This window comes from Pinus tabuliformis, chromosome X, assembly GCF_031772625.1.
Source record: "Pinus tabuliformis cultivar Carrire ecotype Pingquan chromosome X, CPIR1, whole genome shotgun sequence".
NCBI classification, from domain to species: Eukaryota; Viridiplantae; Streptophyta; class Pinopsida; order Pinales; family Pinaceae; genus Pinus; species Pinus tabuliformis.
In genome coordinates, this window is record NC_142308.1 from 1,339,962,981 (window position 1) to 1,340,035,069 (window position 72,089).

Here is a 72,089-nt window from a genome sequence, read left to right on the forward strand (position 1 = left end):
ATCGATAAACCCAAATATAAACATTACAAAAACTAAATTAAACATGATTTATTTTCATGGTGAGACAATCCTTGTCACAATGCAACATTCAACCATGGTTTACCATGGTTCATTGTGATTGACAATGATTGACCATAATTGATAGTATAAACATAAGGGAATAATAAACCCAAGGGATTGATATTATAAACCCAACGGAATAATAAACCCAAGGGATTAATACTAAAACCTGAGGGGATTATGAACCCAAGGGAATAATAATAAAAGCAAGGGCCTAATATTATAAACCCAACATTGGTAAACCCAAACATAAATACTATGAACACTAAAATAAACATGGTTTATTTTTATTGTGAGACAGCCTTTGTCATAATGAGACATTCAACCATGGTTGACCATGGTTAGTTATGATTGAAAATAGTTGACCATGATTGATATTATAAACCTAAGGGATTGATATTATAAATGCAAATGAATAATAAGCCTAAGGGATTAATATTAAAACCCCAAGGGATTATCAACCCAAGGGATTAATATTATAAACACAATATTGGTAAATCCAAATATAAATATTGCAAACACTAAAATAAACACGGTTTATTTTCATGGTGAGAAAATCTTTGTCATAATGCGACATTCAACCATGGTTGGCTATGATTGACAATGGTTGACCATGATTGATATTCTAAACCCAAGGGATTGAGATCAGAAACGTAAAGGAATAATAAACCCAAGAGATTAATACTAAAACCCCAAGGGATTATGAACCCAAGGGACTAATATTATAAACCCAACGCATATAAGCCCTACGATAAATATTATAAACACTGAAATAAACATGATTTACCATCATTCATTTTCATATTGAGACAAACCTTATCACAATTCCATATTGGACCATGGTTGGCCATGGTTGACATCATAATAAACCATGGTTGGCTGGGGAATAATAAACCCAAGCGATTAATATTATAAACACAAAGGAACAATAAACCCAAGGAATTATTAGTAAAACCCCAAGGGAATATGAACCTAAGGGAATTATATTAAACAAAAGGGACTAATATTATAAATCTAAGGTATACAAACCTTAAGATAAATATTAAAAATACTAAAATAAAGATGGTTGAGTTAATAAACCCTAAGAACTATTATTTTAAACTCGAGAGATTAATAAAACAAAGGGATTATTAATATTATAAACCCAATGAACTAATAAACCCAACCATTTAATATTAAAAAGGAAATGAATTTGTCAACCCAAGGGATACATATTAAAAACGTAAGGGATCAAGAAGCGCAAGGGATCGGTATTACAAACACAAGAGATTAATAAAGCTCACTGTGGTTGGTATTATAAACCCAACCTAATAATAAACCCAAGGTATTAATACTAAAACCTCGAGGGATTATGAACCCAAGGGGATAATATTAAACCCAAGATAGGAATATTATAAACCCAACATTAGTAAACCCTAATATAAATATTACAAACACTAAAATAAACATGGTTTATTTTCATTGTGAGGCAATACTTATCACAAGGCGACATTCAACCATGGTTGACCATGGTTGGCTATGATTGAAAATGGTTAACCATGATTGATATTATAAAGCTAAGGCAACAATAAACCTAAGTGATTGATATTATAAACCCAAAGGAATAATAAACCCAAGTGATTAATACTAAAACCCCAATGGATTACAAACCCAAGGGAATAATATTAAACCGAAGGGACTAATAGTATAAACCCAACACATATAAATCTTAAAACGAATATTATAAACACAAAAATAAACATTATTGACCCTATGAATAATATTAAACTCTAGGAATAAGAACACTTATATTAACAGACACAAGGGATTGATATTAAAAACCAAAGGGGATAACAAACCAAAGGGATTAATACTAAAAACCCAAGGGATTAAAAACTCAAGGGAATAATATTAAACCACAGATAAATATTATATACCCTAAAACCCCAATGTTTTATAAAACCAAGAAAATAATATTAAATCCAAGGTATTAATATATAAACTCTAAAATAAATATTATAAACCCTAAAATAAACATGGATGACTATGGTTGACTATACAGTCCCTTTGGGTTTTAAACGCCAAGGGCTTATGAATGCAAGACAATAATATTGCACCCAATGGATGAATATTATAAACTAAAGGTATATATACCCCAAGATAAATATTGTAAACCCTAGAATTATAATGGTTGACCATTGTTGATTTTCATATTGACGCAATATTTGTCATAATGCTACATTGCACCATGGTTGACCATGATTGATTCTCATATGCAGTTACCATGATTGATATTATAAACCCAAGTTAATAATAAACCTAAGGGATTGGTATTATGAACCCGAGGGAAAAGTAAATTATGAACCCAAGGGAATAAAATTAAACCCAAGTGTCTAATATTAAAAACCCAACATTGGTAAACCCAAATATAAATATTACGAACACTAAAATAAACATGGTTTATTTTCATGGTGATACAATCCTTGTCACAATGCGACATTCAACCATGGATGACCATGGTTGGCTATGACTGACAATGATTTACCAATATTTATATAATAAACCAAAGCGATTGATATTATAAACCCAAAGGAATAATAAACCAAAGGGATTTATATTATAAACCCAAATGAATAATAAATCCAAGGGCCTGATATTATAAATGCAACACTGGCAAACCCAAATATAAATACTACAAACGCTAAAATAAACATGGTTTATTTTCATGGTGAGACAATCCCTGTCACAATGAGACATTTAGCCATGGTTAGCCATGGTTGGCTATGATTGACAATGGTTGACCATGATTGATATTATAAACCTAAGGATTGATATTATAAAAACAATGGAATAATAAACCCAAGGGATTATGAACCCAAGACAATAATATTAAACCCAAGGGACTAATATTATAAACCCAACATATATAAACCTTAAGAGAAATATTATAAAAACTAAAATAATCATGATTGACCATCGTTGATTTTCATATTGAGACAATCCTTATCACAATTCCATGCTGGACCATGGTTGACCATGGTTGCCATCATAATAAACCATGGTTGGTTGGGGAATAATAAACCCAAGAGATTGATATTATAAATACAAAGGAACAATAAACCCAAGGGATTAATACTAAAAACTCGAGGGATTATGAACCTAAGGGAATAATATTAAATAAAAAGGACTAATATTATAAACCCAACGTATACAAAACACTAAGATAAATATTAAAAATACTAAAATAAACATGGTTGAATTAATAAACCCTAAGAATTAATATATTAAACTCAAGGGATTAATCAAACAAATGGATTTCTAATATTATAAACCGCAGGAGCTAATAAACCCAACCGTTTACTATTTAAAACCCAAGGAATACATATTAAAAACCTAATCGATCAAGAGCGCAACGGATCGATATTACAAAACCAAGAGCTTAGTAAGGCTAACCATGATTGATATTATAAACCCAACCTAATAATAAACCCAAGGTATTAATACGAAAAACCCAAGGTATTATGAACCCAAGGGGATAATATTAAACCAAAGAGATGAATATTATAAACCAAACATTAGTAAACCCTAATATAAATATTACAAACACTAAAATAAAGACGGTTTATTTTCATTGTGAGATAATCGTTGTCACAATGCAACATTCAACCATGGTTGACCATGGTTGGCTATGATTGACAATGGTTAACCAAGATTTATATTGTAACCCTAACGGAACGATAAACTCAAGGGATTGATATTATAAACCCAAGGGGTTAATACTAAAAGCCCAAGCGGTATGAAACCAAGGGAATAATGTTAAACCCAACAGACTAATAGCATAAACCCAACATATAAACCTTAAGACAAATATTATGAACACTAAAATAAACATGATTGACCCTATGAATAGTATTAAACTATAGGAATAAGAACCTTTATATTAATAAACACAAGGGATTGATATTATAAAGCAAAGGGGATAATTAACCAAAGGGATTAAAAGCTCAACAGAATAATATTAAACCATGGACAAATATTATGTACCCTAAAACCCCATCATTTTATAAAACCATGAGAATAATATTAAATCCAGGGGATTAATATATAAACTCTAAAATAAATATTATAAACCCTAAAATAAGCATGGTTGACTATATAATCCCTTCGGGATTTAAAACCCAAGGGAATATGAACCCAAGCTAGTATTATTGCACCCAATGGATGAATATTATAAACGAAAGGTACATATACCCCAAGATAAATATTGTAAACCCTAGAATTATCACGGTTGACCATTATTCATTTTCATATTGACATAGTCTTTGTCACAATGCGACGTTGTGCCATGGTTGACCATGATTGATTATCATATGCAGTGAATCTTTGTTGTAAGACAATGTTGGACCATGCTTGATTTTCGTATTGAGAAAATATTTGTCACAATGTGATGATGAACCATGGTTGACCATGATTATAAACCAAGGGAATTTATATTAGACCCAAGGGTTAATATTATAAACCCTATGAATAATATTAGACCCTAGGAATAATGACCCTTAGATTAATAATCTAAAATGATTATTATTATAAACCAAAGGGTATAATAAACCAAAATGATTAATACTAAAAACCCAAAGGATTACAACCTCAAGGGAAGAAATCTAATAGTAATTATAAAATTAATATTCATACTGATAATATATAATATATAATAATGAAAATAATATTGATATTAAAAAATAACTATTACAATAAAACTATTCTTACTATAATAAATAATAATAATTATTAATTTATATTAGTGATATTAATCAAATTCGCATTGGGAATGCCTTTTGCTAATATTTATTAAGTAATATTTTAAACACTAAATATTAAATATATATTTTTCAATTTTTAATATTATTAATATTCATGTTACAATTTAAATAATATTAATAATTTATTGTTATTATGCTAATAAAATTAAATGGAAGTAATTACAAAAAAGGTTATGATTAATAATATTATTTTTTTAAACTGAATAAAGATGTTATTAGTAATCAGATTTAATTATTAAATGTTGCTAATTAATCATATATAATAATCAATTTAATAATCACCATATTATTATTAATTATAATAAATATAAACTTACATAAATGGTTACATTAATATTTAGTAAACCACTTTGGTCAACCATGCCACTTCATATAGTATATGCAAATCACAACAATATTTACTAATGATTTAGCCATATTAGACTTATCAATATTGATAACCCAATATATGTTGATAACTTAGTGTTTGGTTAGAACAACAATATGTTGGGTTAATGACATCACAAATATTAATTTGTAAGCATTTTTAATATTGTATTAATGATATATATATATTTGTTTTTTCTATTAAGCTTGGAAGGACCCTTCATTTTCTATTTATAAACAGAAAATTTACACCATATATATATGCTAGGTGGCCTCAACTTGCCCATTATGAAACCAAGTCTACTGGCCACCTATCCTCATTATAAGCCATCCAAAAATAGTAAAGTTTTGTTTTTTCCAACCAAGCTAAGTAGGTCTCAGTTTCATGAAAAGATGTTATATGTCTATCTATCATAAGTATGCATAATGTAAAGTAAATGCTACCCACATAAGGACAAAAAGAAACCAAATTAACTAACTATTCTGGCTCCTCATTCGATGGCAATTCCATGAGTGTTGGATCCTTGATAGTTTCCCGAGGCATCTCACTCAATTCAATGATGAGTGGGATGTGCCTTTGAATTTTATCCAGTCTGATGTCCTCCTTATGGAGCTGGAATTTGATTCACTGCAAATCCTATTTGTAGTTTGGCATGTCTTAGAGGGACATAGCCATCCCCACCGATATTTGTTCCATGGCCTTGGCCAGCAGACTTTTCATAAGCCAGTAGAGATATAAGGTTTGTTTGAATTGAGTTATCCTTCCTCTCATATTCCCATGATCCAGGCTAGTATCCTCCATTTCTCTATCTCCTCCTTCATCTCACTATTTTTCTTAATTTCTTCCTCCCATTCTACCAACAGATTACGATTCCTACATCAATTCCCTCTTAGTATGCCGCAGCAGCTTCACTAATGAGATGTTCGATAGAGTTCCTTTCTCTTCACGGTTCTGATGTGATCGAATCTTTAACCTTTGTAGGCTCCCTCCTTCGTCTGTCATGACCCCTTCCTCTTGCTAGACGAGCCATCTCCACTCTTTTTGAAACCTATTCACATAAATAAGGTGTTAACCCATGTCTTTGGTTCTTATTGCCATCATTCTCCATATTCCTTGTCCTGACCCAATTATTCTTAGAACAGTGCATAGGCTGGGTGACAACCCAGTTGTAAGACGAGGTCAGTCTCCTTGTCTTGTCGGTCTTCTCTCCTCTACCTTCTTAGTGCCACTCACACCCTGTATGGTTGGTAGTCCCCTCTCTTGGCCATGCAAGTATCCATGTGCTTTGGAAAGCCTTCCCATTCCCCTCTACCCAGTCAACCTGTGATGCTCCACTACTCTTATTATACCCATTCTTCCCCCTAGCATCCTAAGAGTTTTCTCTGCATCTCTCCTATTCCCTATTCCCTAAGTCTTTCCAAGGTTTGCTCTGCTGCTCCTCCTAACAACCCATGCATTTAATTGTTTATCTTGAGTCTGTATCATTAGGTTGTAATCTTCCCATCCCCAGTACATAGCTTCTCTCGTTCTTCCCCAAGTAACGCACAAGGTCTCAATGCTACTCTCAGAAGGAGCCTCACGACCACTGGTCATATCAATACCCAAATGCCTTTTAGATAGAATGCAGAACCAAACAATAACCATGCAATGGTTGTGACACCTTTCCCAACATGTCCCCCAATATGCCTTCCCATGTTTCTCCCAATCCCTCCAGTAAAAACAAAACATGTCGCCATTGGAGGAGGGGTGCAGGGCCACGATACATACCTGTTCTCGCTCCTCGAATGTTGTCAATGGTGTCAATGCCTTCCTTCTCTGATTCTCTAGCTTCTATCTCTGCACACAATAATACAATTTTTCCTCACCTACCTTTCCTTAACTATTATGCCTCCCTCCTCCTCCGTGTCATGCCTGCAACCTTTCCAACCACACTTGCATGTACTCATGCGAAGGTTCATTGAACCCATCACCTTGAGAGTGTGGGGGGCAGTGGGTGGTACCTTGCCTTTGCTCTTCATAACTATTTATTGTCCCTACTAACCTTCAGCACACACCCCAATCAGGGTATTGTATTAATGATACTATTTTTTTTACAAGAACTCGTGTGGGTTTATATTAGAACTATGGATAAAATGCCTTTCATCAGTTACAATAATTCAGGCCAAGCCCATGAACTTTCTTCCACCAGAGGATCAAAGGTCCTAAGATTTGGGTTCCATTGTTTCTTACTCGGAACTAGAGAATCTATTTTCGTTATTTTCCCTATCTTATGGACACAAACAAACTATTTTAGTATAATGCAGTAAAACATGAGAACAATATTATGGAATGGAGTTCCACTCCTCGACCCCATCTCTCAAGACAAAGGCAACTACAAGAGGCACCGCTCTATTCTCTTTCGAGTTAGCATCCTTATTGCTCTCCCTCTAGACATGAATAAAATTAACAGACTGAAGAGATTTCACCAAAATTTTGATTCTTGACACCATTCTAGCTAATCTAAGATCAGCAGGAGGAGAATTCTCCCCTATGACTTTAATAATGGACTAAGAATCTCTGATAACATTTACCTTTGTTAAACAAAGGGTCTTTACTTGCTTGAGACCTTGAAGAAGTGCCAAGGCTTCAGCCTAGATACTTGTGGAGTGCCCTAATCCCCAAGCAAAGTTAGTCACAATTCTGCCTTCCTTGTAGTTTATAACTCCTCCTACCCCTGCCATACTGTGGTTTCCTTTCACTGCCCCATCAAAGAACAAGGTATGCCTGGATTTCTTGGTGAGCAATTCTGATAGTTCATTCTCCTTCCCTCTGAATTGCCATTCTTTTTTTCCTTGTCATGTCTAATTTCTTTGGAGATATGGAGATCCAATGAAGCGCCCCAATCTAAGTCCTACTAACTTAGCTTCAAATATGACAAATGCTCACCCAAACTTTCTTTCCATTGACTTTTTATCTTGATTTTGATGAATTTTGGATTTTTCCCTTCATCTCTGAAAACTCTTCTATTTCTCTCAAGCCAAATTTGCCAGCAAATAAATTTTGGCAAGGAGAGACACACAGCCTTAAAGCTTTCATTTTTTGGGAGTGTTTCTGGATAAATATTTTGCCAGGTTGCAAATAAATCAAAGATAGAAATTGGAAAGATGAACACTTTTTTCCAGTGGCGTATTAATGATACTATTAATAACATTGGAAAATTAATCGTAAACCACAGAATATAATGTAAGGCACTGTATTGTAAATGTTATTCTGAACACTGTAAAATTTGTTCTCCACAATGAATACATTGTACCATAATACTAAGGAGCATTCCCCAATGAACACAATATTAGTGCAATAACCCTAAGCAATGCCAAAAAAAATGTTTCTAATAGAAAAACAATGTACCAAATTCCAATACCCTGCCCAATGGCTTAGATTATGGCACAATATAAACATTGGAGTGTTGCTCCAAACTATTAATGTTTCTCCAAAAATATTAATGTATTGGAAATATATTAACACTCCATAACTTTGCAATTATATATTGAACTTTAGTATTAAATGAATAAAATATTCCATTAAATGAAGAAACATTATCTTTAAATGAAGAAGAAATGCATGTTTGTTTTATTTTGAAAGCTCTCCACCAAAATAAACATTGAACATTGAATGTTGAATAATAAAAGCAATGTCCAATGTTGTACATCCTCCAATTTATAATGCTCTTCAACGTGCCTTTAAGGTGTCAATATTATGTATAGATGTCAACATTCATTATTTTTTTCAGTCTCTTGCCATCTTTGCGATCTTGTCAATTATGCCTTCTCTGTGCCTATGTCATCCACTATTTTGAAGATCATGTCACCTTGCATTACCTTTGATCATAAGTGTAATGCATATATGTAGTGGGACTTGAATTTAAGAGTTAGGGTGCAAAACCCTAAAAAAATATTTTGAGAGCACTTTCTTCCCAATGAAACAATATGTAACATATCTCATGAAAATGCATGGATTTTATTCCAATACTATAACTCTTGTTTTATTTCTTAATTATTTGATTAATTACTTGTCTCTTCATTCATTTTCCTTTTCTTTTTTTACCATTGGCTACTATATCTTGTTTTTTCTTCACCATGACTATTTTTATTTACTTACATTTAGGTTCATCAAATTCTATTGGAACTGGTGCTTAGGTTAAAATTTATCTTTTTTTTAATCAAAATTTTAAAATAATTTTTTTTTTAATAAAAATATTAAAATAAATAATATGTTTCTCAAAATTTAATCGGTGATTTTAAAATAAAATAACCTTATTTATTCAAAACATTTGTAAGTGAAATGGATTTAAAAATATGAAGATTCAAACACTTCATGAAACTCATTCATTGGCAACTCATTAAAATCCTAAACCTAATATTATAATATTATATTAATATAAACTAAAATATGTACGGTTGAGGCATGTTCAAGTGAAAGGAAATATGGGGATATAAAATATTCATTTGAGAAATATCTTCATATAACAAATTCACTAAGAACTTAGTAAAGAGGGATTCAATCAAATTAATGAGTTCAAGGCTTAGATGAATGGGGATGAGGGCTTTACATTATTTGAATTTGTCCAAGAGAGCAAGAGAGCATCTCATGGTCTACAAACTTTTTATTTCATACATACATACATACATACATACATACATACATACATACATATATATATATATATATATATATATATATATATATATATATAGATATATATATATAAGCATTTTGATTGAATTTAAATGAAACACATTTCAAATCCACTTTTATCTAAAATCAAACAAATTTAATTGAAATTTAGTAAAAAAAAAGTGATGGGCAAAGAGAGATGTGGAGGAAAAACATAATGATTAAGAAGAAACATCATTAAAATTTATTGTTAAAACCAATTAATTATATTAAAGTTAATACTAATATCTAATATTATATTATATATTATATTAATAGTACTAAAACCTAATATTATATAAATTATATTAATATTTAAAATCTAAAATCTAAAAATACTATTATAATTTTAAACCATTAATTTTTGTTATAAAACCATGTTAAAGTTTTGACAGTTTGAATAAAATGCAATTAATGAATACCAATGAATTGAACAGACAAATATTTGGACCATGAAGCCTTTTGAAATGCACACTTTTAAAAAAGTAATGCACAACAATATGCAGCCACGTTTCATTAATATAAAAGTTTTAACATTTATTTTTTAATTCTATTTCTCTAATATTTATACGTGTTGAAATCTAGCTTGTATGGTAAATTTTTAATAGTGAGTTGTAAAAAATTAATTTAAGTGAGGTTTAAACATATGATTTAGATATGCAAGAAAGTTAGTGGTGTGAATTCCATCCATCGATGGAGTGGTGATGACGAGAATATACAGGCATCTTTAAGTTTACGCCATCCGGTCAAAAAAACTAATTAAGGAAAAGATTAAAATTCCCCTTTCCAATAGGGGGAACACCTATCACCATAACAAGCTATTATAGGAGGAGGGGTGCGAGTTGCGCGAGTTCATAGGCACTATACCACATCACCATCTAGACAAACAGAGAAATATAAAATGATTTACCTGGATTCAACTAAGCTGGGTCATGAACCCTTAGAAAGTGAAGGTTAAGACACCATGGACTATTAAACAAAAAATTGAGTAATAGGTTAAAGGGGACAAATCTAGCTATATAATACTTGGGTTAAACTCAAACTTTATAACCATAGTTTTGTTATCAAATAGAACTATTTAGATGTACAAATGAGACAATTCGATAAGAGGGAAGTGAAGAATTATCATAGAAAGAAAAATCATACAGATTGTAACTATGGCTCGTTGTAGAACCCATGCATGTCATGGTATTATAAATTAAAAGACGGTAACCATACCTTGTGCAACTCTAAAGATCAACAAGTAAAGGTAAGGATAGGTGATCATATATATATATATATATATATATATATATATATATATATATATATTTATGTATGTATGTATGTATACTAAGCAAGATAAGCAATGTATAGCCGCGTTGTGGTATTTTGGTATAAGCTGGAAATATAGGATTTGCACACTAGTTGAGTACCTATGTGAGATTGGAAACTCTATAAGATACATCTTGTATATGACAAAGAAAAATTTACCACTCAGGCATGTGAAAAGTGGCATCAAAGTTCCTAGGTGCAACATTGGGACCTAAAGGGCTCTATCATGAAAGGAAATTTGATTGGTTAGGACAAAAGTGAGAGTGATCAGACCAGGCATAGGCCCACTATCCTATTACAAATTTGTATGTTCATCACTATTTACAGATGTAAACAAAAACATATTTCACTTTTGAGAGAAAGGAATAATGAAGGCTACCAGAGATGAAGAATGGAAGAAGGAGAGTAGATTGAATTTCGATTGATGAGTCAACTAGACACTCAGTAATGTTTAGGGGTAACCCAAACAAAAAAATATTTTTCTCATTTTATCTGAAATAGAAAATAATCTCGTGGCTTAATAGATTGGGTGATGCATTACAACACCCAATCTTCAAGATCAAGTGGCTAATTGTACAAGTTTTATGAAAATGAAAAATTTAATTCACATAACATAAGGGAACTTAGTCCTATTCATAGATCAACCTAATAAAATAGGGAAAAAAATTATTTAATAATAACAATAATGTGATTTGTGCTTCATTTCTATGAATATATATGAATTGGGTGTAATTTGGTTCTGTTTGTTAATGACCAATGCTTACCAGTCCAATCCCCATGACTTGAACTGAGGCACTGTGATACCAAAGTTGAATTTCATCTAGTATGGAGTAAGTTTTGTGGATTACACCTAAGGTATGGAAAATAATGAGGTCAAGTAACACTCTTTATGCTTCGCATTCGACATCCCCATCGAGAGTAGTAGTGATTCATCAATTCTTCTTGTTTTCGTTTGTCCATGTGTGTAAGGACACATTTGTTGGCATTATGGCTAAAGTGTTGTCCTTGATGGCAACCCATTCAGGTGATACATCACAGTACTTCAAGTCAGCAGCAGAGATTGATGATCAGCTATCAAATATGGAAGAAAATAAGGGGTACGCAGGTACACCTTACATAAGGTGCGTACACGCAGGTCGGTGTTACATAAAGTGCGTACATACCCGCAGTTATCCCGTTCAGGAGGTGCGTACCCCCAGTGCACACATTTCAAGGCAGAGAAAAGCACACGTGGGGTTTCTTATGTTTAACCTTTGGTATTTAGCCGACGGTTTTGTGTTATTATGGTGTCGGCCCGTGGTATTGATCCATGATTTAAGGAAGAGCTTTCCTATATAAAGCAAAGGAGATCATTTGGCTTGAGTATGTTTTGTGTTGAATATCTTATGAGGGCTAGATCTGAAATATTATGATCTCTTGAGAGTAATGTCTAGATCTAAATAAGGCGAATCTACTGATGGATTGAGATCTCTTCGGCGCATGTTCAGATCTGTAGATTTGACTGTCTGGGTTATTTCTGAAGCCTTGAAATCATCTATGCCCGAAGGTACACAGGTACAGTGAAAGAAAAGTGCGTACATACGCAGGAACGAAGCGTTTCAGGTGCGCCGGTACCCAGGCACAAAAGGGTTGCAGGTGCGGAGGTCCGCAGGCAGTTCAATGGATACAGTGCGTATGTAAGCAGGCGAGTAGTTGAGCAGGGTGCGTACGTAAGCAGGCGAACAGTTGAGCAGGATGCGTACGTAAGCAGGTGAGCAGTTGAGCAGGGTGCTTACTGTAAGCAGGCAGTACATGGGTGAAGCTGCTTACTTCTCTTAAAATCTCTGTTTATCATTGCTGTGTTCTGGGTTTGGTTCTATTATTGTTGATCTAGTTACTACAGTTGACTGGGTGATTCTCTTATACTTGATGATCATTTGATGCTTATGGATCCAGTTTGAAAATTTATGAAAAGTGGTCCTTGTAAGAAAAGAAGTAGGGGGTTGTAGCTCCCTTCTAGGAGAGACTGGAAAACGAGAGAGAGTTGTAGCTCTCTGCAGGTTGCAGCCTGCGTACTGGTAAAGGACTGCACCAGTACAAAACCATTGTAAAAGGAGTTTCTAATTTGAAAGAAGATAGAGACATATTGCAGCAGGTGGTTTTCACCCACATTGGGTTTCCACCTTACATCTTGTGTTCTTTGGTGTGACTATCTGTTTTCTTTGTTCATGCTCATTATTTTATGGTACTGACATGCAAAACTAATTCAAAGAACAAATAAGGAAGATTTATTAAAAGAATTAGATAATACTGATTCACCCCCCCTCTCAGTATTATTTCCAACAATTGGTATCAGAGCAGGTCCTTCAGAGAAGCTTGATCGCTTGAAGGTAGATCGTTCATCATGAGCAACTACGAGAGAGAAGCATCAATCAGGCCACCAGTTTTTGATGGGACAAACTTCAATTATTGGAAGGTAAGAGTTACTGTCTATCTTCAATCTCTTGGTACAGAAGTTTGGGACATCGTAGAGACAGGCTACGCTTTTCTTTCAGCTACTCCTACAGATGCAGCCAAGAAAAAGAAGTATGAAACAAATGCGAAAGTAGTCAGTACTCTATTAGGATGTATATCTCAATCATAATTCATGAAGGTAATGCACTATAAATCCACAAAAGAGATATGGGACAAAATTGTCACGAGTTATGAAGGAGATGAACAGGTAAAGCGTGCTAAACTTCAAACTCTCAGAATTCAGTATGAGACTCTCAAAATGTATAATGATGAAAGTGTGGCTAACTATTTTCTTCGGGTAGATGAGGTTGTTAATTGTATGCAAAATTTGGGTGAAGAAATAAAAGAGGCTATTGTGGTTGAAAAGGTTCTAAGATCATTGTCCCCCAAGTTTGAATCTAAAGTATCTGCAATAGAAGAAAAGGAAAATCTACGAATTCTTACTATGTCTCAGCTACATGGAATTCTAACTGCTTATGAAATGAGAAAGGGAGGTCCATCAGACAGAAGAGAAGCTGCTTTCAAGGCATCAGGCAAAGGATATTATTATGAAGCAAGCCACGTCCCAGAAGAAGAGGAAGAAGAATCAAATTTTGTCAGAAATCTTCAAAGGGGTTCTGGAAGGTTCAGAGGTAAGTTACCTTTTAAATGCTTTGCTTGTGGAAGAGTAGGTCATTATGCTGCAAAATGTCCTTATAAGGATAAAGGAAAGGAACCTGCTAGATGGAATAAGAAACAGAGCGCAAATAAGAAAAGCTACTACACTCATGAAGATAGTGATTGTCTATCAAACAGTGATGAAGATGAACAAGGTAATGAATATAAGTTGTTAATGGCATTTGAAGATGATGATTATATGGATGCTATAGATGTGGATAACCTTTATGATGAAATTACTAGACTCAAGAGATGTATAGAAGAAAAGAACATGATCATTGATACTCTACAATTTCAAATTGATGAAAAGGAAAAACATCTTGAAAAATTAGAAGGTGAAATTGTTGGTCTTAGAAAAGAGATTGAGAAAACAAAAGCTAGTAATCTCAAGTTTGTCAAAGGATCTGAAACTTTGGATGAGATTATCAATGTGCAGCGGTCTCCACTAAACAAGACAGGTCTGGGCTATAATGGAGAAACTTCTCAAGCATCCACCTCAAAAAGTTATCTTGATGCAGCAAGAAGAAATGAGCAAAAGCACAATGAAGATCATCAGGTAAAGCAGGGACAAATTACAAACAGAAACTATCAGGGGCAATCCATCTTAAGGGTGAACAAAAGCTACAACCAGCCATAGGTAAAATCTTCTCAATTTGGTTCAAGAATAGATGACAATAGAAATTACAATCAATTGGCTGGTAGATTCGATAACCGCAGAAGTTTCTTCAATGAACAATGCTTTTCTTGCCATAACTTTGGTCACAAAGCAGCTCAATGTGTTGCATATAAAACAATCATGACTAGGGAAGCTCAAAAAAAAAAGAAGTATGACCGGGATTACAAAAAGGACCTATAAAAACTTTTTGGTTCTTGAAAATGAAGTTGAATGTTCTATTTGCAATAACTTTGGTCATGAAGACTCTGAATGCAGGAGCAGGTTTCAGCAGAAAAAGGAACAAGCCTCAAGCACCAAAACATGGAGAATAAAGGAACCACAAACAGAAAGATGTGGGATAGCATTTTATGCAGAGGGACAGGAAAATCTATGGTACATTGACAGTGGATGTTCGAAGCATATGACAGGTGATAAAGAAAAACTTGAGTCATATTCTGCTCTAGAAAAAGGAAAGAAAGTCTCTTTTGGAAATGATACTCCTGCAACTATAAAAGGAAAAGGCATTGCTCAGTTAAAAGAAAAGGTCAAGGCTGGAAATGTTTTGTATGTTGATGGATTGAAGCATAATCTTCTAAGTGTCAGCCAGATGTGTGATCAAAGAACCGAGGTTATATTCAGATCAAATGGATGTCTTGTTCGTGATCTTGATACAGGTAAAACAGTGATCAAAGGCAAAAGAACTCCAAATAATCTGTACATATTTGAAGAAGGACAACAACAATGCTATCTGAGCAAGGATGATGAGCACTGGTTATGGCATCGGAGGTTGGGACATCTAAGCTTTTCACAAATAAGGAAAGCATGCAAATATCAGGCAGTTCGCGATCTTCCAGATATCAAAATTCCTGACAACACCATATGCAAATCATGTCAGTTTGGAAAACAAACCAGAACTAACTTTCCAGAGAAAGAAGGTTCAGCTAGCATGCCTCTTGAGCTAGTACATACAGATACATGCGGTCCTTTCAGGAAAAGAACACCTCGAGGAGAAGAATACTTGATATTATTCATTGACGATTTCTCCAGGTTTGTCTGGTTAGGACTTATGAAGCACAAAGATGAAGCATTCGAAAAATTCAAATCCTTCAAAGCCTTGGTTGAAAATGAATCAGGTCACATAATTAAGAGCCTCAGATCCGACAGAGGTGGGGAATTTACTTCAAATGAATTTTTTGATTTCTGTGAAGAACATGGGATAAGAAGAGAATTCTCTACAGCAAGAACCCCTCAGCAAAATGGAGTTGTGGAAAGAATGAACAGAACAGTCCAACAAATGGCTCGTGCTATGCTTGATGAGTGAGGAACTCCCGCAACTTTCTGGGGTGATGCTGCACATGCTGCGGTTGTTATTCTCAACAAAACAAATGTCCGAGTGAACAGCACTCAAACTCCTCATGAGCTCTGGAGTGGTAGGACTCCTTCGGTAAAGCACTTCAAAATCTTTGGGAGAAAATGCTATATCAAGAATACTGATGAGCAGCTTGGCAAACTTGAACCTAGAGCAGATGAAGGCATTCTTCTTGGTTACTCTCCACATAGCAAAGCATACAAATGCTACAATAAAAGACTTGGCAGAATTGTTGACAACATTGATGTAGTGGTTGATGAGAAGGGATACATTCCTAGGCAAGTACATCATGAAGACATCGAAGAAGATGAAGGCTACCCCCAACGACAGAATGATGAAGAAGAAGAACCTCAAGAAGAACCAGAGGAGCAAACAAGAATAGAAGAAAAGACTCCATCCAGATATGTTCAGAAGAATCATCCAGAATCTCAGATTATGGGGCAGAAAGAAGCAGGTGTACAAACAAGAAGAACAGTTGCAGAAGCTTCAAGCTATTTGGCATTACTCTCCTCTACTGAACCACAAAATGTGAAAGAGGCATGCAAAGATGAATGTTGGGTGAAAGCAATGGATGAAGAACTTGAGCAGATCGAAAAGAACAACACTTGGGAGCTGGTTCCTAGACCAAAGGATAAGAATGTTATCGGAACAAAATGGGTCTTCAAAAATAAATTGAATGAAAATGGAGAAGTAATTAGAAACAAAGCCAGACTTGTTTGTAAAGGGTATGCGCAGCAAGAAGGAATAGACTTTAAAGAAACCTTTGCTCCTGTTGCAAGACTTGAGGCCATCCGAATGTTCCTTTCTCTCTCAAGTTTTCAAAACTTCAAAGTATTTCAAATGGACGTGAAATCAACCTTTCTGAATGGAGACTTGGAAGAAGAAGTATACATTGAACAGCCAGATGGGTTCATTCTTGGAAATGATCCAAATCTTGTATGCAGATTGAAAAAGGCTCTCTATGGTCTCAAACAAGCTCCAAGGGCTTGGTACTACCGTTTGGACAAATATCTTCATCAACAAGTTTTTTCAAAAGGATCAGCAGATAGCAATCTTTATATAAAAGTTGAAAATTACAAATTGCTAATACTTGTTGTGTATGAAGATGACATTATTTTTGGGAGCAATGAAGAAGCTATGAGTCAAAGCTTTGCCTTGGTCATGCAGAAAGAATTTGAAATGTCCTTGCTAGGAGAACTGACATATTTCCTTGGTTTGCAAATCCAACAAAAAGAAGGAGGAATCTTTTTATCTCAAACCAAGTATCTCAAACAGATTTTGAAGAAATATGGTATGGAAGATGCAAAACCAGTATGTACACCCATGGTCACAGGATGTAGCCTCAGTGCAAATGATGAATCTGCAGCAGTACATCAACCAACCTACAGATCTATGATTGGAAGTTTACTTTATTTGACAGTTACCCGACCGAACATCATGCATGCAATTGGAATAGTTGGAAGATTTCAGGCAAATCCGAAGGAGACTCATCTTCAGGCAGTGAAGAGAATTTTCAAATATCTTCAAGGGACTCAAAATTATGGCTTATGGTATCCTAGAGATACAGATCTTACACTTCATGCTTATACAGATGCAGATTGGGCCGGAAGCGTGGATGACAGGAAAAGAACAAGTGGTGGTGCGTTCTTTATGGGTTCCAGACTGGTATCTTGGTTCAGCAAGAAACAGAGTTCAATTGCCTTGTCTACAACTGAAGCGGAATATGTTGCTGTTGCATCTTGTTGCACCCAACTCCTTTGGATGATGCAGACTTTGTAGGATTTTCAAATCACTTGTACACCACCAATCCCCATCTTATGTGATAACACAAGTGCAATCAGCATCTCAAAGAATCCTGTTATGCATTCAAAAACCAAGCACATACCAATCAAGTACCATTTTCTCCAGGAACAAGTGCTTGAACAGAAGGTCAAGTTGGAGTATGTTCCTTCTAAGGAACAAGTTGCTGATATTCTCACCAAACCATTGCCCAGGGACACTTTTCAATACCTCAGGCAAAAGCTGGGGGTTGTTGATGCATCATCTTATTGCTGAACCTCTTCTGATTGATGGTACAGGTTCAGGGGGAGCATATAATGCATTGTTGGCATTATGGAGGATGTGCAAAAGGAGATCTTGGAAGTAGCTGCAATATGTCTCTATCTCTTTCATGGTGGATTATGGTTCTTCGTTGCAGATCTGGTTCATATTCAGGGGGAGCATGTTCTTAGGGGGAGCATAACCCTTTGCCCTTGATGTCAAAGGGGGAGAACGAAGCTGAAGTTTTGAGGTTGCCATCAAGTCCAAAGGGGGAGATTGTTGGCATTATGGCTAAAGTGTTGTCCTTGATGGCAACCCATTCAGGTGATAGATCACATTACTTCAAGTCCGCAACAGAGATTGATGATCAGCTATCAAATATTGAAGAAAATAAGGGGTACGCAGGTACACCTTACATAAGGTGCGTACACGCAGGTCGGTGTTACAGAAAGTGCGTACATACCCGCAGTTATCCCATTCAGGAGGTGTGTACCCCCAGTGCACACATTTCAAGGAAGATAAAAGCACACGTGGGGTTTCTTATGTTTAACCTTTGGTATTTAGCCGACGGTTTTGTGTTATTATGGTGTCGGCCCGTGGTATTGATCCATGATTTAAGGAAGAGCTTTCCTATATAAAGCAAAGGAGATCATTTGGCTTGAGTATGTTTTGTGTTGAATATCTTATGAGGGCTAGATCCAAAATATTATGATCTCTTGGGAGTAATGTTTAGATCTAAATAAGGCGAATCTACTGATGGATTGAGATCTCTTCGGCGCATGTTCAGATCTGTAGATCTGACTGTCTGGGTTATTTCTGAAGTCTTGAAATCATCTATGCCCGAAGGTACGCAGGTACAATGAAAGAAAAGTGCGTACATACGCAGGAACGAAGCGTTTCAGGTGCGCCGGTACGCAGGCACAGAAGGGTTGCAAGTGCGGAGGTCCGCAAGCAGTTCAATGGATACAGTGCGTATGTAAGCAGGCGAGCAGTTGAGCAGGGTGCGTACGTAAGCAGGCGAACAGTTGAGCAAGATGCGTACGTAAGCAGGCGAGCAGTTGAGCAGGGTGCTTACTGTAAGCAGGCAGTACATGGGTGAAGCTACTTACTTCTCTTAAAATCTCTGTTTATCATTGTTGTGTTCTAGGTTTGGTTCTATTATTGTTGATCTGGTTACTACAGTTGACTGGGTGATTCTCTTATACTTGATGATCATTTGATGGTTATGGATCCAGTTTGAAAATTTATGAAAAGTGGTCCTTGTAAGAAAAGAAGTAGGGGGTTGTAGCTCCCTTCTAGGAGAGACTGGAAAACGAGAGAGTGTTGTAGCTCTCTGCAGGTTGCAGCCTGCGTACTGGTAAAGGACTGTACCAGTACAAAACCATTGTAAAAGGAGTTTCTAATTTGAAAGAAGATAGAGACATATTGCAGCAGGTGGTTTTCACCCACATTGGGTTTCCACCTTACATCTTGTGTTCTTTGGTGTGACTATCTGTTTTCTTTGTTCATGCTCATTATTTTATGGTACTGACATGCAAAACTAATTCAAAGAACAAATAAGGAAGATTTATTAAAAGAATTAGATAATACTGATTCACCCCCCCCTCTTAGTATTATTTCCAACAACATTCACTATGGACACAACGAAGAAACATGTACACCTATGCCTAATATTCCAGTGGTAGTTATGAAGCTCGAAGATGTAGATCTCGAGTTCACACAAATAATGCTTCAACTTTGTAGCTTTGAGATGCATAATAGAGCTAGGATTAGATGGGTTTTTGCTAGTTATTTGTTTTCTCCTTTTTATTTTATTGCGAAGTGGTCTTATTGATCTAGGGGTGAAATATTAGGATTGAGCAATCCATGGCTACGTTAGTGGTTTCTCTCATAGTTCTTACAATTATTTGCAACATGTTGACTAGAGTTTTGATTTAATCATCAATTTGCAACATGTTGACTGGAGTTTTGATTTAATCATCAATTTGCAACATGTTGACATTGTTTAATTTTTTGTGCCTTTGAAGTTTCAGATATTGTTAAAGATTCTAGCATAGATGTAGTCATAGTGAGTAGGGTTCCCAAGATCCTAATGCTTTACCAATGAGTATATGTAGTACTAGGTTCCACAGATAATCAATGGCACTCTATGAGACTTGAACTACTAAGCACTTTCTATATAACATCTTGAAAAATACCTGAAGGAAAGTTTTTTTGTCATTTTTCCAAGCACAGAATTGATTTTTAATTAGAAAATCTCATGGTTCAAGTGTAACTCTCTGCTTATTAACCACCTATGTTCTCACCATGTCTTGTTAGGTCTACACTGATGGCTTACATATTTAATAGTTATGAAGATACACATCATTTTCACTGTTGAAGTGTGTGAAAAAGAAGTCAACACTAGCTCTTTGAGGGGGAAAAATGGGCATAAGAATCATAAGAATAAGGTCACATGTCGTTGCTCTAAAGTTTTTGGAACGTTAACCTCACATACTTACATGATCCCACAGATCTATACCAAGTCCTCATTTTTCTCCAAGCTCTTGTTCAGGTTTGGGAATGTATAGGGACATTTTTTCATCCCTTGATCTCTCCCTGATGTTGTCAGAGCACTGGCCCCTTAGCATGTTTCAATCTCATAAGGTTGTATTGAACTCTATCATCTACAAATCCACATTACTAGAATATCATTTCAAATTTTTATTTGATATAAATTCACGTAGAAACATTACCCAAAACAATACATAAATTCAATGGCATCCATAATCATGGATTCCTTGTTCAAGTAAACAGCAGAGGACCTAGTGAAGGTTCTTCATGTATATATGAAAGGAGAATCTCAATATCTAGAAAAAGAAATGGATGAAATCCACAAGGAAATTACATTGACAGATCATCACACAAAGGCAGTTGCATTATAGAAGCTCATATATTTGAATATGCTTCAAGGGTTTGACATGTCTTGGGATGATTTCCATGTTTTTGAGGTGATGATGATGCTCAGATTTTGTCAAAAAAAAAAAATCAAGTATTTAGGTATATCCCATAGCTTTCACAAGGATATAGAAGTATTTCTACTTATAACTAATCAATTGAGAAAATATTTAATAATTACTAATGAGTATGAAGCTAGTTTGGAATTAGAATTCTTATCTCGAATTGCAACCCTAGATCTTTCATAGGATTTAATGTCAGAGGTTTTCACTGTGTTGGGAAGCAACAAGGATTTGTTAAAAAAGAAGGCCACCATAATGCTTCTGTGGTTTTTTTAAAAATACCTAGATGTTGTTAGGGTTTCCTTCAAGAGAAGGGTGGAAGACGTAAAGGGTTCTAATCCCCAAGTAGCTTGCATGGCATTTGGAATTTTTTGTGAACTGGCCACCAGAGACCACCGAAACCTATTTTCCCCTTGCACCTGAATTCTATTGTATTTTAAGTGGATGCTACAAAAAATTGAATGCTTATTAATATTTTGAAAGTTTTTGGGGTCTTGGTGCTGCTGGAGCCTAAGATGGGGAAGAATATCATGGTGGCCATTTTCCAGCATATGTATAAGACAACAACGAGGACACTAATTTTTTAGTGTATACATATTGTGATATCAGGCTTGACAGCTTCTGATGCAACAGTTAAATTATCTGTGGAGAAATTCTCTTCCCTCAAGTATCTTGGAATGCAGGCAGTAGCTGCTATAATATCAAAGCATATATGGTTTGTATTTGAAAATGAAGAAGTAATCTTAAATTCTAATATCCGTCAGCTAAGCATCGCATCTCTATATATTTGGAAAAATGGGAACAATCTTTCAATAATATTTCACATCCTGAAGATGAACCACCGTTGTTGGTTCAAAACGTTGATCGGAAAGAAACCTAATGCGATGTATCCGGAAGATAATCTACATAATCATGAAACTTGTAGAAACCTCAAAGACAAAATAATATTAAAGGCTCTGATTGATCTAGACCTTACTATCCATGTGGCTTCTCCCCACCCTTTTGTGGGGTTTATAACTTAGAACAACCTTGTTGATATTGCAAGACTATTGATGCATTATAGTATTGTATTACATTTTGATTGTTCTAATGAAATCATAGGTTTTATTCTTTCTACTGACGAAAAGAATGTGTACGAATTGGTTGTTGTCTTTCGCTATCATGCTTCTATTCTGAGTAACATTGGAAGGCTCCCTCATTGTTAGCCTCAGAAAGAAGTAGAAAGGCAACTTATAGTTATTGGAATGAGGGTCAACTATGTTAGGACAAAACTTGTGTAAGTTGTTTGTAGTCTCCTTATGGACCCTTCCTTTCTTGAGTATCCATTTCTCCATTAAGTAGTTTCTACATCTTCCTGGATTGCAGGGGAATATATTTAACACTCGCAAAATACTTTTCATATTATATAAGCTCTTATGCAGCCTCAGAAAAATATTTTGCCAACATATGTGAGATGTGTTTATCTCTAGTCTTTACTCAAAATTATTTTATTCTACTATTAATCATACATGAAGAAAAGAAATCCTTCGGTATTTAAATCTTCCATTAAAGACTCTTTGGGAGTGTAGGAAGTTCACCTTCGTTCCTTGGTAATTAAGTCTCCAATTTAAGGTGTGGAATTAAAGCCTAAGAAATTGTTACAATGGGCTATGTCTCTTATGTCCAGTTTAAAGGGAGAAATTGGCATTGGGGTCCAAAGGGGAGAGGTGTCAAGTGTTGTGCCTCAAAGTAGTAGGTCAGAAAATGTAGACTACAAAAATGAGAGAATGTTAGAAGATATTGAAGATGAAGAAAATTTTGACCCGAGGTCAAATATTGAACTTCATAACAGAGCAAGAGTGGATGCGATTATGGATGGTGAAGACTTCATCTTATTAGAAGGGCATAGAGTTTTATCTGTCAATTTAGTAAAACAACTCGACTCATATTTTGCACTTGATATTGTTGTTGAACTAATTAAACTTAATGTCAGTCCCCTTCCAGAAAGTGAATATGTGTAGGTGAAGGAGGGTCATTAGGGGAATTTTAAGGTCTAAAATGGGCCTCCTAATAAAAATGTACAACCAAAATAAACGTTATAAGAACCAATAGGATTAAATATGATGATGTAAACCATGTGGGATGATTCACCATTCTTAGAATAAAAAAGTAAAAAGATTAAAAAATAAAAATAATAAAACTACCTTTTCAGCTCATATTATCAACTAATATCCCTAAGGTTTTACTCAAATTTCGAGTGGGAGTACTCATTTGATGACTAATTTAATCCCTCATCAAAGTAGTAACCATGTTGGATACTTTCGATGGACCCTGTTACATGAAAAATGAGAAATACATGAAAAAAGTGATTGCAATCACGTTTTTTATGTATTTATCATTTTTCATGTAGTAGGGTTCATTGAAAGTATGCAACATGGGTACTCCTTGGATTAATAATCAAATGTTGCATCCAACAAGTGTTTCTGCTTGAAATTCGAGTAAACCTATAGGGAGATAAGTCAAAAATGGAAGTTGAAAAAATAGTTTTTTCTTTTTTGCCTCTAAATTTTGGTTATGTAGTCTAATTTTGTTTTATTATTTCCACTGTTATTTTATAATTTCCTTAGGAGGCCCATTTTAGACCTCAAAAATCCCATAATTATGCAATTCACTTGGCCTTATAATGACACTAGAAGGCATTCCAGGGTGTATTTTCAAACATCAAAGTCCTAAACAAATTCAAGATATAGGGATAAACCAGGATTCTACAGTTGCCCAGATTACCACACCCATGAATAGTATATTTGCACAAAATCTTACTCATGTTTCAGTGCTTCCGCAAATAAGAGTACCATTACCATATGGGCTTGTCCTCAAGGAGAATCTTGATGATTTGATCAAAGTTCTAGGCGATGAGAATGTTTTAGGTGCAAACATCAAATAGGAATTCATGAAAATAAGCCACTGCATGGTAGTAAAGAAAGAAGAGAAAAAAAGGATGAAATCATATGGCATAACGCAACTATGTGTGATATACATTTGAGTACTAGGTAATTATTTTCCTGGCTAAGGACAGGGGTAAGGTTGTCATTAAAACTCAAATATAACATTGTAATCCATACTCGATTAACTATCACTGATAATGGTCTACTTTATTATTGGAAGGAGGTCATGTTCCTATGTCATTGAGATCTTGTCTTGTTACAAATTCAGTCTCAAAGCCTAATGTAATTTGTATGATACAATTGTTTCATGCATGATTACCTCTATGTTGTCAATTTTTCTCATTATGTTGAATTTTCCTACAAACAAAAGATTTATGGCGAAGATTAACTCAATTGAAGCACTTCAATCCCTTCATATCCATTTTTGAAGTTAGGATTTGGTTTCGAACGTTGAACAACTCCATTATTTCTCTATTATCCATTTGAAAAATTGAGCTTCGTATGACGATAACTTCATAAATGTATTTTTGAATAAATGAATTAAAATAACCTTTTTCGTTGACTTAATATTATGTAATGATACTAATGTTGTTCGAAATCATGTGGATAATGTGAGTTGTGCAAGTAGACTACACGAAACAAGCGTGTGGCAAGCACATGAATGCAATGGAAGAACACACATTTCTTCCAATTATTTGAATGCAATGAAATTGAAAATGAGGAAAAATAGTTAAATGGCGGGCAACATTAAACTTGTAGTTACTCAAATAATAGTGTTTTTATATTAAATATGAGATAGTGACTATTGTAAACTAGAATTTAGAAGAAGGAATCTGATGTTCCTCACAAAAATTGATTGAAAAAATGTTACAGGTAGCGCTTGGAAGGAAACTTGCTTATAGAACCCCTTTGTAACCTATATTTGGGAAAGATATGATATAGGTGGCAATACAATGGGAACGGGTAATTTCAGAAATTGTTACCTCAAAATGAGGAAATAAGTTATAAGATGTAGAAATGACTACATACTACAATGAGGATGGTGTGAGTTTAAGGGGTGAAGGAATGTAATACCCCTCTAATTGCTATCATGATGGGCAAAGTTAGCCTGTGTTATAGAAGAAAAGTTAGGACTCAGGACAAAAATGGTAGAAAGTATTTTATTACCAAATAGACAAAGGGAAATGTAAATACTTGGAAAATGAGAGACCTAGAGATGAGACTCTTGCAAATCAAACCCCATTGGTGAATGGGAATTGATAAATCCTTAATGACGAGAATTCTAGATTAAATTCTAGATAAGAGTAAAGGATGGGAGATAAATATCCATTAAGCTATTTAGCTGGAGAAAGATGTTAAGACTAAAAAAAGAACATAAAAGCCTCATGGGAGAGAAAGACAAGATTTTATGGGAAAAACCTAGGTGAGTGGATAAAAAGGTCCACAAAAGTGGGATTCCGCTAAAGGAAACAATTTCATGAAAAAAGGGAATTAAATACCCATTGAAGGAATCAACAAGAGGTTGTCGATAGTTGGGAAAGTACTCTCAACTTCGGGATGAGCTAGAGGGAGTTAGTTCTAGGTTGGGTGGAGGTGTTCTATTTTCCAAGTGACACCCAATTAGTTATTTAGTTGAATGGGAGCATGCAGGAGCCACTGTTGTCATACATGATCCCTAGGCACAGAATCTCTATGTCAAGCCATGGATGAAGTTTTCTCTTCAACCTGCGAGAATATGAATAGGTAACGATGCCCCTGTTGCCTCCAAGCCCTCAACCCTAATTAGTGCACGGGCCTGGAAAGAGAGTCCTATATTAGGCAATGTTCTATTTTCAGATGGTGGGGTGTTGGATTTATTGAAAGCTTTAGGCTCTAAAATTCAAACTGGTGTCAATGAAGAAGTCTTAAAGGAAGTATGCAATCATGATAAGTCATGGGACAGGTGCGTTTCGTGACACGAAATTGTTTTCTTATTTTAAATGTAGCTATTGCCTAGAGTAATAAATATTTTAAGCCAATTGATCAACTATGGGATTCACATTTATAAGGGTGTAGGTAATATCCTTGTGATGTCGATAATGAACAACAAGGAAGGCGACCTTGAGAGGTTGGAGTTAGAATCAATATACTATTTTGGGGTTGTGGATGTATATTTCATTCGATATGGACATTTATTAGATTATTAGAAATAGTTTTGTAGGAAAAGAAACCAATTCCATTCTCTATGCATTCTAATTCCGTGTTGTGACAATGGGTACAATCGATTATGGAGGAACCAATTTCCATCATGGATTCCTTTCTTATTAACACGGGAAGATAATCTAAAATGTGTAATCATTGTCCCATTCAACACCCTGGTCGATGCCCCATAATGAGAGGAGTTGTTAGCCAGTTAATAAGGTTGGACAATCTGGGCATATCCCTATTTTTAATGGCATGGGCTACGTTGACTGGTGAGTTGACATGGGTGGATTTGACAAGAATGATGGAATAATTCAAATAGAGGTGTATTACACTATTAATGGTCTACAATTCTGTGACATGTTATGCAGGGGTTTGAACGATTGTGAACTCCTCTCTTGGTGGCTTGGCACTAAACTAGATGGTTGGGATGTGTGTTCTCTAGATCAAGATTTGGTCTATATATGTAGCCATGTCGTGACAATAGTTCAAGTGATATCATCGCCACTAAGAGCTCCCACCTCGATGCTTGGTAATTAGATGGATGTTAGCTTCATGATTGTTGAAAAATTGGTGGCATATACATAGAATAATGTTGGGAAAAATACTGAGTGGGGGGTTCAATCAATATTTTAAAAAACTCAGAATAATAATTTTATTTTCTCTGATGTATACATGACATTGAACCCAACTAGCATATATACGTGATTGTTGTAAAAGAAACTAGAGTATGGTCAATAAACTTGTAAAACAACTAATTATTTATATGTTAAACTTGAACCAGAATGTAAGAGAATTATCACACATTTGATAAGGAGTAAATAGGTGCAATAAGAACAGAACAAAGTATCACACATAAATACCACACCGAAAGGAGTGCAACCTAACTAATAAATTAATATACTCACATCAATAGATTGTATACAAAGCGAATTAAGTATGTTCTCAACTTGTTACAGAAATCAATAGAACACAAGGTAGCAAAAACAAAATTAGTTTTTTCTAACCTTAGAAATTACAAGTGGAAATCGTGACATTGCCCCATATTTATCATAGATAATTTGCAATCAAAATTTAGATAACCTTCATTCACAAATAATATTATTTTGAAAATGTAAAAAGAAAAATTTATAATTACAATCTTACCTTTAAGAGAGATTTACTATTTACGTTAAAAAATATCAGTACTTTCTCCCACTTTAGAATATAGTGGACCCTCATCCATTAGAAAAATCTTATTTAGAATTATAAATTAACCTTCATTTATGTCTGAACTACTAGCTAGATTCTTATACCGAAAAATAAATATTAAATTAACCTATACATATTGATGACCATTGGACTTTGGGTTTTTCAATTGGATTAGGTTGACTAGTTATTTTTGTAGTCGAATGAAAATTGAGATTATCTAGACTTGATAACTAAATTTCTTCCTAACCATTACATAGTCACCATTAAACTCCCTTCCAACTTGTTGGATACTTTCTTGTCCATTTTCCATTGAGATGCCATGAAGATTTAAGAGATATTAGTACACTAGTAGTTTGAAGGTGATGTGAGAATGAAGATTTTCCCACTCAATAAAAACTCCACACACAACTAATTAACAAACAAAAGTCAATTTATTCATTCAAAAAATAATTTAGCATAGGACATTATTCCAACAAAAGGGTGCATCAAAATGTAAGTTTTAAAGGAAATTTAATGTCTCCACTCATATTTCTCATGCAAATTTATCATTCTCTTGATCTTCAAATTGTTATTATCTAGCTTGTCATGGGTCACAATTTCACCAAGGCTCTGAGATATTTCATTTTTGTCTTTTCGTTAAATAGGTAATTTCTCTCGCCCAAAATATGTTGCCTACCTATTTCAGTTTTCCTTTCATTTGAATACAACTTCTCAATATTTTTTTGCTAAAGTGGTTTCCCAATTATAATTAATTCTTAGGTGTCATTTATATGTGTAACCTTCCATTCTTTTTTCCAATTTCAAATTTTAGTTAGGTATCCTAATTTTGATTATTTTTAATTCATGCACAAAACACCACTTTAGTGTTAGAGTTCAATAAACATTTTACTACCACTATTTCTAAATTCATCATATTTCCCCATATTTTTTTTTGGATATCTAGACTATTTAATTAATATTAACTGTAATATCCCTATAGCCAACATATGTATGATGCAATTATGATTTAATAATATGAAAAACAAATTATTATTGAATGTAATCTAAAACGGCAAGGTGAAGAAATAGTTTTGGAGTTTTGGAAACTACCATTATGTTACTTACATAATTCTTTCTTGATGGAGGACGGTAGAACCCTTCATTTTATTTTTTAAAACGTGGAAAATTTGAATATAGCTGGGGGGTTCACCAAAAACCTGGCAGGTCAAATCCAGTTACTGACTCATGGATATTGGAGGCGCGGGGCTGGAAGATCAGCCTCGAAAATGCAGATCTTTGGGTTTCCTCCTAGTCGATTAAGTATAGATACACACTAAGAATAACCCATATGGTCTGGCCATCCAAATATGTGAATGATCAGATTTATAGGTGTTAGGCTAAATGAGGTTTTGAAAAACGATATTTACAAACTAAAATAGAAGTTATGGACATCCTCACTTGTGGATGTAGCATGAATGGTAGTAGAAAATTACAGATCTTGGCGTGTCATTTCGCATAACTAGTAAGCATTTTGAAGGATATATTATTTCCATCGTATTCTGGATTCTTTGTCTATAATACAAGGATTCATATGTTTTAATAAATGACTTATCATATATTTTGGCTCCATATTATAAAAGATCCCAAATGTCTATAATTTTTAGCTATGAAACTTGTAACCAACTGCTGAAAGGTTCTTGGGAACTAAATCTCCTGCAATGAATCTTTAAGACATATGATATATTGCAAATAAGGACATCTATGCGATTACATACGAGATATTGAGAATAGAGTCATCTACAAAAACGCATGGCTTACCAATTTAGATACAAAACTCACTGCAAAAGTAAGGAAGAACACATGCCTTAGGTTTTCTTGATGAAAAGAACATGAACTTCTTATACACAACAAATATTCAAGTGATGGGATTTCGTTTCAAAAAATATGTGGCTCCTGTGTGTTAAACTCTTAAAAATATTGCAGGGTTATGTGTGTGGAAATATAGATTCATTGCGTTAATTCCCAATAATACGAGTTATAGGTTTTCTTTTGAAAAAATATGAAATTCTAATACTAAAAAATAATTCAAGTGATGGAATTTCATTTTGAAAACTACGTGGTTCGCTCCTGTGCATTAAACTCTTGAAACGATTGCAATGTTTTATGTGTGGAAAGATAGATTCATTGGGTTAATTTAGTTGGAAACAGTTTCATGGCTCCTACGCATTAAAATATCGAAACCATCGTAGGGTTATGTGTGTGAAACGATTGCAAGGTTTTATGTGTGGAAAGATAGATTCATTGGGTTAATTTCCATGGAAATATTTTCATGGCTCCAACGCATTAAAATATTGAAACCATTGTAGGGTTATGTGTGTGGAAAGATTGATTAATTTTGTTAATTTGCTTGGAAATATTTGCCTGGTTCTTGTGCATTAATATATTTAAAAAATATTGCATGGTTCTTGTTCGTAAAACAATAAGTTAACCATGTTAATCCCATTGAAAGGATTGCATGATTCTTGTGTGTAAAAAGCTAAGTTAACTATTGTGATTTCTCGAATCTATAAGGTTTTGTAGTTGTCTGCATATTCTTTACTGACATTCGACCTAATATAAACATGGTTGCATTTGAGGTATGAATAAAAGAATATAGTTTTAAAATTTCATGCATGATCTTTATTCACATGTAGATTGCAAGTTATTATTATATAGTTACAGGTTGTATTATAATCCGACTAAGGTTGAATAGGGGATCTTTTATAATTGTGTGCATTTAATTAATATATATGAATAAGCATGTTTGATATTTTTTTATGCATTTTACAAAATTATTTTATAATTATATGCATGTATTTATATGCAATATAAATAGGCATGGTTTTATAATTGTATTAATTTATTAATGAATTTTGAAAAATTAAAAATTAGACGTACATTTATATATATATGTGCATTTGTATAATGCATTTGAACAAAAAGAAACAAATCAGTCATGGTTCCAACAAATCATGGTGTTCCTGGGTTTGACATCATCTCAGCAATGAATGAAATTCGTCCCGTTCCGAACCAGAATGGACAGTGAGAGGAAGGTGAACAAGGTCCGAAAAGGACTGACTGGTTCGGAGACTTGTCGAAGAAGTGTGCGGAAGCCATAATTACTAAGTATGCCAGTCGCATACCCACTGACCCCGAGCAAGATACCAATTCCTGATTCACCTGTGCTGCAAGTCCCAAAATCGATGATGCCGCACTGCGGATGTACGTGAATGGCTCAACCGGAGCTCTCCCTGAATGTTTCTACCTCCCTTCCCGGAATGATCAGATTTAAGTTTTACTTTCTATTATTACCTAATGTTATTACGTTGGTAATGACAAGAACAAATTTTTAATGAGGCAACAAGTATATTATTACACATGCTCTGGGATTAACAAGAATAACTTAAGAAAATACCGTTTTGCATATTTTAATTAAAGTGTTGCATGTCTTAAATTGTTATAGCATGTACTTGATGATGCATTCAAAACATAAATATTAGAGATGTGTTTTACTTTTATTTATGTGTGTGAAAGGATGTGATACATGACAAAGATTATTAGCAATTATGACATGTAAATGAAAACCGATTGAGGTTAAATACTTCGACTTCGATAAATTGATATTTGACATAATTATGATGTTAGAGTTCATTGAACATAGTGGTTGCATGAAATAATCGTGATTTATGTGAATAATTGATTGGGAGTTTCTAATACATCCCTTTTACATCCCTTTTGCAACAACTAAAAGGTTGATTATAATTAATACTATTGAAGGAAACAAGGTCAATATGTATAATTATTGTCACATATAGAATGGAATATTTTCAAATGTAATTTACACAGGGTAAAAACAACCATGCCACAAGGACATTGTACTTGAAGAAATGTGAGGTAAAATGTTTTGAGAAACATGACATAAAGTTGAATGTATTGACCTCTAGTAAATTATGCTCAAATTAAATATTATGTTTATTTACAAAATATCAAAAATGGACAAGAGATGGGCCCCCTTCTTTCCATTGAGTGAGGCATGAACCCATGAATGAAACATTTAATAAAGTAAACATTTTTTGGTTTTTCCCTTCATCGTTTCTAGAGTATATTGGTGTCCATTTATATGATTTCCTATTCTATTATCTTGATAAATTTTCTACTTTGCATGACATTATAAATTACATCATTGATGGGCTGTTACCAAGACTAGCCAAATAAGCAATGTCAATGATGTAAAATTTCAACATATAAAATTATGTTAACAAGTTGCATTATTGGTTATTACTTTATGAGATTTTTTATTTATTTTCTAAAGTTACTTCACTTAATGATCATAATTATATCGTTTTATCATCAGTTAAGGAACATGGGATAAGTCATTTGGGAATATTACATCCTCGTAAAACAAGTAAAAAATTCAAATCCTTGTGTATTTTATATGAGGTATGTTGAGGGCTTTTACAAGTGGTATTAGAGCTAGGTTGCAGCATTGGCACTTCTTGGACTATGTAAGAATGAGAAGGATTATAGGTATCATTTTATTAGATATAATATCAAGTATGACACTAATGAAATTACATGGAAATGCATGCAATAGATCACATTTAATATGAGATGTAAGATGGCATTAACGAGTGCATTAAAGAATCATAGTGTTAATGATTGTTTTGAAGAATAATTGTACTCATGGAATTTGATTCTTCATGAGGATTAAAGAAAATTAGACAATTTTGGATACTCACACTATAAATGCTGATAGTGTGGACTAACTAATAGACTTTGCATGCATACTTTTATGATAGTGTTTAACACCAGTGCATTGAAAGGAAAAAAGAGTTTAGAGTTGCAATACATTGCTTATAAGAAAAGAATGAATGTATGCATTTATTTGTAAATAATGAAATCAATGTTATCATGGAAGAATACAAAAAGGAAGGGAATGTCCTTGAAATGGATAATAGCATGTTTAAAGGGAAATTAAAAGAACCCCCTTGAATGTTTAGAATAAAAAATGAGTCAAGTGGTAGGTTTGAACTATAATGGATAACAATCGATTGTTTATTGTTGTGGATCCTTATTGAGTTTATGAGAGTTTGTTAGCATTCACTATTTAGTATGTTGCGCTACCTGCTATGAATTAACATTGCATGAAATCATTGTTGGTAATTTAAATACTAATAAATTGTATCCAATATATCGGAAAACTATTGAAATGATCTTCGAAGGTATATTTCAATATGGATCATTTAGCTTTTTATTGAAGATTATTGTTAAAAAAGTAAGCAATGTGATAGTGGTAGTTCATTTTCTTGATATTTTTCTAATAGTGACAACACAATCTTGAATTTGGATTCTAAACTATTACCATATTTGTTATCAACAATCAATTACTAATGGTGAGTTATAGTTCTTGTATGAGTAAAGCTTTGTATAGGATTTTATGCATATAAGGGATAGTATACAAGAATCTATGATGACTACAAAAGTAAATATTTTCTTAGCCATGCATAAATATTTAAATGTTTTGCAAGAACTTAGATGATGATAACAACAATTCCTTTTAAAATAGACTAATAGAAAAGCATGGTTATATCAATAATAAGAACATAACAAAAACAAAATTGTGGCATTCCATATGGACATGCATAAACTGTAACTTGTGTGATAAGGGCAATAAAAATTATTTGATATTTCAATAATGTATTGTAGAAGATTATGTATGTTCTAATAACTCAGTGATAGAACTAGTAGCAACTAGGTGTTGTATATTACATTGATTTCTCAAACCTCATACATGACAATGTAACTTTACAAGTTGATGATCCAAAAATGTTGTTGGTATGAATGAGTCAATATACATTATAAATCTAACAAACTATTACATTTTCATACATTATGAATAATGTTGGTGACAATACATATTAAACTTAATCAGTTAGTTCCATTCTCTTATAGAATTTTGGTGTCTTCATTATTATTTGTAAATAGGATGTAGATGGGATTTTGAATTGGTTGACATTACTAATTTATTTGAGTGGATTAGTCCATCTGTTTGACTTCAACTTATTATTGTTCAGTAATTATGTTGGGTGTGGAAAATGATTATCTTCTTTATTCAAAGGTATCACTGCGTTGGACCTCAGTTTCTAACAGGGTGACAACCCCACCCAATTAATCGCCCTCGGGGGCGTCCACGACGATTGTGATTTTATGAGACCCCCCCAAAAACAGATGTAAAATTACCTTGTAAGATATTATAATCTCATAGTCAATCTAAGTCATTCATTAGGTTTATTATTTGACATTAGAAATTTTGTTTAATTTATGTTTTTTTCCCAAGAAGGCAACCACTCACTATATATGATGCAATTGTATTGCGGTTGTGTATATATGTATTCTGAGTGAGAAAGAGAGAGAAAACTGTGAGCGAAGAGGAAATTACATCGGATTTGTTGTAGGTTGTATCTGTTCACTTTGATAGATAATATAAAAGTAAGGACTGGTTGTTTCTCCATGAATGTAGCCCAAACTTGGTGAACCACATATATCTGTGTGTCTCTTGTTTTATGCATTTTTTATGTGTTTGTAATTCTTCAATATTTTATGTGTTTCATTTCTCTACAATATATAATTTCTAACAACTTATATCAAAGCCGATGGTCTATTTGGATGATAAACTCACAAGAGAGAAGGGATCCTAGTATGAGTGGGAGAAATGGAAGAATATGGTACGTTTAGGATCAAGAAATTTAACGTACAAAACTATGAGCCATGGAAGATTTAGATGGAATATTATTTGTATCAGAAATATTTTTATCTACCATTAAGTGAAGAAACAAAGAATTTGATGAGTATGACAGACACAGAATGGGAGATTCTTGACAGAAAGGCACTTGGAACAATATGGTTATGCCTCGCAGCATCGATAGCCTTTAATATTTCAAATCAAACAACAATAGAGGGTTGGATGATAGCATTATCCAAACTATATGAAAATCCCTTAGTCTCAAACAAGGTATTTATTATGAAGCATCTATTTGATATGAAGATTTTAGAAGGCAGATCTCTTGTTAATCATTTCAATGAATTTAATATGGTTACCAATTAGTTAAATTTTGTAGGGGTAGATTTTGATGATGATGTTAGTGTTCTGTTATTTATGTGCTCATTACTAGAAAGTTTGAATGGTTTAGTTATGGCCATTAGTAACTCTATCTCTAGCTCTAGTACTTTAAAGTTTGATGATGTTGTTGGTGCCATCCTTAGCGAGGAACTATGATGGAAAAGCTCCAGTGAAACATTAGGTAATTCCTTGACTCCAGAGACTAGGGGAAGAAAAATGGACAGAAGAAAGAGCCGAGGATATCACATTAAGTCAAGGAAAGGTAGAACCAAGTCCAGATTAGGGATAGTGTGCTAGAAATGTGGGAAGAATGGAAACCTGAAGAAATATTATAAGTCTCGAAAGGGAAAAGAAGGAGACACACAAAAATAAAACAATCATGAATCGAATGTGATAGTTCATGTGCTGCAAGATGCTTTGATTATTTCATTAAAAAATATTATTGATTCCTGGGTGGTAGATTTAGGGGCCTAATTCCATGCTACACAATATAGGAAACATTTTCATGACTATGTTTAAGGATATTTTGGACAAGTTCATCTGAATGATGATAAACACTATTAAATTGTTGGATTGGGTAAGTTTTTTTATAAAACAACATAATGGAAACCAATGGCTATTGAAAGAGGTAACAGATGTACCAGATCTAAATAAAAATGTGATTTCAATAGGGAAGTTAGGTGGTGAAGCTTGTGTATTTACATTTATAGAAAAAACCTAGAAGGTCACTAAAGGAGCCCTCGTAATAGAAAAATGATAAAATTTTGGTACATTGTATTTATGCAATGGTTTTTCTAATTATGTTAATTCTTTAACCCCCATAGGAGAAGATACAACATTGTGGCATCATAGGCTCAGACACATGAGTGAGACGGGGATGCATATTCTTCACCCAAGAGAATTGTTTCTAGGTTCCAAGCATGTTGGCTTGGATTTTATGAGAATTGTGTTTATGGAAAAGAAAAGAGAGTCAAATATCTCAGATTTGGGAAAGAAAAAAAGAGCCAAAAATTAGAGCTTGTGCGCACAAATGTATGGGGACTTGCTCAAGTATAATATCTCGATGGCTCCCATTATTATGTTACTTTTATTGATGATGCAACAAGGAAAACTTGGATTTATCGTATTCGAAATAAATGTGATGTATTTGATACTTTCAAGAAATGGAAAGCTTTGGTTGGGAATGAGATAGGAAAGAAGTTGAAGTGCCTCAGATCATACAATGAAGGAAAATATTGCAAAAAATAGTTTGATAAGTATTGTTCAGAGAACGGAATTCACATAGAGAAGATGATTGTAGGAACACCAAAAGAAAATGGTGTGTTCAAAAGGATGAACAAGATAATCATGGATTGTGCAACGTGCATGATATTGCATGCCAGATTTCCGTTACAATTTTGGGCAGATGTTGTAGAAATTGTTGTTTATTTAATAAACATAGGGCCTTCAAGTTCCTTGGATGGTGGTATTCCAAAGGAAGCATGCATAGGTAAAAAGGTAAACTACTCTTTTTTAAAGACTGAGATTTGTGAAGCCTTTGTCCACATTAATAAAGAAGATAGAACAAAGCTTAAGTTAAAATGAAATAAATGTACCTTTATTGGATACGGTGCTAATGATTTTTGTTATCACTTATATGATTATGAAAATCACAAAATCATTAGAAGTAGAAATGTCATGTTCAATGAAAGGGTCATGTATAAGGATCAAATGTAGGAAAAGAAATAGGAAAATGAAAATAGAGAATACACAGTTCTTGATGATATCACAGAAAAATTAAAGTTGTATGAAAATCATAATGATCAATAGTGACAACAACACTAACATACACCTCAAACACCTGAAAGTGGTGTTAGAATATCTACCATGATAAGTATACCCCCTGAACAATACTCTCCTTCATTGTATTATGTATTGTTGACATATTCTAGTGAACAAGAATGTTATGAAGAAGCAATGTAGGTAGAAACTAGGAAGAAGTCGAACCTATCCGTGAAAGAAGAGATGGACTCCTTGGTACATAACTAGACTTTAGACTTAGGCACATTTCCTACAGGTAAAAAAAAAGATGAAAGGCGGGTTTTACCCCAAGAACCTCAAGCTCATTCTCAAGTTGGAAAATTTTTCCTACCATAGATTCAGGGTGTAACAGATAATATTGCTATGATATTAGGGAAGAAATACCTATTCACCCAATTCATAACACCTAAAACAATTAAACAGGGTATGAGGTCCGTTAAAGATAACATTGATCGAGATCAACTCAAGGGAGTTTATAAAATTAATTTCTCCCGTGGCAAGAGTTATATTGGGGAGACAAGACACTCACTACAAAGAAGGTTGAAAGAGCATGGAGCCGACATTAAAAACGGAAGATCACACACTTTAGCCCTTGCAGAACATTCTTCAAAAACAAATCACCATGTTTGTTCGGAGAATTTTATAATTATCGCAAGAGAGGAGCAATATCAGAGAAGGAAAATTAGGGAGGCTCTTGAGATTATGAAGAAACTCCATAATATCAATAGGGACAATGGGATCGAGATCAATGGTAACTATCTTCCTTTAATTAGGTAGGTTAGGTCTTCAAATTCGTCGCAAGTATAACATCATAGGTATGTTTTTCTTTCCCCGTATTTTTATAAAATAATATTGATTAACTAATCTATTATTATAAGTGAATAAACAATTATTATTATTAATTATCATAAATAGATTGATTTTTTATAATAATAATTATTTGTTTATTCATTTATATTAATTATTAATAAGTTGTTTATTATTAATTGTAATGTTTATTAATAATTATTAGTTTTTTTACTTCTATGAATTATCTGTTTATTGATTATAGGTAAGAAATTATTACATTATTTATTTATTTATAATAATAATTAATAAGTTAATTACTTGTTTATAATAATGATTAAATTATTATGAAAAAAAATTACTATTAATGATTATTATACATAAAGTGATTATTATTTCATTCTTTTATTTGTTGTAAGAATAATACTTTATGCATTCTATGGTTTTTATTATTTATTTATTTATAATAATAATTAGTTATTATATTGTTTATAATAATAATTAAACAGTTAATTATTTGTTTATGATAATTATTTAAATTATTATAAATAAATAATTATTATTATTAATTATGATTTATAAATTAGTATTATTAATAAATATTACTTACTATTATAATACTATTATAATACTATTATAATACTTTTATTTATTAATTAATATTATTTATTATTATTAATTAATTAGTAATAAGTAATTATTAATTTCATTAATTTAGGTTTTTTAGTTTATTTCTTAGCCGACCTTTCTTCTTTTGTTCTTTGTTCTTTTTCAACTATGTATTCCCCTTATTCTATTGCTCTTCTACCATTCTTTTATAAATTCTTGATGATGGATCCCCTTTGGGATTCGAAACATCGATAAAAAATTATCACTACTGTGGATATTCTGAAATTTAGCTCAACAGAAACTAACCACAGAAATTTGAAATCCAAAATAAATGTTTGTTGCTTTTTACCTTCGGGGTTTCTAGGGTAGATCAATGTCTATTTATGTGATCGCCTATTTTTTTTATCTTAGTGATTTTCCTACTTTGTGTGAAGTTTGATACATCATTCATGTCTTATTGAGCGTGGTTAAATGACCAATGCTAATGATGCAAAATTCTAGCATAAAATATTATGTTAACAAGTTGTGTTAATGGTTATTACTTTTTTAGATTTGATATTCCTTTTCTAAATTTACTTCACTTAATGATCACGATCATATTAATTGATCATCAGTTAAAGAATATGGGATATGTCATTTGGGAATATTACATGTTGGTAAAACTGTTAAAAAATTGTAATCCTCTTTTTTTTTTTATGAGGCATACTAAGGGATGTTACATTAAGTTACCTCATTTTGAATATTCTAAGGTTTGGTATAAATTTATGCCCATATCCATCTTCTCAATTCTTATTTAAAATTTCAATTTAGATCTTATTCTAACATATTTTTTATTTGTACTCTTAACATAAGGGTTTATTCCATAAATTTCAATTATAATTTTCTTCTTGTTTTCCTAGTAATAAGTGTGCCATGTTTCTTGTTCCCTTTAAGGATTCCTCATAAAATTCCAATGCTACCACAACACTCTTCCATAAACTATATGTGAGTAAAGAGTTCAACATAGGAATGATGATGAAGGAACGTTGCTAATCAAGATCTACCCATGATCTTTAGGGGTCTCCATTGCGGTTCTGTAAAGGGAGTGTCCGAGGTATGGCAACTCTTGTTTCCTGGTGAAGTAGTTTCCCCTTCATTCCTCTTCCCAACCGGAAAGCCAAGAGAATGTGGTTTTCGGGTGATTGCGTTGATTTTGGATGGTAGGTGGTTTAGTTTTTTTGGCAGCGGTCCCAGTAGACTGCCGCCATGTGGCCAACACGGGGTTTTGAAACCACCCTCCATCGCGAGATAAGTTTCGCACATTTTAGGTCGTGCAATATTTCAGGGTGTCGTCTGATCTCTTAGGGATGTGTCTACCATCAGATCTGTAGGTGCTTTTTTGGTGGGGCCACGGGTCTTGGCAAGCTTTTCTCTTGAGTGGCAGGGATGTTTGTAGGCCTTATATTTGGCTTTTGTTTTGTTTGAGTCATCCTAAAGTATGTTGTGCTCGATCTTGTTGTCTGATGTAGTGGGGTAAAGCTTTACTTTGTCATCTTGTCGTTGGTTACCATGTCGCCTCCGAGAGTTCAGGGTTTTGTATATACTGTAAATTGTTTCTCGATATAATGAAATAGAAGGAACTACTCTTGCTTAAGCAAAAAAGATGATGAAGGAACATGTAAAATCCAAGGCCATCCTATGTTGTGAGAGTGATGGTGATTGAGGGTCAAGGAGATTGTGCAAAGCACATTCCAACTCAAGAAAATGTGAAAGGGTTCCTGAATGGAATCAGGGATGTTTTCCCACCACTCCCATAAATCTCTAGTATGGTCTATATAGAGCCATCATTTTTGTAGCCATTTAGAAAACACATAATTTGCTCCCACATCCATTAACATGTCATCAAATATCTCTCTCTCTATCTTTCTATATATATATATATATATATATATATACCTGTGAGAAAGAGATATGGAGAGTAATTCAAATCTAACTATCACTATAATTTGATCATAAATATTAGTCATAATAATATATGAATAATAAGTAGCATTGAAAGTTGTTTGTTTATTTGAAAATTTTTATTACAGAGACCCAAGGCTCTACCCCAAGATGTCAATAAATGTTTTTCTCGTAGCCTAGTTTAGGACTCACACTTTTGATCTTTCGTAAGGGAAGAAAGTCTCTGCCGAGGCGCTATTTGGTATTAGGTGTAATGGTAAACGTATAGATGGTGAAATAATTCATTATACCACTGAAATGTATTTCAATAGCCATTAACCATTATACTCTGATTAAAAGCCTTTGTGAAAGAAATGAATACGGGATGTTAGAAAGGAAATTGACATAGGAATTGAAAATTTTGAGATATGGACATAAACACAAGCATATCCACATATACTGCAAAATAAATCTTCCTGCAACAATCTTATCTTTTATAATCATGTCTGATCATCATTACATTGTAGATCTATAATATCCCAGCGAGATATTTCAAATACCAATCTCAAAATTCCTTATTATAGACACAAAATTATGGTAGAATATGAGTCAAAATTTAAGTAGCATGTTGGCCCTTTCCTACTATCACCTCCTGTGAAGCTCACGTTGCATGTCATTATATATTTTTTGCCCATTAATCTCGTCAATTTTAACTCATAATCACTTTATAGAGTCAAATATAATAACTTTAATGAGATCAATCAACTTCACATTCAATTGGTCCATTTTCGCTTGATTCCTTCAACTATAATCGCTGAATCCTTATTTTAGCATACTTAGTGAATTCTAGAATAAACAATTGGTCCACTACTTACCACTTCTTATTTTCCATTGTTGACTTCTAGCTAGAGTAACCATTCATTCTTCTAGCTTACGTTTCCAGTTTTCTACAGCCATATTATAACCAAAATTTTCCAAAAAATGAAAGACCAAATAGGCCTCGACCATAGCCTTTTGACTCATCCCCAAGTAATTTTTTCTATTTCTTAGTTGATCATTTCATTTCCTACTTATATGTTTCTTCTTCAAATGAAGGACCCAACTCATGAACAACCTACAATTTTTTTTGGCAATAGTAGTTGTACATATCCAAGTGATTTAACAATTTATATATCAAGGTAGTGCTCTAATTAACAAAATGATGGGTTTTGTCAACATTTGTTTCCTCAGGTCAAGCTACAAGGAATGTATTCTATTAATTTTCCACATCCAAGTTAAGCATGTATAACTAGACGTGTATAGGATGGTATAAATTTCCTTCCCAAGGTCGTGCAAACATGGCACTAAGATCTTCTACTAGACACACTAAATGTATAGGGAACTCTTTATTACATTCAGGATAGTCTAAAATTGGAGCACTTGCTAAATTCCCCTTCAATGTCTCAATTGGCACATCACACTCATATGTCCACATAAAAGGATCACAATTCTTCAAGATCTTCTCTAATCGAGTTGTAATAAAAGCATAGTTGTAGATCAACATGTAATATTACCTATGTGCCTAGGAGTGGATCTATGGTATTTAACATTAGATGGAGGAGGCACGATGGAGAGAGAGAGAGAGAGAGAGAGAGAGAGAGAGAGAGAGAGATACGTGTTTGTGTGTTTATTGTCAAAAAAATATTACAGAGACCCAAGGCTCTACCTCATGGTGGCAACAAGCATTCTCTCATAGTCTAGTTTATAGCTAACATTTTCAATCTTCCCTAATTGAATAAAGTCTCACCCAAAGCATTGTTGGGTATTAGGTTTGATGGTTGGAATTTATATGGTGAAATAATGCATTATACGACTTAAATGTATTTTAATAGCCATTAACCATTACAATCTTCCTAAAGAACATTTTTGCAAGAAATGAATAAAGAACATTACAAAGGAACTTGACATAGGAATTCAAAAATTTAAAACATGCACATAATCAAAAACATATCCACATATATCACACAATAAATCTTCCTTCAAAAATCTTCTATTATTATTATCATGTCAGATAATCATTACATTGTGGATCTATAATATCACAGCTAGATATTTTAAATTCCATTCCCAAAAATCCTTATTATAGACACAAAACTATAATAGTAGAATATGAGTCAAAATTCCAGAAATATGTCAGCATTTCTCTATTATGACCTACTCTAAATCTTACATTACATGTCTTTACATATTTTTGGCCCATTGATCTCATCAAGTTTAACTCACACTCGCTTTATAGAGTCAAACCTGGAAACTTTAATGAGATCAATCCACTTCATGCTCACTTGGTCCATGCTCACTTAATTCCTTCAACTATGATGGCTCGATAATTTTATATGTATACCTTCTTAATTCCAAAATAATCACTTGGTCCATAACTTACCAATTCTCATTTTCCACTGTTGCCTTCTAGCTAAATTAACCATTCATTTTTCTTGCTTGTGTTTCTAGTTTTCTACAACTATATTATAAAATAAAAAATTCCAAAAATGAATGAACCAATAGGCCTCAATCATAACCTATTGGCTCATCCTTGAGTCAATTTTTCTCCCTCTTCGTTGATCATTCCTTTGCTTTCTTATATTTTTCTTCTTCAAATGAAGAACCAAACTCAGGAACAACCTACAAAAATTTCTAATAGTAGTAGGTTTACACATCTAAGTGATCTAACCATTTCCTCATCAAAGTGGTGTTATCATTAAAAAAATGTTGGGTTGTATCAACATTTATTGCCTCAGGATGAGATGCAAGCAATGCAATCTATTCATTTTCTACATCCAAGTTAATCATGTAGAAATAGAAATATATAGCATGATACAAATTTCCTTCCCAAGGTTGTGAGGAGATGGCACTTAGAGAAGTACTAGACACACCAAAATATATATAGAACTCTTTATTCCATTTAGGATAGTCTAGAATTGGAGCACTTTCTCACTTCTCCTTCGATGTTTCACGTGTCGCATCACAATCATAGGTCCACATAAAAGGCTCCAAATTATTTATGGGCTTCAATGGAGCAATAATAAAAACATAGTTATAGATAAACATGTAATATAACCTATGTGGCGAGGAGTGGATCTATGGTATTTTACATTGGTTGCAAGAGGCATGTTGAGGATGATATAAAATTTTGTTAGGTCTACTGAAACACTTGCCTTACAAAACATATATCCCAGCAAGTTTCTAAATAGTAGAACAAAAATGTACTTATTCATATTAACAGAGATATGAAATTTTCTACATCGATCAAACGTCACCATTAATTTGAGTGATTTTTAAGGGACTATAAATTATCGAATATTCCATATATACCTCTAGAAAGTTATGTATGTGAAATTGGAATCCTAGATTCAAATAACAATTCTAGAAAAGATTGCAGATACATTCTTAAGGCTGAACGACATCACATGGTATGCATACCAGGCCCATTTTATGGTAGAAGTATCTCTATTCTTATCTTCTTCCACAATATGAAGCTAATGATATCCTAGTAACATGTATGTAAATGGATAAGCTTCCTATCTTGCAATGTTATCTACAACCTCATCGTTGAAAGAAGTAGGAAATGGATCATCGACATGAGCATTATTTAGGCTGTAATAATCAACACAAAATTTAATTTCCTCATATTCCTTCTTATCCTGGATGGCTATAGGACTTATCTAATAAGCTTCATCCATAGGAAAGATAACGCTTGTTGTTAGCATTTTGTCAATCGCCCTTTTGAATTTTTCCTTGACCCTAGAATTTAGTCAATATGGATGGTCCTTTATCGCACATGCATCATCCTTCATAACGACCTTCCTTTCCTTGAGATACCCTTTAATACACTTTAGCTCCAAATCTAACGCATCAATCAGGTCTTCATATTCCTTATGTTAGTCAAATATCTCCTTGGTAGTCTTCTCATCCTAGTAATCTCCTATAGACACCAACTTAGGCTTCTCAGCATAGTATATACTAAACTTTTGCAACTTCAAGGGGTGTAAATGTGGGGCAACCTAAGGAGGATCATCCATGATGCTTCCCTCACCTTCATATTCATTAAAATAAAGATTTCTTAATCCTTCTAAATATTCATGATAAGCTTCCTTGTCATTTTTTCCACAATCAACACCCATGTGGGAAACCAAATTAGGTACAACTTCGCAACCTAATTTTTGAAATAATTTTGGAGGAGGTTTCCTAGTCTAAAATATTTTTTTACATCCTTCAAAGCTTTTGCAATATGAACATTTTAACTTGAGAAACTAAAATAAACATAGTGCTAAGAAAACAACTCATCCCAACTAGAAGTATACCTCTTCATCTCTTCCTTCAAATACTAATCCTCAGGAACAAATCCCAGCATATGAATAAAATGATGTATAAAAAATTCAACATATGCATTCTTCTTCTTCCATTCTATAGAATAGGATCGAACATGCTTCTTAGGACTAATATGAACTTGATACAAAGAAATAAAACAAATTCCCTTTTTCGGTGCAAGAAATTTTCATAAAAGGGAAGAATTGACCACTACCCATGATGAAAAATGGTTGTGATGAGAAACCCAACATTGAGTAGGAGTAGCTTGTAGGACAACATCCATTGAGGAAAATATTTTTCTCTATGCCATAGTAGATTCAATGTCTCTTACAAAATCATCTACAAGAATAATATTATCAAAGATATGATAGCACCTTACCTTTATGCCAATATGTCGAGCTTATCGAATAATTACACCACTCCTGTAATATAATTCATGGCCCCTCTACTTCCACTATTCCAACACAACCTCTGAACTGAATCTAATGTTTTGAATGCTTTGCAATCTGAGGAACCCATTAGATATAGCCTTTACATAATCCTACCTTTTTCCTAAATAAAGTTGATATAATTGATCAATGACATTGGTATCTTCTCTATCATCAACAGGTTTTGTATGTCTAGGACACTAAAAATATTCTAATGCCTAAATGATCTTAACTCTATCTACCTCAAAGTCATAGCGTCTCACTTCAGATCAATGATTGAATAGTTTTAGAAATGCCAATCAACTCCCAATAGTTTTGGATACATATATTTATCTCCGATGATATTAATGACCTAAAAATTAACATAATATTTCACATCAGTAACATCTACTTCCACATATTCTAAAAAACCAATACGAAAGATGTATTATTGGTTAGCCATTCATATCTAGATTGGACAGAACACTAGCTTAGGTCTTCACACTACCTCCTATGTCATTTTTGGTAGAATATTGACATCAAACCCAAAATCTAACATATAATTTTTTTATCTAATATCCTACAATTTGAGCATCAATTTGGAACTGCCTCCATATTCTTCCACTTTTGTGACTAACCCTTCTAATGGTTTGCTCTAGTAGAATTGTAGAAATAGGCCACTATGGTAACTCCTCAGGTTTCCCCAAGGCCTTTAGCTTCTTCTGCAACTGTTGGGAAAGTTGGTCATCACCTAGAATATCAAGAAATAACATAAACAAAATAGTATATGATGAGCAAATTATGAAGAAAATCAAGTGATGACTAAGGATATTTTCTTATGGTGTGAAGATTGGGCCATCTCTGATCCTTCCACCTAGGGGTTATGAGAGGAAGAATTGTTGTGGGGAAAAGTATCCGACTCGGATGACCCTATCCCTACTCTAAAGGTGACAGTCTTTAGCAACAACTGAAAGTAAAGCTTTGATGATTTCCTTTATGAAAGTACAGAGAGAATGAAAAGAAGGCCAACCAACCTGGTGTCTTTCGCTTAGTCGATCCTTATCCTCTCTCTTTGTCTCTTGTTCCCAGCTCCTTGCTCTCTTTGCCGGTCCAGCTACACACAGATCCTGCACAGAACAAGAGAGGAAACTACAAGATACATGTACTCATAACTGATGCATGGATTAGAGTGAATCAAATATACATGTAAATACAATACATCAATGCAATACAAGTATATAGGAGAACATGCAAAACTTTATTGATAGAAGTAACAGGGTTATGAGAAGGTTACAACCAATGATGGCTCCAATCCAGCAGCACCTCCCCAGCAGCAAGAACTCTCCTCTTCACCTCTAGTAAAACAATCACCCAATAGCTCTAACTGTAAACCAACAGCACCTCCTTGCTTTACACAAAATTCCAGCCTCCTTAGACCTCATAGAAGAGCTCTATATATAGGAGAGAAGAAGAAAGGATGAGTCAGCTTGAGACTGACATGAAGCTGCCTTGTGTCCTCTCCCTCTTCAGTTAATCTTCAGTTCTTGAGTCCACTTGGAGACCCTTGCTTACACATGGTGATCAAGTACCTCTTACTCATCACAGGGCGAATCTCATGAACCAAGTGTCAGTTTGGAAGCTTCCTGGGAAGTTGACACCTTGCAGAATGACTGTGCCACTTGGCCAATCTCGCCCAGCGCAGGTAGCCTTCATTAGATTTGACTTCCAGCGCAGGTACAAAGAGGAGCAGTTGCATTCCAGCGCAGATGCTCAGTGGAGCAGCTGACATGATCCAAAATTAGCCTGTTTTGAAGTGTTTTCAGGTGGAGAACTGATTGGAAGTGCTGTTGTTTGATGACCTTGTTCTTTTAGGGGTAAGAACAACATGTTTAGGGACTGAGGATCCCTGTAATTATTGACATTTCATGCTCCATGTTGCGAGGCACAAAAATGTCTATAACAGTTGCCCCCTAAAGTATGAGGCCGTTTATCGGGTGAAATGCTTTATCTAGAGGGTCCGAAGTTCATTCCAGTGCTGAGGAGGCGCCCTGTAATACAATACAATACAATACATTATTTTTCATTCTATTTTCATGATCTAGCTGAGGCGGGCATTCCCATGCTCAACTTTTATAAATACATTTTGGTACATATGACAGACGATCGTCTGAAGGTAGACTGATAATTTTCTGCTGAAATTATCATCCTTTGAGTAGGATGATCATCTGCTGCAATGATGTACATGACAAATGTTTTTATATTTCCTGAATATATATCGCAGCCCGGATGGATGAAACTAGATCCGGGGTCTTCAAACTCGTTCGATCTTCACTCTAAGTACAAGTTGATCCATGTGAGAATTTCGCTGAAGTCGAACATGGAAAGACATCGCTTGATTACCGGTCAATGATGAAAACCGTTAACAAGCGCGAGAGGAATCACCGATAATGATAGTGACCCTCAAGGTACTGCAGTACAATTCACGTGGCGTGAATAAAGGACTTGGCGTCGAACGCCACGCAAAATCTTCTGGTCGAAGGTCATTGATGTATACCTGTCGCCGGAAGTGAGAAACTTGCCATTGAGGCATGCAAGCTTCAAAGTACTGATGGGGGTGTTCCTAGATCAACTTCTTGGATAATGAGCTGAAGTCGACAAGAAGCGATCCGTCAAAGGAGGGCCTTAATGAATCCCACATCAATGACACGGAACGGAGCTAATGATTTTAGTGGAGGTGAAAACAAACTGTGACATATGATTCAGGGTGGCGATCATGAATGGATGAAGGATAATGTATGGTAGTGGATGGGACACGGTTGACACTTTCAGAATGACCCCTCTTGAACATATAACGACACTGATGCGATGGATCGGTAGCATTACCCCAAATGTGGATGGTTTGGCGAGGACCATGGTGATGAGACCGGTGAATGAAACAACCCAACCCGATGTGGTACGGAGGAAAAGTGTCATGTTCAAGAGTGACTTGCTACCATTAAACTTTGATGTTCTCCCAATTTTTCCCCAGTCATTTCTGACCAGTACCTCTTTATTTTTGTCAAGCTTGAGGAGGATAACATATGCTTGTTCTATAACCTGCCCTTCGGGCAAGCCTATCGCTATGATTTAACGAGCTTAGCGATAGGGAAACTCGTTCTCGTCTAAAGACAAGTTTGTCGCTATTTAATCATTTTAACGAGTCTAACGACAAAGAAAACTCGGTCCTTTTCATTTTTAGAGAGTCTGAAAAGGTACAGAAAGTTAACTCCATAATTTCTTTTTCGTCATCTAATCCCTTAAGTCTGAAAAAGTATAAAACAATACAGAAGGGATGAGTGTTCGGTACTTTTAACGAGCCGAACAAGACAAGCGCTCGATCTTTTTGTGTAATAATCCCTCAGGTCCAAAAAGATTAAAGTCTAAATGAGGGATAGCGTTCCGGTCGTTTAACGAGCTGGAAGGCCAAAACTCGGCAAACTTTTCATATTTTACGAGTCAGTGAAAAGAGCTCAAAGAAGACTCGTCTTTTGAGGAACGAGTGATAAACAGGGTTAGCAGCAGATTCCAGGTACAGGTTGGAAATTTCCAATCATGGTAGTGTCACAAGGATGGCTAAGTGAAATCACTCTTCGCAGCTGTTCCTCAAAATGGGTAAACAAACATATGGAGATGAACGATTGGCCAAATGAACGGATGGAGGTGACGGTGCACAAACACGACCAAGGCTTTAATATGGCTGTCAAAGGTTACATTTACCACGGTTGTTTACCGGTTGATTTTTTAACGAGCATGAACTATGTGCTAAAACTGCTCGGATCTTGCGTTTATTTTTTAACGAGCATGAACTATGTGCTAAAACTGCTCGATATGCCCCCAGCATAATAACGCAACCGAGGCACATGCCCCCTAATCTTCATAGGGTCATTTCATTTTTTAACAAGGTTGACACGATAAAGAACTATCCTTAATTCATTTTTTAACGAGGTTGACCTGAGATAGGAACTATCCTCGAAATTTTAGATCCATTAGAAACAGAAAGTTTCATACTCCACTGTAGCCATTTCTGCCAGATTACTTGGAGGCGGTAAGGCGAAAGTACCCATCAATGGAGGGTTCTTTAGGAAGATGAATCCGATATTTTGGAGAGAACAATTGTTCCCATGGATTATTGGAATGCTTCCCATGATGCGAGGTTGCACAACTTCTACCGAAGTTGTCGTCGAACTGCTTGGTTGATCATTCCCTTTGCTGTTCGATGACTGTGGATCCTTACAATCTTTTCTTTTTGTCGAAATCAAAGCATCGTCTTGTTGCTTAGAAGTCGACAACATTAGTACTTCGCATCTAGAAGCATCCCTACTATCAACCAGATTTTGACCTGGATTTGGAAACGGATCATTTAACACAGCTGGGGTTTGCGAATTCTTTACGAATTTTTTAAACTCAGCTTTGAATGGACAATCTTTCGTCCAATGATCCTCTTCACATATCTGACACCCTGACGGGGGTGGTTTCCTCTTTCCTGGAGAGCCTGAAGAAGTTTTCTGAGGGGATGACCCACCCTGTTTCTTCTTCCCTTTGTTTTGTTTCTTCTTGCTTCCTGGTTGATTGGAGTTTTTGCCTTTATCCGTAGATACAGCATTTACCTCCGAAGCAAGAACCTCTTGATTTGCTTTTTGATTCGAAGTCTTACGGGCTTTCTTATTTGAATCCCTTGTCGACTTAGCGTTTGCAGTTCCAATCACGCCATCACCGGCATGAGAGTCACTATTCGATCCGGGAGGAGGAGGGATTGAAAATTCCGGTCTGGGGGCGTCGGGTATCTTATCATAGAGCGTGCCCGACTGAGTATATACTAAGTCCAAATATTGAGCACGAGCAATAACCTGCTCCTCTGTTACGACGCCTCCCTTGGCCACATCTTCTGTTATAGCAGGAAGAAGCGACTTTATAAACCACTCAGCTAATAGCTGATCTGGAACGTAGGTCTTTACCATTCTGCGACGACGACGCCACTCATGTATATGATCTGATATATGTGTGGCTGTTGTCTGCTTGAAATTGGTTAAGATCTCTGTTCCAGTTTCGTACCTTATAGGTAACTGAAAGTGTGTTAAGAAAGTCGTGGCTAGGGAACTAAAATTGTCGAAAGAGGCTCTAGGTAATTCAATATACCATTTAGCCGCCGGACCAGTCAATGTCCTCTGGAAAAGACGAAGCCTTATCGAATCATCATTCAAGGTATTCGATGAACACCACAGATGGAATGTCATCACATGATTCGACGGGTCTTCGCCAGGATTTCCATTGAATTTAGGAATGTCTGAAGGAAGTTTGTGAGGAATCGCTGGCCACCAATGGGCATAGGCGATTGGATCGTTCGTTAATCGATGTAAATCTGGTAATTCTAGGGTCGCCACGAATGGCAACTGCTGATTCAGGTTTGGCGAGGCGTACCCAGGGTACGATGGAATTGCCTGAGCAGTAGGTCTTTGCACACCAGCATAACGCAACTGATGTTGATATGACTGATATGGTTGGTGGGCTTGGCCACTGTAAAGTGGTTGGTTTAACCCATTCTGAATATAGGGTTGCCCACTATTCACAAAGATCTGTTGCTCAAATCCCTGGTACACCTGTTGAAACTGAGGTTGTTGGTATTGCACCATCCATGGTTGTGAAGCCATGTTTTGTTGTGCGACACTAACCGACGGACCAAGATGCGGGGTTATGGTTCCCGTTTGTATCTGTGTCGTCCCGGCAGTTGGCGATTGTGGTTGTGTTGCAGGGTCAATTGGCTGTTGCATTACAACTTGGGGTTGACATACAACAGGCATCGACTGAACTTGCGACACGGTTACAATTGCTGGCGTCGTCGGGATACTAGACATAGGTACACATTGTTGCATGGAATATACAACTCTTGGTTGTTGGGGTAACATAGGTACCCAACCTCTCGTCGTTGCTTCAGCTAAACTTGAATGTGGTTGAAAACTGCCGTATGGGTATCCTCCCGGAAGAGGAAGTGAAAGGGCATATTGCCCCCCATACGGTAACAATCCGGAGCTCAAGGGTATAGATTGCCTTTGAGGACTGGATGGCCCAAACTGATTCCCAAAGGGATCAATTTGTCTAGTTTCAACATAAGAATTACCGGGTATTATACCGGAAGAACAAACTGGAACAGACCAAGTTGTCATAATAGTCCCTGGGTGGACTCCTTCTAGTTGATGAGAACTAGTTGGGACAGATGGTATGCCGGCAAACATCGTTGGAGTGACAGCAGGAGCTTCTGCTATTGCTGTGTCATTTGGCACAGTCCTAGATGTCGACGGTTGTTCAGACATTTTAAGTCTATCCAATAAACTTCCTAACGATTCTTCAGGAACTTCCGGTGGCAATAGACAAACTTCTGCTGCAGAAGGAAAAAGAGGGGTACCTACTCCAAAATGAATTGGAGTATTTGCTTGCTGGTCCTCTACGATTTCCTCTATTGCAATCAGACCAGGAGGAAGAGGAAGACCGTCAGGTCCGTAAAAGATTTCTGGTGCCGAAGAAGGGGTTGCTTCGACAGCGACAGTCGTTTGAACAACAAGACTCTGTGGACCGGTTTCAGATGGAACTGGTTCAGTTATGCAAGTACTTGTCTTCAGACTAGGATCAGTATCACTGTCCTTCTGTTGCTGTTGAACTTCTTCAATAGAGGCAGGGATTCCAGAAATATTGGGAGTGACCAGAATCTCAGATGTTGTTGGAACTTCCGTTCTAACTTTAAAAGGAGATTTTGACCTGGTCCAGCGAGTTCGCTTCGTCCGTACTACTCTCGGTTCCGGAGACAAAGACGGTTGACTCGCAAGTCTCCCCGAACGACGGAGTTTTAATTGACTTTCCTCCACGGTTGCGGATTACTTGATCAACTAAAATACAAAAAGGGGAATTAAGTTTCCGTATTGAATGAATTTTATTAGACGCTTTTAGACACAACTTTGCTTTTTCATGTTTTAAGAGTCGAGAAAAAGCTAAAGATGACTCTAGTCACCTTCGATGTATTAACGAGCCCGAAGTGACAAATGCTCGGTTGGACCTTTTCAGTTATAGAGTTTGAAAAGGGCCAAAAGAAACTGCTCTGGAGATCTAGGCAGAGGGTGTGCCAAACCTTTCGCGAAACGACAGAATACGTTTTACGGTACGGGTGGTCGATCTTCGTGAATGTTGTGTTCACTGCATCGCGATCAGTAGGGCGGTTGACACGGCTTCCTAAGGATAAAGGATAATTGCCTATAGGGGTCTCCCAATATACGCGACGGTACGCGGGAGCACAAGTCCGTATTAGTGCTATCGTCCCTCAGGAGGAATCACCCACCTTCGTAGAGATCGACAGTCACTACGTTTAACGACGCCGGAACACGTCTCTACCTAGACCTCTATTGTGAGCATTATGTTACAATGCGTTTTTAGATTCATTCAATATATTTTAAGTTGATCTTGTTTATCAGTTTGTCTTTCAGGATCACCACGAGATGTATTGGTACAAATTCCTAAATGCAGCTAAAATGATAAGCAAGCTTTTACAATCTTTTTAGCTTTGAAAATCCTAACTACTGAGGGGAGAGAAAAACAATATCTTTCCACACAGAGCACAAAGCACAAAATAATGCACTTTCTCCTAGATCAGACACACAAACTTATCAAAAATGCAAATGCAAGATGCATGTATTTCTTTTCTTTTCCCTTAATGTTGATGTAGACAAAAGGAAATTGTTGTATAATTTTCGAATTCAATTTGAAGTGTAAACAAACAAGTTTCGTCTAAAAAGAAAAGGCACCTTACAGGTACTTGTTTTAACACTAAAAATATACGAATTCAAACCATAAGATGAAAAACAAACAAACTCAAACAGCCATGAACAGTAATAAAACTAGCTCTTAAGATCACAAAGACACTTTTACAGTTCAGGATCTAAGAGGTCATAACTATACTGGTTCGCTTTTCACAATGGGAAACTGTAACTGAAACAAGAAATATTGAAAGAACATTCACAGTTTCATCACACAACTGAGGCGGAATAATGTCAAGGAGAAGTGGTTTACAGCAAGTACAATGACCAGCAAGCAATCAGCAATAATCAGTGAAAACAGGGCCAAGACACAATGGGAAAACTGAGCAAGACAATGGCTAACTGGACCAGCGCAGGCTCTAGTCTGTCAGTTTGACTCTCAGCGCAGTTCCCAAAGGGAGCACCTGCGCTGTAATGCAGACTGCCTGTGGACAGCCTGCTCTGGGACACGAGAGTTACGTCTACAAAGTTTTCCGGGTCATAAAAAGCTCAAAAATGCATTGTTTTTGCTGAAATAAAAAGCTATAGGTCAAGTACAGGCTAAGGGATGATCAAGAGGATGAAGATCTATCACAAAGAGTAAAGAGTCTTTTGTAGATAAGCTCTTTAAATCTTGAATTTGCTCAGTAAATGAGCAAGAGTAGCAGACCCTCTACTTCGCTTTTGATATAGTCAAAAGCTTTTCGATTTGATACTCTTTTCTTCAAGAAATGAATAGCAAAATACTACAAACACCAACAAGATACTAGGCTCCCCAGCGGAGTCGCCAGTTTGTTGTGGGGAAAAGTATCCGACTCGGATGACCCTATCCCTACTCTAAAGGTGACAGTCTTTAGCAACAACTGAAAGTAAAGCTTTGATGATTTCCTTTATGAAAGTACAGAGAGAATGAAAAGAAGGCCAACCAACCTGGTGTCTTTCGCTTAGTCGATCCTTATCCTCTCTCTTTGTCTCTTGTTCCCAGCTCCTTGCTCTCTTTGCCGGTCCAGCTACACACAGATCCTGCACAGAACAAGAGAGGAAACTACAAGATACATGTACTCATAACTGATGCATGGATTAGAGTGAATCAAATATACATGTAAATACAATACATCAATGCAATACGAGTATATAGGAGAACATGCAAAACTTTATTGATAGAAGTAACAGGGTTCTGAGAAGGTTACAACCAATGATGGCTCCAATCCAGCAGCACCTCCCCAGCAGCAAGAACTCTCCTCTTCACCTCTAGTAAAACAATCACCCAATAGCTCTAACTGTAAACCAACAGCACCTCCTTGCTTTACACAAAATTCCAGCCTCCTTAGACCTCATAGAAGAGCTCTATATATAGGAGAGAAGAAGAAAGGATGAGTCAGCTTGAGACTGACATGAAGCTGCCTTGTGTCCTCTCCCTCTTCAGTTAATCTTCAGTTCTTGAGTCCACTTGGAGACCCTTGCTTACACATGGTGATCAAGTACCTCTTACTCATCACAGGGCGAATCTCATGAACCAAGTGTCAGTTTGGAAGCTTCCTGGGCAGTTGACACCTTGCAGAATGACTGTGCCACTTGGCCAATCTCGCCCAGCGCAGGTAGCCTTCATTAGATTTGACTTCCAGCGCAGGTACAAAGAGGAGCAGTTGCATTCCAGCGCAGATGCTCAGTGGAGCAGCTGACATGATCCAAAATTAGCCTGTTTTGAAGTGTTTTCAGGTGGAGAACTGATTGGAAGTGCTGTTGTTTGATGACCTTGTTCTTTTAGGGGTAAGAACAACATGTTTAGGGACTGAGGATCCCTGTAATTATTGACATTTCATGCTCCATGTTGCGAGGCACAAAAATGTCTATAACAAGAATTTATCTTCCAAAAGATATATTAGACATCCTCATAGAACCTCTTCTAAAGAAAAATACCATATCTAGCATGTCAGGTCTTGACTTTTCTTATTAGATGTTGTTCAGAAGAGTCCCTATTATCACTAGTCCTACTGATTCCTCAAGTAACAATATTAATATTCAGTTGTTGGATTGATTATTTACTGTGACTTAGAACTGATCATATTAGATCCTCTTTGATGATTACAGTCCTCCCATTAAGTAATTAGTTGTGTACATTATTCAATTGCATTAGTATTGACATGGAAATTTGAACACCATAGTCTTTTCAACAACAGAAAATACCCAGAAACATGTCCCTACTCATCACAGTTATAACACCTTTATTGGTCTTATTCCATCGGTTCTTCCCCCTCTATAACTTTCACCTCATCTTCCTTGAGTGGACTCATTAACTTGGAACACAATGCAAAATATAGTCTATCAACCAAAGCACCCAAGGATCTTCACTTTTTAGTATGATTTGTGGGAGACCCATAAAACTCATAGAACATAGAATTAGTTAAATTACATTACTTTTCTATTATACAACACAATCGTAGTGAGTGTCTATAAAAATACATATATTTCAATGCTCATTTGAAGATGTACCTTGTTGGTTAGGGAATACATGATACTTGGATTTTATTTGAAAGGAAAGACTCGTTGATACATTTTCAGCTCCTCCTAAAGGTCATGCATGTGGAAGAGGAGCTCCTAGAGGAAAATTAGAGGGCGTTGCACCTCACAACCTTCAGAATTCCCTAGCATAATGTATTTATGCCTAGTAATTTGTACACTAAACCTGAGGACAAGCATGTCTTGCAGTATTTACCTCCTTCAATTTGTTAGTCAGAAAACTAATTTTATTTTGGAGATCAGTCAAGGTAGGGTCACTAAAAGTATATCTCTATTTAATGTAACCAAGGTATCCTACCATCGCTTCAATATTAATTTTGATTTTCCAAAGCTTTTTGCAATGTCTTGATATTTTTCTATGTTAAAGGTATCCAGGTCAAAGGAAATAGACCTTGAATGAACCATTCCTTTTTATAGTCTAGGTGAAGAGTATGAGTTAAGTTCTCCAAAGTATCTTAAAATATCTAAATGCACTCCCATGCAAACTCCCCTTCTCTCCATTCACTATCATGCCATTTTGTTAGAACCTACTACTATTTTTGAGATAATTTCAACTCTTTGATGAATGTTTCCCATAGTGCATCTATAGTCAGATTTCGAATATTAGATGTGACTTTTGTGTACCACATAAGAGCTCAACCCCTTAGAGTGCTTTGGAAGTTAGCTACCTTAGTCACATCTATAGTTCCTCTAGACCTCTAGATGGCATCATACAAATACCAATATTGCTCCGCATCTTTATCACCATGCCCATGGAACTTTAGATACTAGGTGAAGGAACTCGACATGTTACTATCCATTGGAATAAAAGGATAAGAGACCCAAAAAAATCGTTTAGAAAAAGGATGTGAAATATTACCCAAATTTGGTTGACAAAAACTAGAGGAACTTATACCTATATGTACCTTTTGAAAATTCAACTTTTTAATAAGTTTAGGAAGAAAATTTATTGATTAGAGTTGAGCACCGATGGAAGGGATGGAAGAGGATTGGTTGAGTTTCTACCTTGCAAAGCATTTATTTTGGGGAAGAGATTGTCCTCATAGAATAGATTTCACATCATGGAATGCATCTCAATGTTTTCATGGGAAATATGGTTAGTCTCTACAATCTTCAGGCCTGGCATCATGGTTTCACCTGATTCTTAGTAAGCATTATCACCATAAATCTCTTCTCCACCCTTAGTTCCTCTAGATCCTCTCCCTATGATAAATCTCTCATCTCCTTCCAAATCTCCCTTCCACATCTCAGGGTTGGGCAACACTTCTCCCATTTACTTCAATTCCCTTCTTCTTCTCTAAATATCTTTCATCTTTTGATCCCTCCATTCATCACATATACGTGCACTGAAAATTTTTCTAAAACCTCATACATACTGCATCCCTTCCCATTCATCATGACTCGTTAAAGTTCCATACCCAGTCTGACGGTTTTAATCTTCCATATTAGATGAAGAAAATTGTAATATTATTTCTTCTGCTAGAAAAACCTTAGTCCACAAATGGATCTCTTTCAGTAGTCTCCCTCTTATCCCATATCTAAATACCTCTTCTATATTTTAGAATCATTGGTGATTCTATGCAAAAAATTCAATGATGTATCCCTCCAAAGTAGCTTTCACGAAATATTCGATGCCTCTTGTAATTTCTTGCTCCATCCAATGTAAAGAAGTTAGATGATATGTACTTCACATGTGGTAGATTTGACTAACACTCCTATCTCTCAATGAATTTTGAAACAAGCTCAACCATTGGTACAACTTCATAGGTAACTCAAACCAAAATATCTTGTATTGACCATAGTTAATTTTAGTAAAAAGGGTCTTGGCATAGACCCAATCTTGGTGTTTCTTTGTAGTTGTGTCCATCTATAAATACAAGAAATACACTTTTCCTCCCACCATTCGATAATGCTACTCTTGCTGATTATAGTCACCAATATCTAAAACCCCAATTTCTTTGTCTGGTCCTAGCAACATAATCATTTGTTGGAGAAAAAATATTACAGAGACCCAGGGTCCTTCCTTACAGTGCCAACAAATGTTTTCGTTGTAATATAGCTTAGCGCTAGCATTTTCAATCTTCTCCAAGGGAAGAAAGTCTTACCCAAAGATATTCTAGGTCTTTGGTGTGACGGTTGGGGTTTTGATCATGAAAAATTATGGGCACCATCAAAAGGTAGATTATAAGGTCCTTTTTCCACCCTAGAGACCATAATTTCTCCTTTTCTCACATTAATTGACATATTTTTTTCCATAATGTGTTAAATATGAAGGTTAAAGGATGTTTGTCATGCTTTGTGGCCTAATGTTGTTAATATGAAAGAAAATGAGCATTCTATAGTACATTTATGAGGCAAAGGCACATTGGAGGCAATAAGAGGAATTGTAGGAGGATTTTCCCCTACATTTACTCTCCTTTGACTTGAAGTGATCCATACAATCACTCATATACGCCCATATATATCTCAAGGTCTATAGGTATCCAATGAATTCAAGTGAATGTGAGGTTCTAACGAATCTAGATCCACTTATTTTGAATATTTGGAAGGAGGCAATCCTCTTCTTAAGGAGGTTTCCCCTAAACCCCTTTTTTATAAATAAACAGGCCTAAGGGATCATTAGATTTCAAATTTATGGAGAAGTGAATTACTATCAAGAACTACGAGCTTGATTCTATCATTGTATGATGTATTTTGACTTTATCTTATGTTAATGAAAATTATACTATTACTTCACATCTATGTTTGTTGCAGGGGGTTGAGTCCCCTTTGGTCAGGACCTAACCCATGGGCTACAATCCCGCTTTGTGTATCATTTTATGCATTATTATAGTACAAACATTTCTTTCCTTGTTTAAATAAAAGTTAATTTTCTAGAAAATTGTTGTTGCAAGCCTGATTAACACCTTCATTGTGGGAAATGTCGTTGAGGAGTCTACAATGGAATGCCAAAAAAATGTGACCATGTCGCTTTGCAATTTGCTACGCTTTAGTTCATTATCTCTTGCATACTCTGTTTTCACAATCTAGGAGTTAAAATCATCTTTTCCAAGTTTATATTCATGTAGGTTATATGCATGTTATGATGATAATTGGTTCTTCATGGAATGAAGTCCTCCTTTGTTTAATTTCATAAAATTAACCTCATCCTTTCATGCTTAGTTTATTTTGCTTCAATTTCATCAACACTTTGCGTACAAAAAAAGGAGTTTTATTAGTTTTGAGGTGCTATCAGTGGCTTGTAATGTTGGCATAGTCATCCTACATTCTCCCTCTCATCATCAACTCCTTCCTTGTTATCCCACACTGCCCTCATATTTATGCCACCAACACCATGTTTCTGTGTTATGTAAGGGATATTATATACACTCGGTTATATTCAAGATCAACCTTTGAGAGGAACTAGGCTTGTAAAAGGAATCACACAACCCTCATATACCCTTACCTACCCTTTCCCACCTTAAAACGAAATTTTCCACCATAAGGATGCTGACAGGATCAATCTTTTCGCAAAACAGGGCAATCCTATAAAATCCTCTAGAATTCATGTAGCATCATGTAGCAATTCTATAGCAATCCCTAAACATGAAAATATTTTCTCCAAAAGATTATTTTTTGTCCCTTATTCTCAAATAATGACCCCTAGGCTTCGAGTCCATAATTGAAGAAGACACAAGACCAGTTTGAACCTGCCTTACTTTCACTGCAAGCACAATTCTGCAACTAGGATTAGATGAAAAATTTCTAAATTGAATTATAATGATGATTTCCTCATGAAATCCATATGAATTTTGTTACTCTAGTCAAGTTCCTTTGAGAAAATTGATTAATAGGGTGATTTTTCCATATAAAGTAGATTACACCTATTTCTTGAATTCATGCTCTTAGGATTTTAATTACAAATTTTTTGTTTCTGCATATTTTTAGTTTCTTTTCAAAGAAAATTCTCATTTTTCAATTAGATTAATAAATTACATTTTTGCAAATAGCACATCATTTACATTCTAAAAATAGAAAAGTTCTTTGCATTCCCACAAGTATCATAACATTTACACTCCTATAACCAGGGTCAAATTTTACATTTGAGGAATGGCATTTTCCATTTCTACAAGTAAAGAAACTCATTTCATTCCTACAGTTAGAATATAAATTTATTTTCATGCAATGTACTTCCTTTATCTAGCTAAAAGAGTGGTCATTGCATGCCTTGATCTAGTCCATTGCTTGAAGGTGGCATGAGTAGATATTGACCTACTATTCATACATAATTGCTACCTCTTAAGCTTGTACAAACCCTAGGCAGATAATTAAAGTTGGTAGTCATGGGATTCTCAACAATCTTGTTGTCATACTGGCGCTCATCACTTTTGGTAATCGTTGTCGGGGAGGTGTCCAACTAGGTGTTTTTTCTACTTAGACGTTACCCTTCTTTCTTTTCCACCATTTGTTCTTCATTAGCATTCCTGATTTTAAAAAGGAAAGAGGAGAAAAAATATATATTTGAAAACAAGACTAACTCTTCGATGCCTCATAGGAGAAGTGATAATCAAGGGAAATTTCTACCAAAAACCCCCACCCCATCAAGATTTCAACCATCCTTCTTATTTGGTGACTCTCAGATTCCGTCTTTAACTATAGGGGAGTTAGAAAACCCTAAAGTGAGCAACCTAATTTTTTTAGTAACCCATAGGGGAGGAAGATCCCATATCACCTACCCAAGAAATGGTCGAAAATAGGAAAAATGGGTTATTTCCTATATGAGAGACCAATGTGGAGGCTAGAATGAAAATATAATCCCTACATCCCTTCCAGATTTCCAGGGTTTAGCCATTGAGGACCTTGACACATTTACATTCGAGCTTATTGTAGGTTATAGCACTTATGATTATGCCTATGGTGAACAGAAGTTTAAGTTGTTTCCCTCCACCCTCAAGGATGAAACATTTCATTGGTGTATGAATTTACCTGGAGGAAGTATCACCAGTTCGATAAAAATGTAGAAATCTTTTAATGAGAAGTATAGGTGCTATTGTAGGTCTAAGGATACAAAATAAGAAATGTTTAGAATGATCCTAGGGCTAGATGAGTCCTTAGAAGATTATGTGGAAAGGTTCCACCTCAATTACAGGAGGGCTAATTGTATCCTTGATCTTAAATCACTCAAGCTTGTACTTCTCTGAAGGATTAGAGACGATATAATGGAGACCCTCCATATTTTTTTTGGAGGATACATTTACGAGTTGACTTATCGTGACATCAAGATAATATTCAAGAATAATTTTAGGGATGCTAGGAAAAAAGGTAGGTCGAATCAAGGCCTGGTAAACTCATCTCCCTCTACATCAACTATTAAACATGAGATAGGGAGTATGTTGGAAGAATTTTGACAGTAAAATCTTTCATGCCCTTTCCTTCCATATGGATACTATGTAGATGAAAATGAAGAAAGAGGAAGCAGAAAGGGCACTATCCATCTTTTTCCCTAGATGCACTAAGACGCATCCTAGAAATGAGTGCCCCATTAGGGGAATTTTGAGGTCAAAAATGGGCCTCCAAAGAAGAATGTACAACCAAAATAAAATTTATAAGAAGAAATAGGATTCAAGATGATGATGTCAATCATGGCGGATGATTAACAAATTTTGGAGAAAAAGAATAAAAATAAAAAAAAATAATAAAATAATAAAATTACTTTTTCAACTTGTATTCTAAACTCATCTCCCTAATGTTTAACTCAAATTTATAGTGGGAGTACCCATTGGATGCAAAATTTGATTCCCCATCCATGGAGTACCAATGTTGCATACTTTCGATGGACCGTGCTACACGAAAAATGAGAAATACATGAAAAACGTGATTGCAGTCATGTTTTTCCTATATTTCTCATTTTTCATGTAACAATGTCCATCGAAAGCATACAACATGGTTACTCCTTGGATGAGGAATCAAATTATACATGCAAGGAGTGTTTCCTCTTGAAATGTGAGTAAACCCATAAGGAGATAAGTTGAAAATATCAAGCCAGGCAGTAACTCCACAAAGCAAAAATTGATTCGTGTATTTTATTCCAGCAGGTAGGTCTATTATATACATGAGTGTTTCCAAAAAGTATAGAGTGATTCCACCTAGCCATCCTCGTAACACTGCCGTGATTGGAAAATTCCAACCTGTACCTGGAATCTGTAGCTATCCCTGTTTATCACTCGTTCCTCAAAAGACGAGTCTTCTTTCAGCTCTTTTCACTGACTCGTAAAATATGAAAAGTTTGCCGAGTTTTGGCCTTCCAGCTCGTTAAATGACCGGAACGCTATCCCTCCTCTAAATTTTAATCTTTTTGGACCTGAGGGATTATTGCACAAAAGGATCGAGCACTTGTTTTGTTCGGCTCGTTAAAAGTACCGAACAGCCATCCCTTCTGTATTGTTTTATACTTTTTCGGACTTAAGGGATTTGCTGACGAAAAAGGAATTATGGAGTTGACTTTCCGTACCTTTTCAGACTCTCTAAAAATGAAAAGGACCGAGTTTTCTTTGTCGTTAGACTCGTTAAAATGATTAAATAGCGACAAACTTGTCTTTAGACGAGAACGAGTTTCCCTATCGCTAGGCTCGTTAAATCATAGCGATGGGCTTGCCCGAAGGGCAGGTTATAGAACAAGCATATGTTATCCTCCTCAAGCTTGACAAAAATAAAGAGGTACTGGTCAGAAATGACTGGGGAAAAATTGGGAGAACATCAAAGTTTAAAGGTAGCAAGTCACTCTTGAACATGACACTTTTCCTCCGTACCACATCGGGTTGGGTTGTTTCATTCACCGGTCTCATCACCATGGTCCTCGCCAAACCATCCACATTTGGGGTAATGCTACCGATCCATCGCATCAGTGTCGTTATATGTTCAAGAGGGGTCATTCTGAAAGTGTCAACCGTGCCCCATCCACTGCCATACATTATCCTTCATCCATTCATGATCGCAACCCTGAATCATATGTCACAGTTTGTTTTCACCTCCACTAAAATCATTAGCTCCGTTCCGTGTCATTGATGTGGGATTCATTAAGGCCCTCCTTTGACAGATCGCTTCTTGTCGACTTCAGCTCATTATCCAAGAAGTTGATCTAGGAACACCCCCATCAGTACTTTGAAGCTTGCATGCCTCAATGGCAGGTTTCTCACTTCTGGCGACAGGTATACATCAATGACCTTCGACCAGAAGATTTTGTGTGGCGTTCGAGCATGAACTATATGCTAAAACTGCTCGATATACCAGTCATAAAAAGAACGCCTCCCGTAAGGACCAATTTTTATAGAGCTTATGCCTTACCACAGCTATGCTCACTTTTGGCAAATTTTACTTTTGCCCCACAGGCTTCTTTCATGCAAGTTTGGAAACGGCTAATCTTAAAACCAGATAAATAACCGCCCCTAGCTTGCACTCCAGAAGGTTTGCATGCCCCCAGGTATAGGATAGAATTTCGAGGCTGCCCCTCCTCTCCCCTACCTCTGCTTTTCTTTGGGTGTTCACAGTTACTTGTCATCTTGCCAATCTAATGTTAACGATACTTGTCTTCTCGTTATTCTAAGGGGTCTTACGCAGTACTCAGGCTTCCCGTCGGCCCACTTTTAACAAACAGCTATTTGTGACAATGGAAGAACACTACTCAAAGATAAAACATTGGTATTATTGAGGGAGGCTTGCCTCTTTCTTATTATTCCAAAGACGGTTCGATTTGTTGCCGCAAATCAATCTCTTTCTTTGGCGGTGTCTATCATTGGGTTGTCCAAAGATGGTTACCTTCTGTCAAAACAATATAGTCCCCTTCCTTGTAGGCTGCCCCTGCTTATCCTTCAAAACATATGTTTCGATGGGCGAGGCTTGAATTCAAGGATGTTTACTATCTGTTGCAATAAGGAAATTCCCACTTGGGCATTGCCCACTTTTTAGACAAAGGTGAATGACTCTTTGGTCAAACACATAACCTTAACAAAAGATTATTATTCCAGAACAACCCCACTTCCTACGGACGGGGTACGGACTAGTCATATTCTTCTGCGGAAATTCTTCCTTATACCCGGGGTTTCTTCTGCCCGAAGCAGACCAGGGTGCATGCCCCCTGGGTCCTAGTCTTTCTTTCCGAATCACTCGCACTCATCGGGAAGGAGGACTGGGGGTGGAGGCGAATCTTGAGTGAACAGACCATTTAGGAATGGTATTTGACTATTTGCGATGCGAGATCCCGGAAACGAAAGTTGGTCTACGAGCTTGACCACCCTTCCTTCGTGTGGAAAACACATTACTCTAAAGAGTGAGGAGACTATCGCTCCCATGCAATAAATATAGTCGCGTCCAAGGAGTAGGTTATAATCCAAGGGTCCTTGGACGACCATCACGTTCATCTCGACGGTCTTCCCTTTCAATGTAACAGGTACATTGGGGAGGATCCCTAATGGTCGACTGGTTCCTTTATCAAAACCTGAGAGATTTCTCAACTCAGGTAAAAGCGCTGGGGAACCCAGTGCTTTCCAAGCAACAGAGGAAAGGATACTCACAGATGCCCCTTCATCAATGATAGTACCAGCCATAATCATTCTATAGATCTGGACAATGATTCTGAATGGTGTACTGGCTGGTAACCGGGGTCTGCCTAGTTGATTCCAATCAAAGGATACAACCAGGTTGCTTGGTGGTGGGACCGAATATACGGCCGGATATGACCCTGATGATGTTCCTTCCTGCGATAAAGGAATGGGCGCATTGCCCTGACGCTCATCAGAGTCGGTGCTGATTGAACTCCTCATAGAAGAGCTCTATATATAGGAGAGAAGAAGAGAGGATGAGTCAGCTTGAGGCTGGCATAGAGCTGACTAGTGTCCTCTCCCTCTTCAGTTAATCTTCAGTTCTTGAGTTCACTTGGAGATCCTTGCTTACACATGGTGATCAAGTACCTCTTACTCATCACAGGGCGAATCTCATAAACCAAGTGTCAGTTTGGAAGCTTCCTGGGCAGTTGACACCTTGCAGAATGACTGTGCCACTTGGCCAATCTCGCCCAGCGCAGGTAGCCTTCATTAATTTTGACTTCCAGCGCAGGTACAAGGAGGAACAGTTGCATTCCAGCGCAGAAGCTCAGTGGAGCAGCTGACATGATCCAAAATTACCCTGTTTTGAAGTGTTTTCAGGTGGAGAACTGATTGGAAGTGCTGTTGTTTGATGACCTTGTTCTTTTAGGGGTAAGAACAACATGTTTAGGGACTGAGGATCCCTGTAATTATTGACATTTCATGCTCCATGGCGCGAGGCACAAAAATGTCTATAACAGTTGCCCCCTAAAGTATGAGGCCGTTTATCGGGTGAAATGCTTTATCTAGAGGGTCCGAAGTTCATTCCAGTGCTGAGGAGGCGCCCTGTAATACAATACAATACAATACATTATCTTTCATTCTATTTTCATGATCTAGCTGAGGCGGGCATTCCCATGCTCAGCTTTTATAAATACATTTTGGTACATATGACAGACGATCGTCTGAAGGTAGACTGATAATTTTCTGCTGAAATTATCATCCTTTGAATAGGATGATCATCTGCTGCAATGATGTACATGGCAAATGCTTTTATATTTCCTGAATATATATCGCAGCCCGGATGGATGAAACTAGATCCGGGGTCTTCAAACTCGTTCGATCTTCACTCAGTACAAGTCGATCCATGTGAGAATTTCGCTGAAGTCGAACATGGAAAGACATCGCTTGATTACCGGTCAATAATGAAAACCGTTAACAAGCGCGAGAGGAATCACCAATAATGACGATGACCCTCAAGGTACCGCAGTACAATTCACGTGGCGTGAATAAAGGACTTGGCGTCGAACGCCACGCAAAATCTTCTAGTCGAAGGTCATTGATGTATACCTGTCGCCAGAAGTGAGAAACCTGCCATTGAGGCATGCAAGCTTCAAAGTACTGATGGGGGTGTTCCTAGATCAACTTCTTGGATAATGAGCTGAAGTCGACAAGAAGCGATCTGTCAAAGGAGGGCCTTAATGAATCCCACATCAATGACACGGAACGGAGCTAATGATTTTAGTGGAGGTGAAAACAAACTGTGACATATGATTCAGGGTGGCGATCATGAATGGATGAAGGATAATGTATGGCAGTGGATGGGGCACGGTTGACACTTTCAGAATGACCCCTCTTGAACATATAACGACACTGATGCGATGGATCGGTAGCATTACCCCAAATGTGGATGGTTTGGCGAGGACCATGGTGATGAGACCGGTGAATGAAACAACCCAACCCGATGTGGTAAGGAGGAAAAGTGTCATGTTCAAGAGTGACTTGCTACCTTTAAACTTTGATGTTCTCCCAATTTTTCCCCAGTCATTTCTGACCAGTACCTCTTTATTTTTGTCAAGCTTGAGGAGGATAACATATGCTTGTTCTATAACCTGCCCTTCGGGCAAGCCCATCGCTATGATTTAACGAGCCTAGCGATAGGGAAACTCGTTCTCGTCTAAAGACAAGTTTGTCGCTATTTAATCATTTTAACGAGTCTAACGACAAAGAAAACTCGGTCCTTTTCATTTTTAGAGAGTCTGAAAAGGTACGGAAAGTCAACTCCATAATTCCTTTTTCGTCAGCAAATCCCTTAAGTCCGAAAAAGTATAAAACAATACAGAAGGGATGGCTGTTCGGTACTTTTAACGAGCCGAACAAGACAAGCGCTCGATCCTTTTGTGCAATAATCCCTCAGGTCCAAAAAGATTAAAATTTAGAGGAGGGATAGCGTTCCGGTCATTTAACGAGCTGGAAGGCCAAAACTCGGCAAACTTTTCATATTTTACGAGTCAGTGAAAAGAGCTGAAAGAAGACTCGTCTTTTGAGGAACGAGTGATAAACAGGGATAGCTACAGATTCCAGGTACAGGTTGGAATTTTCCAATCACGGCAGTGTTACGAGGATGGCTAGGTGGAATCACTCTTCGCAGCTGTTTCTCAAAAGAGGTAAACACACAAATGGAAGCGAATGATCGGCCAAATGAACGGTGGAGGTGATGGATGACAACACGATCAAGGCTCTTATGGCTGATGAATTTGCGATCTCAAAAGGTTATTTACCGGTTCATTTTTTCCATGAGCTTGAACTCTGGGGGAAACTTTTGCTCACACTTTTCTATTTTTTAACGAGCATAGATTCAGTCATAAAACTGCTCGAATTTTGCGTTTATTTTTTAACGAGCATGAACTATATGCTAAAACTGCTCGATATACCAGTCATAAAAGGAACGCCTCCTGTAAGGACCAATTTTTATAGAGCTTATGCCTTACCACAGCTATGCTCACTTTTGGCAAATTTTACTTTTGCCCCACAGGCTTCTTTCATGCAAGTTTGGAAACGGCTAATCTTAAAACCAGATAAATAACCGCCCCTAGCTTGCACTCCAGAAGGTTTGCATGCCCCCAGGTATAGGATAGAATTTCGAGGCTGCCCCTCCTCTCCCCTACCTCTGCTTTTCTTTGGGTGTTCACAGTTACTTGTCATCTTGCCAATCTAATGTTAACGATACTTGTCTTCTCGTTATTCTAAGGGGTCTTACGCAGTACTCAGGCTTCCCGTCGGCCCACTTTTAACAAACAGCTATTTGTGACAATGGAAGAACACTACTCAAAGATAAAACATTGGTATTATTGAGGGAGGCTTGCCTCTTTCTTATTATTCCAAAGACGGTTCGATTTGCTGCCGCAAATCAATCTCTTTCTTTGGCGGTGTCTATCATTGGGTTGTCCAAAGATGGTTACCTTCTGTCAAAACAATATAGTCCCCTTCCTTGTAGGCTGCCCCTGCTTATCCTTCAAAACATATGTTTCGATGGGCGAGGCTTGAATTCAAGGATGTTTACTATCTGTTGCAATAAGGAAATTCCCACTTGGGCATTGCCCACTTTTTAGACAAAAGTGAATGACTCTTTGGTCAAACACATAACTTTAACAAAAGATTATTATTCCAGAACAACCCCACTTCCTACGGACGGGGTACGGACTAGTCATATTCTTCTGCGGAAATTCTTCCTTATACCCGGGGTTTCTTCTGCCCGAAGCAGACCAGGGTGCATGCCCCCTGGGTCCTAGTCTTTCTTTCCGAATCACTCGCACTCATCGGGAAGGAGGACTGGGGGTGGAGGCGAATCTTGAGTGAACAGACCATTTAGGAATGGTATTTGACTATTTGCGATGCGAGATCCCGGAAACGAAAGTTGGTCTACGAGCTTGACCACCCTTCCTTCGTGTGGAAAACACATTACTCTAAAGAGTGAGGAGACTATCGCTCCCATGCAATAAATATAGTCGCGTCCAAGGAGTAGGTTATAATCCAAGGGTCCTTGGACGACCATCACGTTCATCTCGACGGTCTTCCCTTTCAATGTAACAGGTACATTGGGGAGGATCCCTAATGGTCGACTGGTTCCTTTATCAAAACCTGAGAGATTTCTCAACTCAGGTAAAAGCGCTGGGGAACCCAGTGCTTTCCAAGCAACAGAGGAAAGGATACTCACAGATGCCCCTTCATCAATGATAGTACCAGCCATAATCATTCTATAGATCTGGACAATGATTCTGAATGGTGTACTGGCTGGTAACCGGGGTCTGCCTAGTTGATTCCAATCAAAGGATACAACCAGGTTGCTTGGTGGTGGGACCGAATATACGGCCGGATATGACCCTGATGATGTTCCTTCCTGCGATAAAGGAATGGGCGCATTGCCCTGACGCTCATCAGAGTCGGTGCTGATGAAAAGAACCTGGATGGTGTCATCCTTATTCTCTTCAGTGAGGGTGTCGCATGAAGACGACTCTTCGGCGACGGTGTCATTTGAAGACGGGTCTTCAATGACGGAGTCATTGGACGATAGAACCTCTGAAGGAAGAACCGGGTCAACTGCCGTTTCGACCTTTAGACTTTCGTCTGGTCTGGATTCAGTAGGTTCATTCTCAATGACCGACACTTCAGCTGACCACTTGAGCGGGCCTGCTGGATTTTCAACTATCGAGGGATTAGGCACGAGTTTTTGGTATCCAGGAGGAAGTCGCAACGGTGAAACCGGGCGATCTTCCAAAACTCTCTTGGCCTCATCTAAGAATGGACATTTGTGGATGGCATGATTGCCTTCACACAATAGACAGGGTGATCTTGGTCCCCTTCTTCGTCCTTCACTCTCATTAGTCGACGGATTGCAATCAACATGACAACCAGAGGTTGATGCTACCGGATTGTGCAACCTTGGGGACCAGTCCCTTAGTATCCGGGGAATACAAGGACAATCACGATGGAAATGGATCCCTTTGCAAATGACACATGGCGATTTAGGCCCGGTCGGTGCAGTGTGTGGGTTTTTGTCAGCTTTCTTCTGCTTGCCCCCAGTCGCCTTCGCCATAGGCTCCTTCTGCTTCTTTTCTCCCTTCTTCTTTTCCTTCTTCTCCTTGGGAGGCTGGCTTTTGCCAGCTCTACCTTGCGAAGATGAAGGATCAGAGGAAGTATCATAAGAAGTGGAAGGCTGGAGGGTAGTTCTAGATTGTTCTGACTGTTGATTCGACTGCTCAGGATTAGTGGCGATTTGGACTACATTAGTTGAAAAGAGCCATACAGGGAGGCCGATTGTCAACCCTGGAAGTGACAATGTAGCCATATGAGGCGCACCAACATCTCCCCAAGAGGAGAAGGGATTTGGACTTCCGCCAAGGTTACCTCCTTGGTTGGTGGGCTCCATACTTTTCAACTGAAAGATCAACGTGGGAATAACAGGTGATTATGTTCCGCTTAAAATAAATTTTATTAACGACGCTTTTAGACACAAACTTGCTTTTTCATGTTTTAAGAGTCGAGAAAAAGCTAAAGATGACTCTAGTCGCCTTCGATGTTTTAACGAGCCCGAAGTGACAAATGCTCGGTTGGACTTTTTCAGTTATAGAGTTTGAAAAAGGCCAAAAGAAACTGCTCTGGAGATCTAGGCAGAGGGTGTGCCAAACCTTTCGCGAAACCACAGAATACGTTTTACGGTACGGGTGGTCGATCTTCGTGAATGCTGTGTTCACTGCATCGCGATCAGTAGGGCGGCCGACACGGTTTCCTAAGGATAAAGGATAAAAGCCTATAGGGGTCTCCCAATATACGCGACGGTACGCGGGAGCTCAAGTCCGTGTTAGTGCCACCGACTCTCAGGAGGAATCACCCACCTTCGTAGAGATCGACAGTCACTATGTTTAACGACGCCGGAACACGTCTCTACCTAGACCTCTAGATGTTTGCGTTAAATTCCAAAGCGTTGTTATGTAAATTGAGTTTATTTTAATGTTGATCTTTCTTAACAGTTTGCCTTTCAGGGTCGCCACGAGATGTATATATACAACTTCCTATATGCAATCTAAGAATGAGAAGCAAATCTTTTCAATCTTTCAACTTTGAAAACCTTAATCTACTGAGGGAAAAGAAAGACACAACTTTTTCCACAGATCATAGAACACACACTAAAATGCACATTTTCCTAAATCGTCAAGCACACAGTCAAATGCAAAATGCACAATGCATGTATTTCTTTTCGTTATCCTTAATGTTGATGTAAGACAGAAAGGAAACTGTTGTATAATTTTGAATCTAATTTCAAGTAGAAATAAACAAGCTTGTCCAATAATCAAAAAGACACCTTATGATCGTCTTGTTTAAACACAGGAAATGTATAGATCCAAACCATAAAATGAAAAACAAACAAACTCAAACAGCCATGAACAGTAATAAAACTAGCTCTTAAGATCACAAAGACACTTTTACAGTTCAGGATCTAAGGGGTCACAGCTATACTGGTTCGCTTTTCACAATGGGAAACTGTAACTGAAGCAAGAAATACTGAAAGAACATTCACAGTTTCATCACACAACTGAGGCGGAATAATGTCAAGGAGAAGTGGTTTACAGCAAGTACAATGACCAGCAAGCAATCAGCAAAAAAATCAGTGAAAACAGGGCCAAGACACAATAGGAAAGCTGAGCTAGACAATGGCTAACTGGACCAGCGCAGGTTCTAGTCTGCCAGTTTGACTCTCAGCGCAGTTCCCGAAGGGAGCACCTGCGCTGTAATGCAGACTGCCTGTGGACAGCCTGCACTGAGACACGAGAGTTGCGTCTACAAAGTTTTCCGGGTCATAAAAAGCTCAAAAATGCACTGTTTTTGCTGAAATAAAAAGCTATAGGTCAAGTACAGGCTAAGGGATGATCAAGAGGATGAAGATCTATCACAAAGAGTAAAGAGTCTTTTGTAGATAAGCTCTTCAAATCTTGAATTTGCTCAGCAAATGAGCAAGAGTAGCAGACCCTCTACTTCGCTTTTGATATAGTCAAAAGCTTTTCGATTTGGTACTCTTTTCTTCAAGAAATGAATAGCAAAATACTACAAACACCAACAAGATACTAGGCTCCCCAGTATGGTCGCCAGTTTGTTGTGGGGAAAAGTATCCGATGCGGATGACCCTATCCCTACTCTAAAGGTGACAGTCTTTAGCAACAACTGAAAGTAAAATTTTGATGATTTCCTTTATGAAAGTACAGAGAGAATGAAGAAAGATTAACCAACCTGGTGTCTTTCGCTTAGTCAATCCTTGTCCTCTCTCTTTGTCTCTTGTTCCCAGCTCCTTGCTCTCTTCACCGGTCCAGCTACACACAGATCCTGCACAAAACAAGAGAGCAAACTACAAGATACATGTACTCATAATTGATGCATGGATTAGAGTGAATCAAATATACAAGTAAATACAATACATCAATGCAATACAAGTATATAGGAGAACATGCAAAACTTTATTGATAGAAGTAACAGGGTTCTGAGAAGGTTACAACCAATGATGGCTCCAATCCAGCAGCACCTCCCCAGCAGCAAGAACTCTCCTCTTCACCTCTAGTAAAACAATCACCCAATAGCTCTAACTGTAAACCAACAACACCTCCTTGCTTTACACAAAATTCCAGCCTCCTTAGACCTCATAGAAGAGCTCTATATATAGGAGAGAAGAAGAGAGGATGAGTCAGCTTGAGGCTGGCATAGAGCTGACTAGTGTCCTCTCCCTCTTCAGTTAATCTTCAGTTCTTGAGTCCACTTGGAGATCCTTGCTTACACATGGTGATCAAGTACCTCTTACTCATCACAGGGCGAATCTCATGAACCAAGTGTCAGTTTGGAAGCTTCCTGGGCAGTTGACACCTTGCAGAATGACTGTGCCACTTGGCCAATCTCGCCCAGCGCAGGTAGCCTTCATTAATTTTGACTTCCAGCGTAGGTACAAGGAGGAACAGTTGCATTCCAGCGCAGAAGCTCAGTGGAGCAGCTGACATGATCCAAAATTAGCCTGTTTTGAAGTGTTTTCAGGGGGAGAACTGATTGGAAGTGCTGTTGTTTGATGACCTTGTTCTTTTAGGGGTAAGAACAACATGTTTAGGGACTGAGGATCCCTGTAATTATTGACATTTCATGCTCCATGGCGCGAGGCACAAAAATGTCTATAACAATGAGGGAGAGATTGTTCAGTTCATCTCCCAATGATTGTTCATATTTCTCATTTATTTATTTACATATATTTACCCAATCACAAGGATTAGGTGTCAACATTCCCCCCTTAATCTGAAGGGATGTTGGTGAGTCCAAGCATCATTCTGAATCGTTCAAGCTTTTCTCTTCCAAGCGCTTTGGTGAAGATGTCTGCAATTTGCTCATTTGTGGAACAATGATGGAGATGGATTGTTTTGGCCTCAACATGATGTCGAATCAGATGATATTTAGTATTGATGTGCTTCGTTAGATCATGGAACTTTGGGTTCTTGGCCAACTTTATTGCAGAGGTATTTTCAATCATGAGTGGAGTTGATTGTACCTGTTTTACCTACAAATCTTCAAGAAGTTTCTTGAGCCACACAACTTCTTTTGTTGCTTCAGCTGCTGCCACGTATTCTGCTTCTGTTGTGGA